The 72,089-nt window shown below is 36.3% G+C and overlaps 3 protein-coding genes and 2 long non-coding RNA genes across 7 annotated transcripts; 1 reads left to right on the top strand and 4 right to left on the bottom strand.

The window, feature by feature from the left end:
• Positions 1–13,845: 13,845 nt before the first annotated feature.
• LOC103438691 (B3 domain-containing protein Os03g0120900-like) lies at positions 13,846–16,313 on the bottom strand. 2 transcript variants are annotated; one of them, XM_070812336.1, is made up of 2 exons: positions 15,729–16,299; positions 13,846–15,619 (listed from the first exon to the last, which is right to left on the bottom strand). In XM_070812336.1, exon 2 carries the CDS (start codon positions 15,580–15,582, stop codon positions 14,365–14,367), a length of 1,218 nt encoding a protein of 405 aa, XP_070668437.1. In that variant the 5' UTR covers positions 15,583–15,619; positions 15,729–16,299; the 3' UTR covers positions 13,846–14,364. The 2 variants fall into 2 exon arrangements, with proteins under 2 accessions (XP_070668437.1, XP_008375464.2); XM_008377242.4 differs by having other exon boundaries at positions 13,846–16,313.
• A 20,070-nt stretch (positions 16,314–36,383) lies between these two features.
• LOC139191228 (uncharacterized) lies at positions 36,384–36,923 on the bottom strand. Its single transcript, XM_070811803.1, has one exon. It carries the CDS (start codon positions 36,921–36,923, stop codon positions 36,384–36,386), a length of 540 nt encoding a protein of 179 aa, XP_070667904.1.
• Positions 36,924–39,797: 2,874 nt separating this feature from the next.
• On the bottom strand, positions 39,798–43,440 carry LOC139191089 (uncharacterized). Its single transcript, XR_011575227.1, has 4 exons — positions 43,246–43,440; positions 42,803–42,878; positions 40,436–42,511; positions 39,798–40,229 (listed from the first exon to the last, which is right to left on the bottom strand). It is a non-coding gene; the product is annotated as an uncharacterized lncRNA (long non-coding RNA).
• A 3,357-nt stretch (positions 43,441–46,797) lies between these two features.
• Positions 46,798–57,962, bottom strand: LOC139191464 (uncharacterized). 2 transcript variants are annotated; one of them, XR_011575531.1, is made up of 3 exons: positions 57,606–57,962; positions 47,282–47,493; positions 46,798–47,186 (listed from the first exon to the last, which is right to left on the bottom strand). It is a non-coding gene; the product is annotated as an uncharacterized lncRNA (long non-coding RNA). The 2 variants fall into 2 exon arrangements; XR_011575530.1 differs by having other exon boundaries at positions 47,282–47,376.
• Positions 57,963–61,966: 4,004 nt separating this feature from the next.
• On the top strand, positions 61,967–64,583 carry LOC103431075 (mitochondrial import inner membrane translocase subunit Tim13-like). Its single transcript, XM_008369227.4, has 2 exons — positions 61,967–62,239; positions 64,263–64,583. Exons 1-2 carry the CDS (start codon positions 62,126–62,128, stop codon positions 64,413–64,415), a joined length of 267 nt encoding a protein of 88 aa, XP_008367449.1. The 5' UTR covers positions 61,967–62,125; the 3' UTR covers positions 64,416–64,583.
• The last annotated feature ends 7,506 nt before the right edge of the window (positions 64,584–72,089 follow it).

Below are 72,089 nucleotides of genomic sequence, written 5' to 3'. Positions count from 1 at the left end.
GCATAGGTGAGTATACGGTGAGTTTTATGTTGTTCATGTGATTTATTGATGATGTAAATTATGTTGAAAGCTCATAACCTGCACCCCTGGTGTTAGTGCTTATATTATTCACCCCGCACCACACGCTCACCTTGGATCCAAGTAGGTGCATGTCGTACAGATCACTAGAGGTGATTCCGACATGTCGTACAGACCATTAGAGATGGTTCCGACTTGTAGGTGACTTTAGATTATTATACAGCTGTTGATGAGAGAAGCACTAGAGCGTATTCTTACACCATGCTTGTCGTACAGACTACTTCAGGTAGTTCCGATTTATGTGCAGAGTAGTGTCGTACAAGTCATAGTTGTGACTCCGGTTGGGTTGGATATTGAGCTATAGAATTAATCGTACAGGACAACTGCAGAGTCTCTAGTTGATTCCTTATTTCACCTGTTATATTGATGCATCCTTATTATGTTTGAAGCATAGCATGGCATATTTCTTGAAAAGTGTTAAAGACTTGTGATTTGGGTTATTTGCTGTTATATATGGTTATATATATACTATTTTTCTGGGAAAGTATAATGGTTTTACAGTGAAGGGTTAGAAGTGTTGTTAAATGAAATATTTTTTAAAAGCTTTATTTTACTGACCCACTCAATCTTGTTTTGCGCTCCTCCAGGTTCTAGTTAGCAGTGTTGGTGGCTCATGAGGATCCCCACGGCGTTCTAACAGACTTCTTAAATGTAGGACTCACCTTCGGGTGTTGTAATTTAGTAATGGTCTTACTTGACTGCACTTGGTACTTATGCTCTGAATATGTGTGTTTCACACTTAAACTCACTCTAGCATGTTAGTTGGATATTATTGCTAGTAGTTGGTTTTTATTCCTTCGTAATTCTTTTACCTTTTGCTTCCGCATCGCACTTTTGGTTACGTCACGCCCACGCGACGACCAGCACACCTTGATTCTATGATCGGGGTGTGTCAATACTACTGATACAAAATCTTTTGAAAGAAAGCGGCAAGAATATGTATGGATTGTATAATTTGAAGAAATGTTATTTTAAATATTCTATAGTTGTTATAAATTTTAATTTAATGAGGTTTGCTTAAAATTGTTTGTGTGAAATTTTATTTTTGGTAAAGCGGAAGAAGCATGGGAAAGAAGCAGATCCTGTAACCTTTTTTCGTGAATGTCATATACGAAAAAATGAAACTTGGATTGATGAAACATCAGAGCGTACAAGGGTAGTTTATTTTACTGTGTTAGTATTTCATTGTTATTAATTTTTATTATCTATAGCTTATTTTTTTGTTTTACGATTGAATTTTTATTTTTAAAAATTGTAATGCAAGGCAACAATGGAGAGCAATCTGCAAACTTTGATTCAGTCGGGCCAAGAGGATAATGAAGATCTTAGGACCCGAGTGTATGTTGATACAATGGGTCCTAAGAGGTATAATAGAGTCAGAGGATACGGTCATGGGGTGACTCCTGATATGGTGTCCTATGCGTCTTCTTCATCTTCTACATCAATTTCCTCCAAGAGGTCATCTAACAGTGCAATGGCATTGTTGATGACTCAAAATAATGAGTTGAAAATAAGGGACAAAAATAACAATAAACAGATTTCGGACCTAAAGAACAAGCAAAGTCAGATGTTTGCATGGCTTTTCCAAAGATTTCAGCCACAACCACAACCACCATATAGCTCGGGAACCCAACAGTCAGGCCAGAGTCAGCCTTTTCTTCCTCAACAGTCGGGTCAAAGTCAGCCACCCCCTGCATATCCATATGCTGGCCATAATCAGCAACTTCCGTATCCTATGTATCCGATGCCTATGCAGCCCATGACATACATGCCATACATGCAGCAGCCTCCCATGCCTTACATGCAGGAGCCGCCTTATCAAGTGCCAGTATATCGACCCGAGAATTTCCAGCTGGGGGGCTTTCTGAAATGCTTGCGAGTGTTGGATCTGATGTGGACTTGACGAGGATGTTACACTTTAATCGTTCTATCTTTTTTGTTTTTTTATGTTATGTTTGTAATGTCGGATTTAGTAGTTGTTATGACGGATGAGATTTTGTATATTAAGTGGAACGTTAGATGTACAATATTTGTGTATTTTAGCACTATTTTTCTTGTTAATTATTTTCATTAATGTTTATTTTGGCCTTGGAATTTATTATTGTAATTATATAAATTTTTTCTGTTACAATTAATTGAAGACGAATGCAGTTTGTCAGTTTTTTTTTATTATTATTAACAAAGGTGGTGTCGGTTAAGACCGTTATTAGTTTGCATATTTTATTTATTTAATTGTTATTTGACGTCAGTTTATGGGATATTTAATTGATTTAATTTTATTTCGATATCGTTTAAAAGCGACAGTAGGTTGGATATTTTAAAATTAAATTGCTAATGAACGTCGCTTTAAACTGACGTAATGTGTATGTATGCGTTGGTTTAAACCGACGTCAATTTTAGTGTCGCTTTAAAGCGACGCTGTTTAGTGGTGGTTTAAGCCAAGAAACCGACGCTAAAGCCCTTTTGTGACGCTAGCGATAGTGTCACTTTGAAAATGTGACATTACATTGGTTTATGTCGGATTTTTGCCAAATTTCCGACGAAATCGGATTTCTCGTCGATCTGTGCTCCGACGGTGATAGCATATGTTGTAGTTGTGACAAGAGTGAGGTATTGAGCATTTTCTTAGGTTGTAAGAAAATGGTTGAGAACCATACTATGAGGAAGATTAAAATTTTGCGATAGTATAATGGTGGAGAATACACATCCGACCCTTTCTTTAAAGTTTGCAAAGAGGAAGGGATTGTGAGGCATTTTAGTGTTCGGGGAATTCCACAACAAAATGGATTTGCAGAGAGATTGAATCGAACCTTGCTTGAGAAGGTTAGATGTATGTTGTCTCAGTCGGGTTTGAGCAAGTCATTTTGGGCAAAGACAGTTACTTATGCATGTCACATCATCAATTGGTTACCCTCAGCTGTTGTTCAGGGCAAGACACCAATGGAGGTATGGACTGGAAAACCTTCTTCTGATTATGACTATATTCGTATTTTTGGTTCACCTGCTTATTTTCATGTAACTGAAAATAAACTTGATCCTAGAGCCAAAAAGGCTATCTTTCTTGGTTTTAGTAGTGGTGTCAAAGGTTACAGGTTGTGGTGCCCAGAGATGAAGAAACTTGTAATCAGTAGAGATGTGACATTTGATGAAGAAAGTATGTTCAAAGACTCTGAGAAGATTATGAAAGATGTCCAACAGGTGGAGCTTGAGAAAATTGCCTCTAGTACTTCAAATCTTATTTCCACTGATGTTGAAGCCCTTACAAGTGAAGAAGTGGGAGACCAAGAGGATGTTGAAGAAGTTGAACTTGAAGATTCTATTCTAGATGAAGAGCAAGCTTCATCTCAAGAGTCCATTGCCAAGAACAGAGGAAAGAGAAATATTACCAAGCCAGCTCGGTATAGTGATTATGTTTCTTTTGCTCTTCCTATTATCACTGATGAGATTCCATACAATTTTGAGGAAGCTATTGAGAATGAAGAAAAGGAGAAGTGGTGTAATACCATAGGTAATGAAATGAATTCTCTCTTGAAGAACAAGACTTGGGAGTTAGCTAAATTGCTTAAGGGTAAGAAAGCTATCAGTTGCAAATGGGTGTATGCCAAGAAGGAAGGTGTTGATGAAAAAAGCAATGTGAGATTGAAAGCAAGATTAGTTGCTAAAGGGTATGCACAAAAGGAGGGCATTGACTACAATGAAATCTTTTCTTCGGTTGTGAAGCACTCCTCAATTCGTATTATGTTAGCTCTTGTTGCACAATATGATCTTGAGCTTGTGCAACTCGATGTGAAGACGGCTTTCCTACATGGTGATTTGAATGAAAAGATCTATGTGTCAACAGGATGGGTATAAAGTGAAAGGGAAAGAGAATTTGTCTTGCAAGTTGAAGAAATCACTTTATGGCTTGAAGCAATCTCCAAGACAATGGTAGTTGAGTTTTGATAAATTTATCAAAGGCCAAAATTATTCTAGAAATCAATATGATCATTGTGTATACTTCAAAAAGTTGCAAGATAGGTCTTTCGTTTATTTATTGATATATGTTGATGATATGTTGATTGCCTCAAAGAATGTCGAAGAGATTGAGAAATTGAAGAAGAAAATGAAGAACAAGTTCGAGATGAAGGATCTTGGAGAAGCGAAGAAGATCATTGGCATGAAGATCATTAGAGATAGAGAGAAGAGTTTGGTATGCTTGAATCAAAGACAATACCCTTTGATTTCGAAGTTTGGAGTTCATGATTCAACCAAACCGGTTAGTACCCTTTTGGCTCCTCATTTTAAAGTGAGTTATCTACAATGTCCTAAAAATGATAAAGAAAAACTACAAATGAAAAATATACCATATGCAAATTTGGTTGGTAGTTTGATTTACACAATGGTATGCTCTAGACCGGATATTGCTCATGCAGTTGGTATGGTGAGTTGATATATGCATAATCCTGGTATAGAGCATTGGCATGCAGCTAAGTGGATATTGAGGTATCTCCATGGTACTTGAGATGTTGGTTTATGCTTTGAGAGGGATGACTCTGGTAGGAAGTCTACTACAAGCTATGTGTTTATTATGGCTAAAAGGCCATTTTGTTGGAGGTCCATTTTGCAGTCATTTGTTGTCTTGTCTACCACAGAGGCTAAATATATGGCGGTTGCTGAAGCTATAAAGGAGGCCATTTGGATACATGGACTGATTAGAGATTTGGGGGTTGATCAGAAGTAGGTAGAGTTGCATTGTGATAGTCAGAGTGCCATTTATTTGGCTAAGTATCAGGTTCATCATGCGAGGACCAAGCACATAGATGTGCATTATCACTTTGTTCGTGAAGTTATTGGTGAAAGGGATATCATTTTCCAGAAGATTCCAACTAAAGACTACCCCATTGATATGTTGACGAAAGTTGTTGGTGTAGCCAAGTTTGTTCATTACTTGAACTTGGCTCACATTTTGCCTATATAAAGAATGTGTTGAGCAATAGGAGTTTTGGAGCATTTGGCTCACATGAGTTGTTCTCTTACTACTTTCGGGAGTGGTTTGTGTTGATTGTTGATTATGTTTGTTTGGCTAATCATTGCGCTTTCGGAATTTGACCAAGGTGGAGATTGTTGAATTGGTCACCAAATTGTAGTGGGCCACTTCTTGACCCAATAGCCCATTAAGTGGGCCTTTTATTTAACCCACGTGGAAGCGATGTGATGTGGCTAGTAGGGTTTTTAATTGGCAGCAGCTGTTGCCCATTTTGTCTGAGTTGCAGCAGACAACAGAGAGTTGCACAGAGAAGAAAAAGAGCCCCTGCTGCAGCCCTATTTCAAAGAAGGAGGAGTTGTTGCTCTTTCCATTGGTTAGCTATCACTCCATCAAAGTTGTATTTGTTGTATTAGCTTTGAGCTTTGTATAGAGAGGAAATTATTCACAATATTTCATTCTCTATTTGTTTCTTTGGTGAGTGAGAGTTATTGGGTGTATTAGGGTTTTGGGTTGTGAGATTGCCAATACTTTGTAAACTCCCATTTAGTTGATAGTGGATTATTGGGTGAGCTCCTACTGCTCCAAGGACGTACTCTAGTTACACTGACTGTTGAGGAACCTCGTTAAAATTTTGGTGTCTTTTATATTTTGTTCTTGCATTCCATTTGATATATTTCCTGTGGATTAGATTGAGTTGGTTCCAATTGGTTTGGTGCTATCCTAGCACAACACCATCCACCATGAGTGGGAAGCAAATCAACTCAGTGTGCTTTTTGAACCAGAAAATTCAACTCAGTCTGCTTTGAGATAGTCTCAGCTCATTAATATCTAACCAAACATAAATAGGGAAATAAAAAATTAGAAATCAAAAGAACTTGGTTACTGGTTACCGAGTAGCCAGCAGAGCGTGTAAAGGAGGGAAGGAATAGACGAAAAAGCAAAGGATTAGAGTGGGAGATAGGGTTTGGCCAACTGGCCTCTGCCACCATGCATGGGTGCAGTTTTGATACCTTAGCATGAGACTGCCTACTCAGCATTAAAAGAGGGAGATCTATTGATCACTAGCACAAATAATCTCATCCCAATCGCAATCCCAATCCCATCCAGGTGGGTCAGAATTCAACAGAAAAATTAACAGAAATATGTATTATTTTTTTATATTTGCAGGTCTACATTGTTTCTCATACCCACACAAGGTGCGGGCCTGTAGCTTTTTTCTCTTCTTGTTTGCAAAGATGGTGAGTTTTCTATGCACATTTACGGCTGCTTTGGAGCTTATATAGAGGTGAGTGCGCACCCCATGACCCGTTACTACCAAACCCCTAAATAATATTTACACTCATAATTGTGGTTGTTTTTTTGGGATCGGCTGCCCTCTCTTTGCACTGTCCTTGTTAATGCTGCAGCTGCTGCTCTGCCACCAACAATTTTTGAAAGCCGTTGCAGAAGAAAGAAGAGCTGTCCAGAACACTGGACAAACAACCCCCACCAGCTTTTTTGCTTCTTCTTCTTCTTCTTCTCTCTCTCTCTCTCTTTTTTTCTTTTTCTTTTTTTTGTTTTGGTCCTTTTTTCTCCTGTTCTTTTGTTTTTTTGTTTTTACTTATGTTTTTTTTTTTTGTTTTTTGAGAACTTACTTATGTTTTATTATCCCTCCTTCTTCTCCTGCTTTCCGCATGACAGTATAGATAGTGGTCAGATAATAAAGGAATTGACCAAAAGTGAAAACCCTAGTTGATCACAGCCGTTGATGGTTCAGCATCTTTGATAAAACTCTGAACGTGAGCAGAACTAGATGGGCGTAAGGAAACAAACAAAAAGCTAGCATGCCATCTTGATCCCGATACTGTCATTTTCCCCATTTTTTCCATACGGCATGGCATGCCAGGTCACCCCTTGAAAATTCTTATATATTTTATACATCTTTGATTGGGAATTGTTTGGGTTTCATTTACCATGACAAAAACCTACCACATGCATAGAGCCAAACTAATGGTTGGACTTGGACATTGTGTACGAGAGAGAGAAAGAGTATCACATTCACGTTCACATATCACGGGAATGTGGTGCATATAAACTAACGAAAGAAATATCAACGTGGGCCATGCAGAGGAGAAGTCTTGTAGGGAGTAGATTGCACATGTTGTTTGTTAATTAAAAAAAGACTTACATATCATGTATACATCAATATTATATTATGTTGTGTTAATTATACAATATCATGTGTAAATTTATTGAACGACAATAATTTGATATGAAAATTGTTTTGCCCAAATTCACAAAAGAGAAGGAGAGAGGAGAGGGACCACGACGGACTGAAAACCAAGAATACAATTCCTAGTTCTACTACTTCTACTACTTTTCTTGTCTTTCCTTTTGTTGGCGTCATTGATTACGCCTATTAAACCCTCTCTTTCCATAGAGTGGGGACGGCACTGCACTCTTCTTTCTGCTTCAGGCTTTGGGAGAGAAGGCTTTGAACAATGCATAGGAATCTTGTTTGCCTCTCACCACCTCCTTTTTCATCATCCTTAATTTCCTGCCTTCTTTATTAGTTACCCATGTCGCGTGCTTATTTTGATTTCTTATGCATGTTGGGAGAAGGAAAGTTGGTTTTGGCTACCTACTCTTGCTCATCGCCCTACGCACACTCCCAAGACTAAGCTGATGGCTTTTGACGAGATATGTTAAGGAAACTCTTTAAAAATTAGGACTCTCAATTGACTCTTCTCCATCTTTTTATTTTTGGCACAATGTATTATATTGTTGGAACAAAAATTAAAGTTAAATTGTGAGGTGACAAAGAATTTAGGGAGAGTCTGACTTTGAGAGATTCTTCTTAGTATTTCTCTAGATAGAATTATTTCTTCATATGTAACGTGTGATTTGGGTTTAGTTTTGGATCAATTGCACCAATTACACGTTGGATATGGGTTTAGGTAGTGTTGGAGCTTGCTAGCTTCGACAGGGGCACTCCTCAATCCTAATAGCAATGGGATAAAGCAAGTTAGCTATCAGAATAAAACCCAACGCGATGTACGTGATCGTTGTCGATCGAGTGGACAAAACTTGTGTTTGGTGTATATTTTTTGGGGAGGGATGAGAGAGGGGAGAGGGGAACAGTAGTTGATAGTTGTAAATGCAATCGGGACTTGTCCAACACTTTTTCGTTATGCTTGTCAGGTCTGCTAGCTGCAGCAATGCTAATGCTGCTGCTGCTGCATGCCCTACATCTATATATTCTGATATCACTGAAACGCTACAGCTCATTTAATTAAGGGAATTACATTTTACTTTTTCATGTTTATGTTCTACTACAACTTCATATATCATTTTTAAAATATTTCAATTTCATACATGATCCATTTACTTATTATTTCATTTCAATTAATTTCATACATTTGTTAAAAAATCTATTAAATTAACTGTTAAGTGATGACATGACAAATGTAAAGTATATTAGAAACCTGCTAATTCTCTCTTCCTCTCTGCCTACATGATCTACATGCACTTCTATTCTCCAGACGCCCCCAAGTTGCCGGGTACCTAGCTAGGGCTCTCAATTAATGCATATGTATATTAACATTACATATATACATATATTATCTATAGAGACGGATCCCCTAGTATATATAGCACTTTTACACAAAATTTTTACAGTATGATTCACTTCGTAATATATTTAAACGGATTCGGACTGTTTATCTTTTAAGGTTTCTTTAAAAGATCATGTCTTCAAAAATCATTCAAATCTGAAACTATATAACCGTTGGATTAAGAGTTTAGGGTTTCTTTATATATTCGTCTATTTTCTTCACTATAAATCAATGTTTTAATTATTTTTGTTTTGTCTAATTTTTGTAAGGATAATTTATGAATGATATTGTAAAAGATAGACAGTTTGGATTGTTAAAATACATTACGGAAGCCACCCGAAAATGTTGTTAAATTGTGTGTAAAATAATGTCACGTCTGCCCATTTATATATATTGGAACTACAATATAATTGAAGGAAAAAAAGTGGTCCGGTAAATTAATCAGAAACTTATCAGTGGGTATGTTCTTGTAAAGCATGACAACACCTAAACACGAGTACAGGATTTATGCTTACTATACAGTAAAAGAAACCCTAAAAAGGACACAGTGGTACGTACAGCGTACTCAAATCTTACAAGTTACAATAATTTTCTGCTTTCTGTTTTATTTTACTGATCATATAATGAATATATAAGATTATTAATCAATTGGGGTCTTTTTCTACTTGAATTTTGTTTAAAGTAAGAAAATCTACATTGTTGTCTCTTGACTCATTAGTCGTTAATTTCCATTGAATGTGCATGTCATGTCATGTCATATATATATATATATATATATATATGAATCGAGCATTTGAAAGTCACACCAGGATGTGGATTGTGGAGAGTAGCAAATATATTTAACATTTTAACCGATTAATTTCTTGAAATAAGTTGTGGTTCGCTGGAATATATATGAAATTAGTACTCTAACTCTTTATCGCTCATATACAATTTTATAAATTTCTGATGCGAGACATTTCTTCACATTCACCCATGTTTCTTTCTTTTATGTTAACCGACTTTCCATAAGTATAATAAACCCTACACATATCCTAGTGTCCTTGTTTTACATTTTATGGTACACCAACAATCACAACTTTGAAAAATCTGACAAACAAATACTAAAAAGAAGGTTTTTTAGTAAAAATGGTCTCTGGGGCTATCATTCTACCTACTTTGGTCATTGAGATTAAAATCGATAGAAATGATCTCTGAGATTGTTCACTATTTTGGTGATTCTGTAAAAAAATCTCCATTAAATTGAAGAAATCGTCAGTTCACGTGAGGTATTGATGTGACAAAATACCCTTAATTTAACAAAGATTTTTCACAGAATAATCAAAATGATTTACGGTGGACAATCTCAAGGATCACTTCTATCGATTTTAAATTTCAGGAGTCAAAGTCAGAAATTATGCAAATCTCAAAAATTATGTTGACTAAAAAGCTTAAAAAGAAATTATCTATCTCCCTGCTACTCGCCATCTCCCGAACCCGTAGTTTCCTCTATCCAGTTGGTCACTTCCTCAGTCATCACCCCAACCCATCTCGATTGCTATATATGGCCGGACTTGGCCATGAGCTGTATTTAATTTTTTTGTTTTAAATTCTTTTGGAATTTATTAGAAATTTTTTAAGAACAAAATATGAGAGCAAAATTGTTGCTTTTGGAGTGAGTATAATAAAAGGGTAGTGCTTTTCACATAATTTTTCACATTATACGAACCCTTTTATTTTCGTAACCGTTCGATTAAATAATAAAATAAAATAAAATCAATGGCCAAAATTAAGAGGGGGTTTGCACTAAATAGAAAAGGGCGTGTTGTAATCACTACCTAGGGCAACAGTTCAGCAACCCATCAAAAGAAAACCTGAAGTTCAAATACTCTGAGGTTGCGTGTAACCGTTCAACCCTAAACCCTAACCTCACTTTATTTTCTCACGAACTTTTTAACACTATCTTACAAGTGAGCAACAACAATTATGTTCAGTATTGTGGCAATCAAAATCCTAATGCATTCCAACAACTACGATTTTACTGTAACGTTTTCTTCTTGTGTCTCGAGTTGACGTATGTTCCTGTAAACTTGATTTTCATGAGTCAAGTGTGTATGTATTGTAAAAGTATGGAAAACTCTTTAGACTTATGCAAGCAGTCCCTCCTAATATTTTTTTTTTTTTCCGGTTGACAATGGGGCACATAAAGCCTGATAGAAAGATAAATTAAGTTAAAATGTCACGAGGCCAGTCGACTGCTCCAGCTATATCACCAACCAGAAGACCGTAAAAAAATGGAGGAGCTTGCTTAAAATACTGCAGTACGTTTAGGGTTAAATAGTACCTAGGCAAAATTTACCTAATAAATAATGATAAATTACTTCCAATACTTTGCAACTTTATTCTGCATTCAAATTTGAATCTCCCTCTCCGTAGTTAATATTAATTTAGAGTAAACTATTGTTTAAACAACACTTGCAAAGAAGATACAAGCTCAAAATTCTATTGGGAGTTTCTTTTTTTTCTTTTTTTTTGGGGGGGGGGGGTTGGAACTCTTGTCAAAACAATGAAAGCCAGCCATTAACCCCTGACAGCATTCATTACCCTACTGAAAGGAATATATCAGCTTCGATCTATGTACACATACTTGATAGAAAAGCCAAAACCGAAACACAACATATGATAAGGATCTGGGAAGGAAACAATTAACTAAATATATATGTTACTATATATGATGTTCTCATCATGTTCCAGATTGAATGCATCCAAATGGTGTTACTGCATTAATGTAAAATGGAATTCCTTTTGCAGGAAATCCAATTACAACTTTTACTAGAAATGCTTCGTTAGTTAAAACAGGCAAACGAATAAAATAAACTTAAACTGGAAACTAAAATTTAGCTGTACTGACCATACATATACATCTAACTGTTGCAAATTATATACTCTGGTTTTACAAGTTAGTTAGTTTCTGGATTTTGTACATGTCAAAGCAATTTTTTAATTTCTATAAATGCAATACATTCATCAACTTCTAGAATTCGCATGTATAGAGATTTAGGGTAAAATGATTACTCATAAATATCGGTAATGTGAGATTAAGGTATGTACGTAACCCTTGAAAATGCAAAACAAATGTTGTATAGTATTACCATCTACATATCCGTATTGCTTAAACGTATTATACATGCATACACAATTCAATCAATTTGTACCAAAAATCATATCAACAAGAAAAACAGCAAACAATATACTAATATCATCATCAAATGAGTTTTAGTAATACTGGCCATGGCAACATTATAAGTACTATAAGGATTTCAAAAATTCCTAATTAATATCTTACCATGTAACATTAGTAATGAAAGAATTTAGGAGTAAAGATTAGGCGAATGAACAACATTAGTATATGAGCAATTAATTACTAACTACAAACCAAATATTCCCAATCCTTGTAATTTGTGCTCTTCTTCACAGAAAAAAAAAAAACGGTGAAAAAGGATTTTACCAATCATATATATCTGCTAAAATTAATTGATCAGTGACCGATGTGGGATGTTTCATTATATATAATGTTAAAATTTGTATACTGCAACTAATTAATTGGAAGAATAACAAAAGATATGTACCTTGAAAAGAAAACCTACTACATACGTACTCCATTAGAGTATTTTCATATACATTTACCATGTCATTTTGTTAAAATTCTGTATGAAATACATTTGTACCTCTCAAACTGAGAAAAATTTATGTCTCAAGCACATGAACCCTTCGACAGCAGCTAATTCTTTTCCTCTGATAAAAATAATTAAGCCACATAAAATCAAGGAAAAAAAAAGAGAAAGTCCAAAGTGTGTAACCCTAGGCTATGATGAGAATGTATAATGCTCATGATTTCAATATGCAACTAGTGAAATCCTAAGATGAACGAAAAATTTGTATATTTCAGGCCTTAGCAATGAGTTTCAGTATTAGGCTCACCGATCCTTAATTTTATTACTCATTTTACTTCATGAATGCAACTAATGCATTCAAATACAACAAATACATATGCCAGCCCAAGTATGTATGCTATAGTGAGTCAGTGACAGATTACTTGAACTATACAACAGGAATATATCAGCTTCTATGGCAAAGTTCTTATCCACATTACAACTAAATGATGAAAAAAAAAAACATGATCTTTAATGGTGGCAAAAGAACCTGGTCATGAATCTGGTAAGTTGATATCGATATATATATATATATATGTATATCCTCCATATCCTCGAACTCATTATACAATCGTCATGAAATATCAACCATGATCATCAAAACATTAAAAGTTGTAGAGACGACGCCGAAATATATTGTTTTCATCTTTAAAACAGTATGATTTTTAAAATCCACATTACAATAGGGGATGCAGCAGTCTAGCTACATATACGATTATTGTCATGTAGTAGTTGTTACAAGTTAAAATTGTGGTCCATATAAAAAGTTAAAACCGTGAAAAAGTAAAGTACTGTTTAATCCTTACATTAGTTAGGTATAGTACTATCATGTTACATTTTTCTTGCAAGTAAAAGCCAAATAGCTAGGGAACATGCAATTGGATGAACAAAAATGATAAGAACAGTATAGTGCAGGTAATTTTATCCAACAGTAGGAGCAGTTTACATGTATTTTGTCCTAATTATTAACTACATGTTGCAGTGTACACAACACCGACATATAAACAATAATAGTAGTACTAGAGCTGCACCATAATAAATTAGCTATTATTTGGAGGAGAATTTAATTTAATTTTGTAGTGAAATGAATGAAAAGATGAAGAAGGTGGAAAGAAGTAAATCAACAAATTACTATTATTGCAGAAAAGGAAGGTGACAAGAATTAATTAGGTCAAATAGTTAAAGATATATAAAGAGAAAAGTTTTCAATTAAGGACATTATATATAACAGAGCTAGCTGCTACCTTATTGCTTTTAATCTCTCTGCAAGTCTGTCTGAGAAAACCTGCGGGTGGTGTACCCAACGAAGCAGAGACAAGAACAACAAACCTACCAAAGGTAAAATACAAAACCGCAATTACATCAGGTAGCTCTAGCAGCACTTGTGTTCTGATCATCAACTGTTTCTGAGCAGTCATCAGGAAACGTTGTTTCTTCCATTCACTTGAATGAAAACAACAACAACAACATTGAAGGGAGGGAGGGAGGGAGAGAGAGAGAGAGAGAGAGAAGTCGGTGGCCAAAGAGATTAATATATAAATAAATAAAGATTATAAATAGTAACAAATTCATATTTCAGATCATGAGTGATACAAAATGAGAGCATGAAATCTTGGGGAAATGATGGATCTATGTCTTGATAGAATATACCACTGCGCTGACTATGATCTATATCTATCTATATAGATTGTTATTATATTAAATAAAAAAAATATTTATACACATGAAAATTAAGGTTAAAAAAACTAATAAAGATAAAGACATGATCAGTTGGATAACATTTGTTGGCATTTCTATCACTTAGATCATCATCAGCTCATTCTCTTCTAAAAAAAAAAACCCCAAACCTTGTACCGTTTCTGTACCGATGACTATCACCAATCGAGCTGAAAAATCTGTTCATATTCCAAATTAATTCTTCTTATTCAATAGCCAATCTGCCACATCATCGTTTTCTCCTTCTTCATTCCTTGTTTCTCGTCTTAATTTAACCAACGTTTGATGATTATTGGCATTTGTGTGATGGATTAGAGAATTAGACCTCAAAGTCCAAGGACATGGAAGATGATGAGGCCTTCCCACTTATGTTGAGAAAGTCGGTAGTGGTACTAGTAGTGGTACTAGTAGTGGTGGTAGAGGGCATAGCTTGGTGGCGGAGAGGCATGCCGTCGTAGAGCCTTAATTGGAGTGGTGGGGGTTGCGACAGAGAAAGTTGTTGGTTAGCATGATGATGATGATACTGGGAGGACGATGAGGATGATGATAACGTGGCTGAAGACAATAAGTCACATTCATGATCTGACTCCGATATGGGACACTCCATGTTTACTCCAAATAGCCTCATCCGCTTGGCTGCCGCCTTCCCATGGACCAGCGGCACCGACTCCAAAACCATATTCGACTCATGATGAACCCGACCCAGCTGTACTTGTTGATGTTGTTGCTGTTGTTGTAATTCTATTAGTCCACTGCCCTCTTGCTCGTGAAACTGTGGCGGGCCGGCAGCAGACGAAGCTGATCTCAAATAATAAATCGGGCCAGAAGAGTTAACCACATTTCCGTAACCATAAGAACCCGAACCACCACCACCACTGGTCCCAGTATTCCGATAGGGGTGATGCACGCCGGAATGAATCTGCTGCTGCGACAAGTGCAAGTGTTCCCGAGTCATTACTGCCCCGGGCGGTCTCATCAGCAACGGGCTCCATGGAACCGACTGGTAGGGATTCCAGGAGTATTGATGCTGATGAGGAATTGCAAAATTGGGCTGATAATGTGGATGATGAGAATGAAGCGGGTAGTGGTGGTGGGGATGATGATTTGGATCAGGCGCATCCGGGCGGCGCCGCCAATCAATAAAAAGATGGTCTTTCCCCACCTCACCAATCCCTCGCTGGAATGAGACTGTGTCGCCAGCGTCAAGCTTTTTCTCCTTCACAAACCTGCTCCACCCTTTGGTCATCACGTAGCTCTGGCTGCTGTTCCAGTAGGAGTACCTAAACCGCCATGACTTCCCGTTCCGGTCCTCGAAATTCAGCAGAAGCCCCTTCTCGTTGCTGGAAGAATCCAACGGGAAGTACTTCTCCGCGTGCTGTTTCGGGATGACGAGGCGGTTGAGCTTCCCCACGTCGCTCGGCGTCACGACTTTGTCGAACATGTGCTCCCTCTCTATGGGGATGGGGTTTTCTTCTCTTTGAGCACCACCACCTTCACTGTTTTCTCGGGGGGACGAGTCCATGAGCTCGAGCTTCATGTCGGGGCCGCCGCCACCGTCGTGCCAGCCGCTGCTTCTGCTGACAGCGGAAGAAGGGACCATAGTAGCTATGCCGGTGGTTTTGTTGTAGTGAGGAGAAGATGAAGATGAGGTGGGAGAGGAGGCATAGGAGAAAGGGAGCTTACCTCTCACCATATTTTGGTCATCCTCAGTATAAAATCCACCATCTATGGCTCCTCCGGCTGCTGCTCCAAAATTCATGATAAACAAAAAATAAAATAAAAGTGAAAAATTAGAAGAAAAAAAGCCCCACTTCTTGTTTTTTACTACCTCAAATTCCTAGATCTTGAAGATCTAAGGGAAGAAGAAAAGAAGCAGGTGGGTTGGGAGCTAAACTCTAAAGCTAACACTTTTCTCTTTCTTTTTTGTTGTTATTATTGTGGAATTTTTTTTTTTCTCAATTTTTTGTGGGTTTTTTTTCCTAGGGTTGAGATTGGTGATGGAAAATTCTAGTGAAGAAGAAGAGGAAAGTAGGAGGCAGCTGCAGGCTGAAAAGAAGCAGAAGCCAGAAGGGTAGCTCTCATTACAACGACGGTCGGTGCATTCTTCTTTGACCAACAAGACTCAGATACCCCATGGACGTTTCAAAGAGTGCAAAGAAGTTCCTCTTGTTGTTGACTTGGGCTTTGAGAGAGAGAGAGAGAGAGAGAGAGAGAGAGAGCGCGTAAGGGTGGGAAAGAGAACAAAAGAAAATAAAGAAGAAAAAGAAAGAGATATTTATAGGGGCAACTTTTTTTTAGTATTTTCGAAACACCGTTAGGAAAGGTTATTAGTTTTTTTGTTTCTTTTCATAAAAAGTAGATAATTTGTACCAAATCATGGTTATGCATTCTTTTCGGGTTCAGATAGGCTATGAAGAATTTCATTTCTATTCGTGACTACAATCAAGTAGACTCACAAACTCAGAACATAACATGAACCTCTCATATTGGGAGGCACAGTCCGCGCTTTTATTAGTTTATTAAGCTTAAAATATGTTAGATTGTATTTAATTTTTATATTTGAAAGTGTGACATATCAATTATATTATTTATTTTTATTATAACACGTAAGGTTGTATACTACGATAATTGTGTTTGAAAAAAAAAATCTATTTGAAAGGAGGGCTGGCTATTAAGTATTTGTGCGTATGTGACTATGTTCCATGTGTGTGATTTTCTTCCAAGGAAGGTGCCCTCCAGGAAACTTCTCCAGTTAGGCATGATTTTTTTTATATATAAATATTTTTTCCACGTTATAATTTTAATTGGTTTCTGATTAATAAAATTGTGGGAAATTAAATATAAGTAGGGACCTCATGTATTATCTGGTTGGGCTCATGTGAGCCTGTCCCTATCATCATCCTGGGTGGTAATTCATTTTTATTTCAAGTTTTTAATTGTTTTAATATTATCTGCGATAAGGCCCAAAGGGCCAGCTGTTTTGGAGAGCACGAACTTGTAATTTCAATACAGCAAGTAGGATCAGTGGACCATTTTTATTCTTCTTCGGCTTTATTTTTGGAATTTTGCTTCCATTGTACCTATTTTAAGCATCTGCGTTGCTAGCAACTTAGCAAGCTGGTGAAAAAAAAAAAAAAAATGGTTAATTTTACCTTGTGATTAATTTATGGTAAGTGGGTTTTTTGGGGTTTAATAATTTGACTTGCTTGATTACATTTTTTTTTCTCAATAGGACCATCCTCTATGTTAGGCAATATAATTGTTTGACTGCCCTTTGCTAAAGCATTCGGTCCTATCTTTTTTTTTATTATTATTAACTTCCACGATATAAGGAGTATTTCACACGACACGTTTTGAGTTCAATTCCAGATACTGGTAAATCACACAACAGTAATCAGGAGGAGGTTGAAATGCCTCTGTGAGTCTTCTCGGCTCCCGAAATGATGGATTGCTGTGGTAAAACTACTAGCTGGTTCCCCTTATTAAAAAAATGAAAATTGCACTTAAGAAATCATCAAATTCAATTTTAAAAAATTTGTACTTTTGTTTTGGTAAAAGCTTATAGATTAAAACAACAAATTATTTATCTCCTCATTTATGATTTGGGCACGTAAATATATATTTTGAAGTTAACCTTTTAACTTTCTTATTCCTAATTTTTATCTTGAGCTTGTTTCGAGCTCACACATGTGTTTGGTGTGCTTTTACCTTGTGAAAACTATTGATCAAAGTGGTAGTAACTGACTGTGGGTACCTCAGCTTGATTCAAGTAATTTTGTAGTGCAAGATTAAGCTTAAATTATTTCAATTGTTAACGACTATAGGTGGCGGAGGCTTTCATTACTATCAATTGGAAGCATGTTTTTAGAGAGGCTAATTTTATGGTTGACGCTATTACTAGCTATGGTCACTCTATTCAAAAAATTTAATCCAAGATGCCCCCCCCCGCCCAAATTGTTTTGGTGAAAAAATGTATATAATTGTGACATTAGCAAGGTGTTTCACTAGTTTACTTACTTGTTACATTAACATTAACTGTTCTAGTTCCTACTGTCAATGTTGAAAGAGTATTTTCGGCCATTAAATTTATGAAGAATTGATTAACAAATAAGATGGTAAATCAATTGATAAATAATAACATGATTATTTTTATAGAAAGTGAGAGAAATATTTGGTGGTGTTGGTAATGAAGTTGTCATGCAATGCTTTTAAAGCATGAAAACACATCGAGGGGTATTATAATATGTTGTGTGAAAAATATAGATTAATATATAACTATTTTGTTTAATTAGCTTTTTAACTTTTTAATTTGTGACTTTGTTGTATGAGGATGCCTTCGTCCATACAGATTTCTAGTTTATCCCTGCTTGGAAAACTTTCTATTTTTATTGTATTGGAACAAGTTGTACTCATTGTTTCTCATTATAAAGTTTTCATTTCCTAGCAAAAGAAAAAAGAAAAAAAAAAAGAAGAGAAGAGAGTACTCTTTAGTTGATTTATGGATATGATCAAAGTAGTAAAGTTAATAAGGGTCAGTTATATGGTCTAACTTTGTGTTACATGCTCGTTTTAAATGGGGTTTCCACCACTATGTTTTCAAGTAGAGGTACTCCATATAATTAACTCTATTTATATACAAATAAAATAACTAAAATTGGCATTCGTCAAGCAACTCATAGTGAAATAAATAAGCTAGGGAAGGAAGAGTTGAAGATGATTTTTTAGATGAAACCATAAGAGTTTTATTAGAACATTTTGAAAATGTACAAACTTCAAGAAGAGAACCTGAGATTAAGTTGAAGAGTTCTCAAACCAAAAATACTCGAAAACAAAATGATATTGATGCATATATATGTGTGTGTGACAAACATAAGAAGTAACAAGGAAATATAACAACACTTCAAAATCAAAAGAACTTTGATCCTGCCAACTAAAATTGAAACATTTCATAACCTGCCGCGTACGAGATTCTACAACAAAACTAGTGTCCAGACACTTTGAAACGCAAAAGATACAAATAGTTAATGCTATCAGAGATTATGTGTATAAAGAGTGATGCTAGGGAGACTAAATTTATAAACCAAAATTGCAAACTAAATGATGTGTCACCAATAAGAATTAAGAAATGAACACGTTTATCAACGTTTAAGTAATAATACAATTATCATCTTCCATGTCATTTAGTAAATTTACAAAACTTAATTTACAAATTTAATCTCCCTATTACTCGTGCATAAAATCACCAACAAAACTACTAATTGCATCGAGATACACACCCCGCTAGCTCCCCCATAAAACATTGACAAAAGACACAAGGTTACAAGAGCAAATCTAACACGGATAATAGTGATAGATAACTAAATAGCAGTAAATAACTAAATATCATGAGTTAATTATACATGTCATTTGTCGGTGCACAGGAAGTAGGATGTTAGAATTGGTTTCATTTATTTTGTATATATAGACCATTTCTTAGTGCAGACAACACAGTGGAGTCATTAGGTGCAGCAATGTCTAACTGCCCCATGCATAAGCAATCAGTTGCATGATGCCAATTTATTATTTAGTAATAATCTCTATCTTTCCATTCTCCTTCAAATATCTTCATTTTACCGCCCTGTATATGCTTCAATCTAAACGATGCAACCAATAACATAACACGATTACATACTTCTTTTTTCTAATACAACAATGCTAAAGAAGGAGAATTCGAACTCAGGACCTTAAGTGTATATACTTCAGTTTCTCATTCTAATATTCATTTTTCTAAAAATTTGACTGAAAGGAATTGAAGTACATAACATTCAGAAATAGCCAATTTCATTCTAATTAGATACTTCAGATATAAAAGAATTATAGTCGATCATGATATTTTGATCCCTACCATCCAATGACTGTGCTAAATTTTAAGACATAGACAGAGGGTTGTTGAATAGCCAATTCCTCAAAGGGGCTTAATGAACATCACCTACTCAAAAATGGCCTGGATGTTGATATTTTACTACATACATAATTAAAATGTAAGGTCCTGCATGTACGTGTCCTTTCATGTCTCCATCCTCCAGCTTTTTCTTCCTTTTGCATGCCCTAAATTCCGATATTTTGTTCTTCATTTCTGACTCTCGACACCATCAAAGGATCCCTCTAAGCCGGCACGCAAACACTGCACATAAAATATCAGACCGAAGACATAAACAAATAAGTAATGTATAGGTGGAATTACGTGTCTTGTGTAACACATGCAATGTTAAAAACATATTATCAATCGATCATATAGCATCTCTCGGTCACCAATAACCCTTTTACGGAATATAAACGGAAATTTAGCTCAATATTTGAAGCATTGAGATCTCGCTTTACGAAACTTTGCATCTATATTGAATAGTTACTAGCATGTACATGTCTGACTCATGTGGATGGGTTAATTAATCTTCTATCCACTTGGACCCAAAAAATGGTCCACACTAGAGACTGATAAATAAATAGTATAGGATGTAAAATGTAATTTCTATTATTATTGGAAAATAATAATAATAATATTATTATTATTTTGGGTTTTGGGTAGATATTATATTGGCGGAGTCTCGTTTTTTTAGTCACGTGGTGATCAATAGTTTATGGCCATCCACTCTTGAATAAGTTTAAATTAAAATATTAATAGCACGTATCATTTATGCTCTTCTGCTAATATTACATCTTAAGGTGAGTAACCATGTATTCTTTAATCACTCGATACCTGAGAAAAAATTTATGTATACTAGCTTATATTAAACTAGATTATGTAACTCATGAATATGGTTTCGATGAGCATGCATGATTAGATTCACATCCTTCTTTTTGTTACTCCATTGATTAAAATCCTATTCATTTTCAATTTTTGATCAAGGTCCTTCGGTATTAATAACATCATTAATTATTTGAATAATAAAATATTTTTATTTTTAAATATATTCATTTAGTGTTAAAAATGCTACAATTAGTATATTTATATTTATGGCTAATTTTTTTATCATATATTTTTATTTTTAGTTTGTACCTATTTTTAATTTGCAAATATTTTTTAATTTGTACCAATTTTCTTTTCATTTTTAATTTGTACCCATATATTAGTTTCTTTTTGTGCCCAATTTTTAAAAGTTTTATTTGTGTTTGTACCCATGTGTAAACCGTCACGTGACATTGTATATTTAATCAATGATAGAAAAATTATATATGGTATATTTATGTTTTATGCCTAAACTTTGTATCATATATTTATATTTTTAGTTTGTACCCACTTTTAATTTGCAACATTTTTTTTAAAATTTGTAGTATTTTATTTTTAGTTTTATTTTGTACCCATGTATTAATTTCTTTTAGCACCTATATTTTAAAAAAAATCATTTGTACATAATTTTTTAATCTTTTATATGTACCCTAATTTATTTATAATGTACCCATTCTTCTTTATTAATGCACCACCTTGTTATATGTGAAATGTACCTATTTTTTTGTAAAATGTACCAATTTTTTAACACTATGGATGCATTCTTTTGCCATTTATTATTTCTTATTTTTACATAGTTTTTATCCATTTATTAAATCAAAATGTTTGAATTTTTTTATTGTAACCGTTTCTAATAGTAATATAATGAGGGATTTTAAATTTATAGGATTATAAATCTCATAAAATATCAAACAATTAATGTCAAAACTATAAAAATAAAAATATTAATAGTAATATAATGATGTGTACAAAGTCAAGGGACTTTGATCAAACTTTGAATACTATTAAGGTTTTAATAAAAAAATGTTAAGGATTAGGGACCGCATCCAAAGTATCTTTTTATCTTATAAGTTGATGCTACAGTTAAGATGCGGCTGTCGTCATCCCCCTCCCTCCCGGAACAGTGACGTTTGTGTTTATCGAAAGAAACTCTGTTTAATTTATAGTAATTAAATAAGTGTATAATAATACGATTCATTTGACTTAAAAGTGCTTGAGGCCAAGTTCTCTCCCTCCCAACTTTCCATCCAACTTGCAATTTTGACATCCCCAAAACGTAAAACCCCCCACTTGTTTTAGACGCCCAACCAGGGTTCTTGTCTCGTTGTTCCCCTTAAACTAAGCTTATATTATATAATTTACTTGCTAAAAATTGTGACACTAGTAACAATCAAGAATGTTGTAAAGGAAGCAACTTCCAGCTAGCTTATTAATCTAGAGTTTAAACAAAGTGAATGTGATGTAGAACACATGGCTAGGAAGATTGATGAACAACATTTTTGGAAGGCGCAAAACTGACAGCAAGGTTCGAGGGACGCATGTTTATGCGTCAACGTCATAATTAGGTGAATGATATGTTGTTTCAAATAGAACGACGCAAGGAACAATACTCACCACTTTTGATTGTGACATGGGGCAATATGGGCCATATTTCTCTTAGAAATTGAAATATACTTCATTATTATTTGTTTACAAGAGGGAAGTCCTCTTTTATAGAGGGCCAAAACTAATCCTAACAAGTGGACAAGCCAAATGATGATTACATGAGGAAAACACCGAAGAGGAAAATAAGAAGAAAATGAAAGCAAAGCAAAGTAATGATAGTTAGCTATAAAGCAAAGTAATGATGACTAGCTATAAAGTAAAGTAATGATGGCTAGTTAGAGGAATAATTACAAGTATATTGTCTATACCAATAATGTTTAGCAGCTATTGTTGACACTCCCCCTCAAGTTGGTGCGTAGATGTCATGAATGCCCAACTTGCTTAGTGAGTTGTGAAATACTGAACTTGTGACTGCTTTGGTGAGTATGTCTCCTAATTGATCTTCAGATTTAACGAATGGAACTTCAATAAGTCTTGCCTCAATTTTTTCTTTAATAAAATGTCTATCCACCTCCACATGTTTGGTTCGATCATGTTGAATCAGATTGTGAGCAATGTCAATTGCAGCCTTGTTGTCACAATGTAGACGCATAACATGCTTGGGCCTAAATCCCAAATCTCTCAGTAAAGTTTTCACCCAAAACAGTTCACATACTCCATGTGCCATGCTTTGATATTCTGCTTCAGCACTTGATCTATCAACAACCTTTTGTTTCTTACTACGCCAAGAGACCAGATTTCCTCCAACAATAACAAAGTATCCTGATGTTGATCGTCTGTTAGTTACATCATCAGCCCAATCAGCATCAGTGTAGCCTTTAACGTCTAGATGATCATGTTTTGAAAACATTAATCCTTTCCCAGGAGCTGACTTTAAATACCTCAAGATACGGTTTACAACATCCATGTGTGTTTCACTTGGTGCATGCATAAACTGGCTTACCATGCTGATTGCATATGCTATATCTGGTCTAGTATGTGCAAGATATATTAGCTTACCCACAATTCGTTGATATCTCTCTTTGTTGGTAGGTATCTGATCAGGATATTCACCAAGTTTGTGATTCAGCTCAATTGGGGTATCTGCTGGTTTGCATGCTAGCATCCCAGTTTCCGTCAAAATATCAATAACATATTTCCGTTGTGATAGAAATATTCCTTGTTGTGAGCGGGCCACCTTAATGCCCAAGAAATACTTTAAAGCACCGAGATCTTTCATTTCAAATTCACTTGCTAGATACTTTTGCAATGCTGTCTTCTCTTCTGGATCATTTCCTGTAGCCACCATGTCATCCACATATACAATAAGAGCAGTGATTTTACCTTTCTTATGCTTTAAGAAAAGAGTATGATCTGAGTTGCTTTGCTTGTTTCCGAAAAATTTCATCGATTTGGTAAATCTCCTAAACCAAGCTCTCGGTGATTGCTTTAAACCATATAACAACTTTTTTAGTTTACAAACGTTGTTGGTCTGATTAGGATCCAGCTTGCATCCTTGGGGAAGCTCCATATAAACTTCTTCTTCTAAATCTCCATGCAGGAAAGCATTTTTTACATCGAATTGTTGCAAAGGCTAGTCAAGGTTTATTGCTAGGGATAAAAGTACAGGAATAGTGCTTATCTTAACTACATGGGCAAAAGTATCTCCGTAGTCAATGCCATATGTCTACATGTAGCCTTTTGCCACTAATCTTGTTTTGTATCGCTCAATAGTGCCATCTGCATTGAATTTTACTGTGTATATCCATCTGTAACCAACTGATTTCTTCCCCTTGGGTAGGTTAGTTAACTCCCAAGTGGAATTTTTCTGGAGTGCCTCCATTTCTTCATTCATTGCACGAGTCCACTTAGGATCTTTCATATCATCCTCTACACTACAAGGAATAGATACAGTGGATAATTGATTTACAAATGCCTCACATGATGTAGATAGCCTATGAAGGGACACATGGTTAGCAATTGGGTATTTAACCTTGGCTCTAGGATCAGGATCATATAACTGTTTAGGAATCCCTCGAGATTTTCGAGGGAGAAGTTGATAATTAGTGGACTCAATTTGACTTGCCTCAGGTACGATCTCAATAGAATTAGATTGATCAGTTACCTGTTGATTGCGTTCAGGGGCTGATTGATCATGTGGTACGGTCGAAGAAGGCAATCCCAAGCCATCTGGACTTAACGTTGCTGGATGTACTTGTGTGTCTGATGTTGGAGTCGATGATTCTGTTTCTGCATGTATTGTTTGATTATAGTCGTCTGCCGACTTATCAACATTTATCTCAGTTTTTGAAATTTCTGCAACAATTTTAATGTTGCTAATGTCTTGGGTATCCTCTTCAAACATACTATTCTCCTCCTGAATGGGATACTCAATGTCTCCCTTTGAAAAATATGTTTCTCCTTCTTGAAACTGGACAACTGCAGTGATGTATAGAGTTTGGGTAGGAGGATGAAAACATTTGTATCCCTTTTTTGTATCAGAATAACCCAAGAATACACACCGGAAGGCACATGGATCAAACTTCCCCTGTTGATGTGGATAAACCTATACATAAGCCACACAACCAAAGACACGTGATTCTAAGTTTGGGGTAGATGGAATGGTGAGAAGGTGGTTAAGTGTTTGGAATGGTGTTTGATATTGGAGAGTACTAGATGGTGTTTGATTTATGAGATATGTTGCAGAACACAGTGCCTCCCCTCAAAACTTGTGATGCATATTGGCACCATATAAAGATGCATGAACCACTTCTAAGAGATGTCGATTCTTCCTCTCTGGCTACACCATTTTGTTGAGGTGTATAGGCACATGTGGTTTGATGAACAATACCATGCTCTTGCAAATAGTTATACAGAGCATGATTGACATATTCTCCTCCATTATTAGACCTAAGTGTCTGAATTTTCTTGTCAAACTGAGTTGCAACATATTGATGAAAAATATTGAACTTGGTAGGAACTTCACTCTTGTGCTTCATTGGAAACACCCAGGTCATTCTAGTACAGTCATCTATAAATGTCATAAACCATCTAAATCCAGAAGTGGTAAGAATTCTGGCAGGACCTCAAACATCAGAATGAACGACCATGAATGGCACAGAACTTTTATTTAATCTTAATGGATAGGGGAACACGATGACTTTTGGCCAAAATACAAATTTCACAATGGAAATCAGATTCTTTGAATTGGGGAAAAAGTTCAGGGAATAAAAGTTTAAGATAACCAAATGAGGGATGTCCTAATCGCCTGTGCCATAACCAAATCTTCTTCATTTGGGTTGATTCGTCTCTATTTACATGATGCACTTGACTCAATCTATTGCTGCATTCTTCCGTTAAGTCCAAATAATATAGTTTGCCCCTTCTAGTACCACAACCAATCACGGCCCTAGTGAGCAGATCCTGGAAAAGACAATATAGTAGCCAAAAGGAAACAGAACAATTAAGGGAGTCAATAATTTAAGAAACAGATAAAAGATCGTAATCTAGGGATGGTACAACTAGGACATGATCAAGATTGAGTGAGGAAGTTAGTGAAAGAGAGCATTCTTTAGTAACCAGAGAGATTGAACCATTAGCACTGGTAATGAATGTCTGGTTGGCTGTTTTTAGTGAGTGAAGAATGTTAGCATCAGATGTCATGTGATCTGTGGCACCTGTATCAATAATCCACGATTTATTACAAGTATTAACAGATGTAGAATTAGATGTACCTGAGGTGTTAAAGTGCTCTGCTGGATTCCTTCTTTCGTCCTTTGTGAACCCATCCTTCTGGATAGCCAATAATCTCATAACAGCCTTGAATAGTATGATTTTTCAATTCGCATTTGGTGCACTGCATAGGTGGTCGATTACGAAATCGATCAGCTGTTGAGGAGTTTATGTTTTGAAGTCGAGGTCTTTGTGGAGATCGAGAATTTGTGGTAAAGAGCACAGTACCCTTAAGCATGGTGGCACTTTCTGACATGGTTCCTTGTCGATTGCTTTCACGTTTGACATGAGAGTATGCTCATTCAAGACCAGGTTTGGGCTCCATCCTCAAAATCTCACCATGAATTTGATCAAACTTGTTGTCTAATCCTGCAAGAAAAATATAGACTTGAAGTCGCTCAATTTCTTGCTGCCTTGATGAGATATCACCTGGGTCCTTCATGTTAGTAGGACTAAGTTGATCAAGTTCTTGAAAAATCTTGGTGAGATTGCCGTAATAGTTAGCAATAGGAGCTCCATTTTGCTTCATGGTAAATGACCTTTTATGAAGATCATAAATTTTTGCTTCATTAGAGCCATATGAGTAAGTTTTTTTTATGGCATCCCATACCTACATGGCTGTGTCGTAACAGATGAACCGCTTCATCTGATTGGGTGTCATAACATCAAATAACCAACTTTTGACTTGGCAATTTTCAGCTCGCCACTTGTTATACAGTGGGTCTGTGATTGCAGGCTGCTTGGTATCACCGTAAAGATGCCCATGTTTTTCTCGACCTACAATTTTCTTCTCTATGACTTGATGCCATAGAGAATAGTTGTTCTCATCCAGTTTAATTCCTACAGAGAAATTGGAATTATCATTTTGAATGGTGACCACTTGTGTGGTGGAGTTTGATTCACCTGGTGTGAATGACTGAATTGGTAGGTTTGATACTTCATCATCACTAGCCATTGTATAGGCTTAAGATCAGTGAAGTTGAAATAAAAATAAAACTGATATGATGATTGAGATATGATATGGCGGAAGCTTTTTTTTGTTTTTGAGGTTCAAGAGTCAGTCATGATCGACTGCTTTGATACCATCTCAGAAATTGAAATATACTTCATTATTATTTGTTTACAAGAGGGAAGTCCTTTCTTATAGAGGGCAAAAAACTAGTCCTAACAAGTGGACAAGCCAAATGATGATTACATGAGGAAAACACCGAAGAGGAAAATAAGGAGAAAAGGAAAGCAAAGCAAAGTAATGATGACTAGCTATAAAACAAAGTAATGATGGCTAACTATAAAGTAAATTAATGATGGCTAGCTAAAGGAATAATTACAAGTCTATTGTCTATACCAATAATGTCTAGCAGCTATTGTTGACAATTTCTTTGTTTACAATCTCAAAACAGCGTTTGAAATTTTAGGGTACTTTATTAACCGTTGATTTTATTTTCTCTACAAACTTTAAGACCTTTTAGGGTTTGGTTTTATGTTTTGGCATATAAATATACTACTTGGGTGTTGAAATTGTGATCTTTCAACTATTATTCAATAAACGTGAACTTTCTATCAATTTTTTTAGTGGATTCTAGCACTACTAAAAATGTGGACATTTGGCACCCTTTTCTCCGCACGGTTTGGTTTTGGTGCCTTTTGCTCGCCCATAGGCAATATTTGTAAATGAACGTTGTGGAAAAGAAAATTTTGCCCACAATTCAAAAAGGGTGTGCTTCGTGGAGATTTCTAGTAGTGTAGGGCTTGCTAGTGGTTTTAGCGTTGAGATTTAATTTAGTTTCCCTTCTCGTACATCTCGATGTATGGGTCAGATCGGTTTCCCTCATGTGCCATTAATCTTAGCTAGCTAACAAATTAAGAATCAATTAATTGAAGGAAGCAACTAAGAATCAATTAATTGAAGGAAGTGTTAAAAGTTCCATTATAAATTAGTTGACAATGGTAGGAGTGTCCAAATTCTTTATAAGTTTTTGTAAAGTTTCTTACTTTCTGATGTCAAAATTGAAAACTAAAAACAGTTACCAAACAAGATTTCAAATTTTAATTAAAAAATATAAAAAATAAAAACAAAATGATTATCAAACGACCTTTTAACTGTCATTTTTGCTTACCGTTCCATATACATATATTTCTTCCACAACATCTCCTACCATCGATATGCACTCCTTATTTAAAAGAGATTTTACTCCTTATTTAAAAGATAATTTTCTCATTCGTATCTAAAAAGTAAAAATAATGAAAATTGAAACCAAAGGGTGGTCACCATACCCTTGATTAATACAATCATTATTTAGAATAGTTTGAGTATACATTCACTATTTAGAAGAGTACGTACTCTTGTCGAGGTAAATAATATTATACACACAAACTCACTGCATATCAGTTTAAAGAATTTATTTATCTTTTAAAGGTAAAACCATGTCTTAGTTAAACATATTATAAAATGCTGTAGCGTTCGCGAAAATTCGGAGAGTACGTAAGATATCAACTTTCATGCTGTGGCATGTTTGACAAAATGTTGTAACTTAAAAGTAGCATGAATTCTATTCAATGTTATTATATGCTCATCATTTGATGCCTTCCCTAGGTTTCTATTTGAAGATAATAAAAACTATGATAATAAAAAACTGTGATAATATCTGGGTTGATGTATTTGTTTTGGGTGATGATAGAGAGATTAACTTTTTAGATCATATTGCAGACCACATAATGTGGTGATTAATGGTTGAATCTTTTATAAAATCATTAACCGTTACATTATTTTATTTACAAAACACAGTCTATAGAAATATGGTTTCTTCAGCAGATTCCATTTGTTCTTAATTTTCTCGTTACGAAATATTTTGTCGTAATCCCTTGATCACCCATCTGGCAGCCAATATAATGTACAGATTGCTCTTATCGATGTTATATATATATGAAGGAAAAGAAAAAAAAATGGAATAGAAAACCATAATATATTGAAAGTTTTAACGAAATATTTCCGATACTGTTTATTTTAACGAAAAATGACATTTTTACCCTAAAAAGTCATTCCTAATAGTATTCATTTACACTACCTTTTTGTCATTTTGATTAAAACTTAAAGTTTTAATATTATTTTCATTAGGTTTCCTTAATATTATATAAGCGCCCTAATAATATGTACGGAACGTTCTGGCTTATGATGATAACATTGTTTTCTTTGAGAAACATCTTGTCTCTAGGGATATCTTTGTTGGATTATATTATCGCGACATTTCAAAAATCATCATTGAGTAATTTGCTGGAACAGTAATCTAATTTTAAGCTTTTATATTGACAAATACTTAAATATATGTTATATATAGTTATGTATCGTGCACTACAACACATGGATTATTTTTTATTTTTTTATTTTTTTATTTTTTTATTTTTTTGTCAAAGCACTACAACACATGGCGTTAAGTCTCTAGATTAAGCGATGAATCACTATTACTTGCATATATAAGCTTTTTGTTGAAAGCATCTAATACTGAATGCATATGCTGAAGAGTAAGACTCGATATTATTGTCACGCTCTAGATTTGGGGTGGGTGAAAAAATAACTCCGCAGTTGTTACACGAATAAAAATAAAATGAAAAATAAATAATTATTATTTTACATTATAAGGTTCACAATAGCACACAATCACATTCTAATTTATATTATAAAGTTTCTTTTAGACTTTCAGTGAAAGTCGACTACTTTTCAAGTCTCTGGTTCAACATTGTCAATGACAATAATCTATAAGGGGTGAGCTACTAACTCAGTAGGGTAATAACCACAATGCATTCAGCATAACAGAAGTAACGATAATGCATGAATGTAACGTTTCCTTTCATCCTAATTTTGGAAACCCAATTAACAAATAATCTCATTTCCTTTCATTAGTCATATTGTCAAACTCTTAGTCCTAAAATTCGAACCCGATTTGATCATTTTATCGGACTCTAACTGAAGGGGCTTCATACCCTTTTCTTGTGCACTGTGGGCTGAACATAGATCATGACAGGAACAAAGCTAGATATTTTTTTAGTTAGAGGCATCTTAAAACAACAAAGTAAAATTAAAATGTACAACATGTTATATATACTAAATGAAACACTTATATGTTAATTCATAATCTCTTACGTGCAATACATTATAATTTTCCTCCATTTGCTTAATGTTTTGAGAACAGTCCAATTTCATTAATATCTCTTTTCCTTTATATAACTGTGTTATAGTTCAATTCTACAAAGAATTCATCTCAATACCTATAGCCGATTTTTTTATTTTGAGTTACATGTTGATAGTTTAGGGATGGACATTGTGTGGTTTGGTGCAGTTCCGCTTAATTAATTTTATTACTAAAATTTTACGATTCTGTTCACACTAATTCCGGTTCGGTTCGGTTCATGCTGGTTTACAGTTCCGAATACTAAATCATTTGAATACCAAATCAAAATGTTATTCAAAGTTTACTTTTTTTTTCTTTGCATGCTTGCATTCAAATACAACTTCTAAAATAGTTACACAAAGTTACAAACAAAACAAGTCATTTTTAAATACTAAATCAAAATACAAATATCCCCAACACCAAGCAAAAAATAAAAATAAAAATACAATTCAAATGTTCATTGCTGCAAAATCAAACAAACAAAAAACTTCAAATTTTGGCAGCTCCTTGGCACCGTGCCGATGTCAAATTTCCTTTTGAAACAGCATACACGGTGCAAAATCTTGGAGTGCAGGCTGAGATTTTTAAGGGAGTCCTTTTTGTTTCCTTAGAGCATTAATTGTTAACATGAATTAAGATCACTCACAAGGTAATTCTGATACAATCGTTCACTAAATACATGAAGCATGATCACTTTCAATGGGTGAACTCTGAAAGTGAAAGATTTAATTGAGAAATGCTCATACGTAGTCGCCCTAGGTGAAATCAGTTTAGTTTTCATCTCTCATTTAGTGACACTTGTATACACAACTATAGAATATAATTAAATATATTCATGATTCAGTTCTGAACCGTTTGATCAACACAGTTTTCTACAGTTTATTTTGTCGTGGTTTGATTCGGTTTCATGGTTCCACGGTTTTTATGCCAACCCCTATTAATAGGTACCAATCAACGTGTTTAACACAAAGATGCATTAAACAGAGAACTTATCAAGAGAAATGAAATGATATCCACACATCTCTTTTATTTTTTTGTGCACATATTTGTTTATTTATGTTCATTGATTTTCCTTTAATTTATTCAATCTAATAATTAGAAATAAACAAGAATATGTAAGAAGAGAGGATGGGTGTGTGGAAATCACTTTCCTATGTAAAAACAACAAACATTGATAAATCAAAACCATGTTAAAATTTAATAAATAATATGCACAAGCAAGCAAGAAGAAACATAACCAATAAAGCAAGTACATAAAAAATGATAAAAACTCCAAGTTAGAATATAATTAGGTTGATTATACTTAATTTCTATTGCATATGGCATAAGATAATGGGAGGGGTGTTGTTGGCAAAATATAAGTGAATATTGTACTTCATTGGGTTATTAGGTGAGGTTTTAATTTGGAGGTTGACATTATTAACTATGTTGAGAAAAGCTTAATGAGTAAGGAAGATTGATGAACACAGAGGAAGAACCAATGAAGATTGCAAAGAGAAAACAAGGAGATAGAAAGCTATAGAGAAGTTAGAGAGAGAGCAACAAACTGAATAGATTTCATTAAAGCACTCAGTGTTAAACCAACGGTACATATACAGTGATTCTAACTAAGTTGCCTATGTGGCATATCCAGTACAACCAACTTTACTGTAACAACCTTATCTTTCTCTATATAAACCTATAGATTGTTGACACCTGTTATTACTCCCGTCAATCTCAGCTGGGAACTCCTAGCCTAAGATTGTGACAATGCTTAATGAACAGAGGACTATGCAATCCCTTGGTAAGTATATTAGCAACCTGTGACTCTGTTGGTACATAATTCACTGTTATATCTTTGTTTTGGACCTTTTCTCTAACAAAATGATAGTCAGTGTCTAGATGTTTTATGCGGGAGTGAAACTCTGGATTGAGGAGAGTGCCAAAGTAGACAGATTATCATAATGTAGAGTTGGAGGATAGTTCAATACTTGATGCAAATCTTTTAGAATTGATCTGATCCAACAAACATCAGCAATGCAATGAGCTAAAGCCTTATACTTAGCTTTAATTGAACTTCTTAAAATTGAAGCTTGCTTCTTTGATTGGCATGAGATGAGATTATTGCCAACATACACCGCATATACTGAAATTGATCTCCTTGTGTTGATATCTGCAGCCTGTTAATCATCGGTAATTGATCAAGAATCTAAAGAATTTAGAGAGAGAAGGAGAAAGCTTAAGAGAGAGATAGAGTTATTTTCTGTAAACTGTTCTTCTTATTTCTTCTTACTGAAGTTATTACATTCTACTGATATTTATATAAAGGCCATACATCATAACCACCTTTCTAACAATCCCAACTACCTACACCTATATTGAGTTGACAAGTGGCACCATATCTACCCTTGATTATACTCTAACATCCTTCTGCAAGCTCATGTTTGGATGAACCAAGCATGAGATTGTTACAATGAGTGTGGAATAATGGTGCACTCAGTCCCTTAGTGAAGATATCAGCAAACTGTTCTCGAGAAGACACAAACTGAACTCCAAGCCGTTTTTGTCCGCTCCTTGACGAAATGAACATCCACCTCAATATGTTTCGTCTTTTGATGTTGGACAGGATTAAATGATAATGCGATGGCAGATAAGTTGTCACAGAAAAGAACAGGGGAAGAAGGGATTTGAACCTGCAGAAATGATAGAAGTTGTAAGATCCAATCAATCTCAGCATTGGTAATAGACAATGCGCGGTAATCAGCCTCTGTGGAAGACCGAGATACAGTTTGCTGTTTCTTGGAAGACCAGGAGATAAGATTAGCACCAAGAAACACCACCATTCTAGTAGTTGACTATCGATCATTCGGATTACCTACCCAATCGGCATCATTAAAAGCCCGAATTGTCAAATCACTCTTAGAGTAAGTAAGACCAAGCTGCATGGTGGCTTTCAAATACCGTAATATCCGCTTTACAGCAGTGAAGTGAGACATCATAGGGTTTTGCATAAACTGACAAACTTGGTGCACAGAGAAAAATATCTGGACGAGTAAAGATAAGGTATTGTAAGGCACCTACAATGCTTCGATAGGCAGTAGGATTGGTATATGGAATGCCATCATCCTTCAATAATCGGTTATATGGTAAGCAGAGAGTCTCAGAAGACTTGGATTCGAGCATTTCTGTCTTCTGCAATAGATCTTGAATATATTTAGACTGGGAGAGAAACAATCCAGAAGTTGTTCAAGTGATTTGAATGCCAAGAAAATAATGTAACTCCCCAAGATCTTTAAGGTCAAACTCAGAAGTAAGCGAACCAATAACCTGTTTAATAGCCGTTAATGAACTTCCAGTAATGATAATATCATCAACATATAACAATAGAATCACAACTGCACTGCCAATTGTATTGATGAACAGAGAGGAATCAAAGTATGTGGATTTGAACCCTATTGTTGGTAGAAAGGTAGTGAATCTTTCATTCCATGCACGAGGGGCTTGTTTCAAGCCATAAAGAGACTTGTGAAGCTTACAAACAAGATGCGGATGACTAGAATCTTCAAACCCCAGAGGTTGTGACATGTAGACCTATTCTTGCAGTAAACCATGCAAAAATGCATTTTGCACATCTAATTGCCGAAGAGGCCAGCCAAAATGAGCAGCAAGAGATAAAACTAACCTCACAGTGGTTGGTTTGACCACAGGACTAAAGGTCTCTCCAAAATCTAAACCAGGTTCTTGGCTAAAACCTTTGGCAACCAAACAAGCCTTATGTCGTGCAATGGAACCATCAACATTCCGTTTTAGTTTAAACACCCACTTACAGCCTACAAGATTCTTCTGAGATGGTAAAGAAACCAATGACCAAGTACCTTGAGAATGAAGAGCATTTATTTCCTCCTACATAGCATTGTACCAAACTGAAACCTTAAGAGCATTCTTATAAGATGTAGGTTCGATAACTGAGAGGTCCACTTCACTAGAGTCTGTCAAGGCAACAAGGAAGGCCTTGCTTTTGATGATACCACTTTTGCTCTGTGTTTGCATAGGATGCAAGTTAATGGGAGCAATGGGAAGAACCACTTGCAAATTCTCAAAGCAAAATGGTAAGCTTACAGAATCAACAGGTATAGAATCCTCAAGACCATGTGTAGAATCCATAGGGTGTGGAGATAAAGAACTGGGGCCAGCAGTAATGGACTGTGATTGTAATTGTTGCTGAGAAACAAAAGGACTTTGAGGAACATGTGAAGATGAGACTGCAGTAGACACGGGTGCTAGTGGCATTGACTCATGAGGGGTGGAAACATAATGTGTATGAGTTGAAGGAGATAAATCAGAAACCAAAATGTTATCCAGTATGGGAATGCAAGTGCAATAAAGAAGACTACTTGTAGCCGCAGGCAAGGAGGACTTATTAGTATGAGAAATCAAGTCGGTATATGGAAAGTCTAACTCATTGAACACCACATGCCTAGATATGTAATACTTGTTTCGAGAAACATAAAAACAAATATAGCCCTTGTACTGAGAAGCATACCCAAGGAAAACACATTTAGTAGTCTTTGGTTGTAATTTTGTTTCATTATAAGGTTTGAGAAAGGGGAAACATGAACAGCCAAAGATCTTAAGATGGGAAATGATGGGGAGTGTGCCATACAAAGCTTCAAAAGGAGATTTATATTGTAGGATGGGGGTAGACATTCGGTTTATAAGGTAAATAGCAGTTTGACAACCAAAAGACCAAAAGTTTGAAGGTAGAAAAGCATGTTGAAGTAGTGTAATTGTGGTTTCAATAACATGTCTATGTTTACTCTCCGCCAAACTGTTTTGTTGAGGGGTATATGGGCAAGATTTGTGATGTAGAATGCCTTGGTGTTCTAAGAAAGAATGTAACTTGTGATTAACATACTCACCACCACCATCAGTTTGTAATATTTTGACAGTAGTAGAAAATTGAGTATGTACAAAAGAGCAGAACCTCACAAAGGTGTCAAAGAAATTAGATTTATTTATAAGAAGGAATATCCAACAAAACCGAGTACACTCATCAATTAGTGTGACATAATATTTGAAACCATCTATAGAAGTACAAGGAGCAGGAACCCAAAGGTTACTGTGTACAATTTCAAATGGAATGGAAGATTGATGAGTTCTAGGTGAAAAAGATAACCTAGTGAATTTACCCTCTAAACAATTCTGACACACAGTGGAACACAACATCTTTATCACATGTGATATTGGCATTTTTTAGCATCAATGAGGTAGTAATATTAGAAGGATTACCTAAATGTTTGTGCCAAACACTGGAATTGATAAGCTGTCCAAGACATGCACTAGCTTGAGGAATTGAAGGTCTAGATTGAGCAAGAACTGGTATGGGATAAAGTCCATTACTGCACGGTCCTTTGTGTAAGATCTTCCCTGTGGCTTTGTCCTGGATCCAAAAAACAATAGGCATAAAAAAATGAGCCAACAATTGTTATCAAGACATATTTAATGAACTGATAACACGTTATGAGTTAACTGGGGTACATATAAAATGGAATTCAGTTTAATGGGAGAAGTGGAAGGCTGAATAACACTGCTGCCAACATGAGACACAGTTAAACCTTCACCATTGGCAATCTGCATAAGCTCAGTAGTTGGATATGGAGATGTCAGAGACAGGTTTTTAAGGTCAGCAGTCATATGGTTGGAAGCTCTTGAATTCGCAAGCCAAAATTGAGGAGAGTTCTGAGAAGATGAGCCGTGTGATTGATGAGATACCACAGTATTCATAGCATGTAAATGAGGCGAAGCTGGAGATTGAGTATAAGACATTGGCACTTATGAGGGATATCCAGCAGATGCATAAGAGGCAGTGATCAGATGAGACTGAGAAGCACCGACATAATTTGGCCCTTTGTCATTATAAAAACAGAACCAAGTGGAGTGGTTTGTTTTTCCACAGATATGACAGCCTTGTTTTGAAGGAGATCTCGATCCACAAAAAGCTGCAGAGTGACCATATGTGTTGCACAATTGACAGATAATTGAAGGAGATCCACCATTAGACAAAGTTGGAGAAGGCCCAAGAACGCCTGAAGTAGGATTAGGATACACATTCTAAGACTGTCTGTTGAATTTTACACCTTGATTAAACTTGCCCCTGCCCTTTTGTTTGGTATGATTAAACTGACGGTTCCCTCCTGAGAAGAAACTAGATGGACTTGAATTATTTTGAAACGGAGATGTAGACCCTTTGGTAGCAGAAGAATGATCGGCAACCATAGCAGACAAAAGTGGATTGGGAACATGAGTTTCAACAATACGTTCCTCAGCAAGAAGTTGAGATCGGAACTCCTTAAGAGATATAACATTCTCACGACCCCGAATCATACATTGAAAAGTATTATATTCAGGAGGTAAGCCAATAAGTGCAAGAATCACAATATCCTCATCCGCAAAATGTACCATGGCAGCAGAAAGATAATCTCGAGCTTCTTTAATCTTTTGCAAATACTGAGACACATTATCAGACCTTTTCTTGATTGTTTGTAAGTTGGACTTCATTTGAAAGATGCTAGTGCGAGAAACAGTGGAGAATTGTTCCTTTAATCTAGTCCATAAATCTTGAGAACTAACACTGCCAATAGCATATGACATAGCAACCGGCGATAAAGTTGCAGTAATCAACTACATTAAAGCCCGATCATGCATTTTCCAGACAGTGTAATCCTCATTTGCAACAGTAGATGAACAAGTCTCAGTATTACTATCAACCGTAGAATTTCCAGAATGTTGAATAAAACGAGCAGGACAAGGGGTAGACCCATCAACAAATCCTATACTCCCATGGCCTTCCAACAACAATTGCATTTGAAATTGCCAATTGAGGTAGTTAGAATCATCCAATTTCACATGAACAGATGCAGAAACAGTGGAAATAAAAGATGTTATGGTCACATGAACAATCTGAAGTTGAGAAACAGTCACCATAATGTCGTAAATCAATTGAGACAATATTACAAACACTTGGCAGACAGAACAAACAATTTGTACTTTTGAAGAGAATCGAAGATGGCAGTACCAGAAACCCTAGAAATCGAATGAGAAGATACCAATCTTTGAAGAACCACAACACGAATTATAGAAATCGCTGTGGGAAGAAGATGAAGAACGCAATGAGCAACAAGTAACGAGTAGCGGAAGCAACTAGAGGATCGAAGATGCGCAAGCAACACCGGTGATGGATACCATGTTAATCATCAGTAATTGATCAAGAATCTAAAGAATTTAGAGAGAGAAGGAGAAAGCTTAAGAAAGACATAGAGATATTTTCTGTAAACTGTTCTTCTTATTTCTTCTTACTGAAGTTATTACATTCTACTGATATTTATATAAAGGCCATACATCATAACCACCTTTCTAACAATCCCAACTAACTACACCTATATTGAGTTGACAAGTGGCACCATATCTACCCTTGATTATACTCTAACACAGCCCAATCAAATGCTGAGATATTGATGTCTTGTGATGGTATAGAGGTAAGTCCACAATCAAGTGTAACCTGCAAATATCTTAAGATTCTTTTTACCAAGAAGAAATGTGCATCAGTTGGCTGAGTCATGTACTGATAAACAACATTCACAATATGTGCTATATTCGGCCTGGTGAATGTCAAGTATTGCAATGCCTCTACTATACTTCTGTACAATGTTGGATCCTCCATGGGTGTTCCTTATGAGACAAGTAACTGTGTATGAGGCTTTGATGGTGTTAGGGTAGGTTTACATGAACTCATGCCTACCTTATTAATCAATTCCCTTACATACTTTGATTGATTGATAAACAAACTGCCATCAAGTTTGTATTGAATGTGCAGTCCCAGAAAATATGTCAATCTCCCAATGTCTTTTAAATCAAACAATTCTGCAAGTTGAGTAATGGTTGATTGCACCTTTGCTTTATTTGAACCAGTTAGAATTATATCATCTACATAAAGTAGTAAGATGATAATATCCTCCCCATCATGCTTGATGAACAAGCTTGTATCAGATTGAGCCATAATGAATCTAAAAGATGGCAAGACTCCAATCAACTTTACATTCCAGGCCCTTAGAGCTTGTTTAAGCCTATACAAGGACTTAACCAACTTGCACACATGATTAAGATACTTTGAATCAAGAAATCCATGTGGTTGCTTCATATAAATCTTTTCTTGAAGTTCTCCATGTAAAAAGGCATTCTTTATATCAAGTTGCCTCAATTCCCACTTATGATAGGTTGCCAAAGCTTATATCAATCTTAATATGGTATGTCGAACTATTGGACTAAATTTTTCTGAGTAATTAATGCCTTGCTCTTGAGCGAATCCTTGAGCTACCAACCTTGCCTTGTATCTTGCAATACTTCTATCAAGATTTCTCTTTATTTTATAGACCCATTTGCTGCCAATTATTAATCTATTAGATGGTGTGGGAACAAGATTCCATGTCCCTTGAGTTTTCAATGCATCAAACTCTTCTTGCATTGCTTGTTGTCATTTAGGAAAAGATGCAGCAGTTCTAAATGTTTTTGGTTCATCACCATCATTAATATCAGCAATAAATGAATATCTAGCAAAAACATCATCATAAGTGTCATCAAAGTTCAATGATTGAAGCTCTGGAAATAAAGCAAGATAGGCGGCATAATTCTTTCTTTCAATAACTCGTCTTTAATCTTGTTTGCAAATAGTGAATTATTTGATGTTGGTTATTGCATGTAATCAGAAGCAGCTAAAGATGCACTAGGAGTAAATGGAAGAATTACCTGTAGTTGTGCAAGATCAAGGACATGCAACAAAGGTTGAAATTGATCTTGATTTTGAGAATGAACCAGAGAATTTGAAGTTTCAAATACCTATGAAGTTCTATCACTGATCGATGTGTTGTAGCAGCACTACTATTCTCAGAAGAACTATACAACTTCTGTGATTTTAGACCTATCAATCTTAGTCGGAAAGGTTGATTTATCATGTAGAACATGTCTTGAAAGAATCAACCTTTTTTATTCTGAATTGTAACAGATGACACCTTTATAACCATGAGCATAACCTAGAAATCAACTCACTGATGTTCTAGGTTGAAGTTTGGAATCATTATAATACCTCAAGTATGGATGTACAACTGATTAAGTCTTGTAACTGTGGTGGTTTATTAAACAAGGCATAATAAGGAGAAGTCATCTGCAAAGTTCTAATTGGCATTTTATTGATCAAATACATTGCACGAGCACAAGCATGGTACCAAAACTCTTAAGGTAATCCAGCAACATTCATTTAGGTTATAGCAATTTCAATTATATGCCTATGCTTCCTCCCAACTAAACCATTTTGTTGAGGTGTGTAAGGACAAGAAATCCTCTGAGTTATTCCTTCTGAAGCAACAAAATCCTTAAAAGCTTTACTGGCAAACTCACCACCTCTATCAGATTGCATACATTTAATCCTAATTCCAAATTATACCTCAACAAAATTATAAAACTGAACAAAAGTTGGGAAAACTTCAGATTTATCAATTAGTGGAAAAATCTACACATGTTGAGTACAATCATCCACAAATGTAACATAAAACCTATATCCTTCAATTGATCTAACGGATGTTGGCCCCCAAACATCCATATGAATTCTATCAAAAGGAAGAATACATCTCACAGATTCACCAAAGAAAGGTTTCTTAGCTATCTTTCCATGAATACAAGCATTATACATCCTATGTACATCATCTATAGCATGAGATATTTGAGACTTAGCTAGCATAATAGGCATTACTTCATTTGTTGGATGCCTCAATCTGTGATGCCACACTAAAGATTTCACCAATTGTCCAATAAAAGCTGCTGAGGATGAGAAAGTTGATGCAGGGATCCAAAATAATTCTCCAGGTTAATCATTCCTTGGTATAAGATTTGCTTTGTTGCCTTGTCCTGCACAAAGAACACTGAGTCATCACAAATAAACCAGCATTTATTGTCTTTGCACAGTTGAGTTACTGATAAAAGATTAACTGCAATTGAGGGAACATGTAACACTTGTTTCAGTATTAGAGAATTGAATGGTGTCTCTATAATAGTACTGCCAATATTGTGAATTGATAATCCCTGACCATTCCTAATTTTAATTATTTTTGCACCTTCAAATGGAGCAACATTGTTCAAACTTGCAATGTTAGAAGTTATATGGTGAGATGCTCCTGTATCAAGATTCCATGTTGGAAAGTTCTGTGTAATGGCATCAATTGAGTTATTTTGAGCAGTCATAACATGGACTTGATATGAACCTTGATCATGATCAGAAGTGCTTGGATATGTTGTATACATTGCAGACCCTGGAACTTGATAAGAATAATGTGCCATGAAAGGATTAGATGCATTAGAGTTGCCTTGCTGTTAAGGAAATGAACGAGAATGAATTTGAGGCATTGATGATGATGCAGTGAATGTTAGTGCTTGAGAGACTGGTGGTCTAGTAGGCTGATATGAATAATTTCCCCTGTGATAACACTCAAGTGCAGTGTGACCACGTTTTCTACAGATCTGACACTAAATAAAGAATCTATTAGTAGGTGTTTGAAAATTTCTGAAGAAACAATTCGGAGTTGTATGACCTCTTCTTTGACAGATTTGGCATTCAAGATGCAAAGTTGTCATTGATTCAATATTTCCAGACCATGTATTGTTTTGCCTGTATCCATTAGACCATGTACCTTTGTAACTCGATATGTATCATCCATTATTTCTCTATTAACCTCCATTGTATGGTATTTGTTATTGCTGCTGCCCACCATTATATTAAGTTGCACCAGAAAATTGACTAGATCCTAATTCAGCGTTATTACTACCAATAAGGAATAAAACCAGGTGGTTGAGACGTAAAACCAGGTGGCAGAGAGCCATATGGAACCTGAGGCACTGCAATAATTCTACCATCAATACTGGATTCAACATCAGATGACTGAGAACTTGAAGCACCATTGCTAAATTGTGAATTTCCAGAGGAACTAGATGATGCACCATTCATATACAAAGCTGACATGTTATGAGATAAAGAATTGATAACAGTTTCATTTTCTCTTTCAGCACCAAGAAGTAAAGACTTGAATTCTTTCATTGAAATAACAATATCTATTACCTATATTACAGTCCTTATAGTTGCATATTCCTTTGGCAAACCAGCTAAAGCAGCAATAATGACATCATTAATTGAAATGAACTCCCCTGCTGCAATCAATTGGTCTTTAATAGATTTGAGCCTTAAAAGATACTTATCCATCAAATCTCCACCTTTTTGAATTGTATGTAATTTAATCTTTAGATGGTTAACACTAGTTTTAGATGCAGAAGCAAATCTTTCCTCAAGATTAGACAAAGCATCTTTAGCAATTCTACAACCAATAACATGTTCAATTGCATCATCAGAGAGAGTAGCAATTAACAGACTTAACAAAGCCAAATCTAGTGATTCCCACTCTTAATAGCCTTCAATAACATCTTTAGTCACTCCAGTTTCAGTACTTAGAGTAAATTTAGGTGGACAGTCCACAGATCCATCAAAATGACCAAACAATTTGTAACCTTTCAAGATTGACTTAAACTTAAATGCCCACTTAATGTAATTGTTATCACTAAGTTTTATGGTCAGCATACCCAATAAACCTTCAATTTTGACAATAGATGAAATCATGATATCTTCAAATAACAATCTCAACAAGAACAATGAATCCTCCAATCTTTCACAACAAGTTAACATATTAAATGCAAGAATCACAAACTTTGATCTTCAAAATTCAACTAATCACAGTTGAAATGGGTAGCATTGCCTTTTCATATCCCAGAACTCAAATCTTGATTCAGAATAGTAAAACTAGCATCAACCTTTTTGGAAAGCAAATAAATTAAGAAATCGAAAGCAGAATTTATCATATACCCATCAACACACAATAATCAAGAAAATAACCAGTGCACATTCAAGAAAGAATAATATGTGACAAGATTTCGAACATTGAACCTGAAATTTCACCAGTATCCACCTTTTCACTGTGAATTATCAATACCACCAAAGTAACAGATGCAGAAAAAACTACTAGCAAGATCGCCAGAATCATGATGATGAAGCCCCTACTTTGCCGCGAAAACTACAACTCGAAATCCACACCACCGCGGCTAAGCTTCAAACCCCACAGCTGATCACATGCTCGATACCATATTAACTATGTTGAGAAAAGCTTGATGAGTAAGGAAGATTGATGAACACATAGGAAGAACCAATGAAGATTGCAAAGAGAAAATAAGGAGAGAGAAAGATAGAGAGAAGTTAGAGAGAGCAACAAACTGAACAGATTTCATTAAAGCATTCAGCGCTAAACCAACGGTACATATACAGTGATTCTAACTAACTTGCCTATGTGGCATATCCAGTACAACCAACTCTATTGTAACAACCTTATCTCTCTATATAAACCTATAGATTGTTGACACCTGTTATTAGATATTACATGTACCTTTTTTTGGCAAACCAAGTGGATGGGGGCATCTATCCCAATGAGCCTATAGGCTCCGTTTTTGGATCTTGGTGCCCTGAGAATGTACGCAACTACTTTTAGTTCCATAATTCTATAAATTAATCACATACTTTTTTAATTTGGAACTCTAACAAATGATCATGTAAGGATCATAGTTATTCATTTCCATTTTATACCTTTCCAATAAGTTCATAATGAAGGAAATTAATAATTATCGTTCATGATAATTATAAACGGATATCAACATAACATTCTAATATACAATGTTATTCAAGAATTAAAGCTATACTCATGAACATATGAACCATGTCGATCAAGTAGTTATACAATTGAACCAAACAATACATATCACATAATCATCTATATGAAGCCATGTAACTTAACATGTATAAATATATAAGGGTTCCCCGAAATTCTCCTACCTAGATTCCAAAAGTTAAAAGCATATATCCAAGTAAATATCACAATGATCCACCACCTTGATCAACTCCTCGATAATCCGAACTTCGGCAAAACAACCCAACTAGTAATCTACACACGTCAAACCCTCCATATTTCTTTCATAATATATCTCTCTCTTCCCTTTCTTTTCCGTAAGGCACAATCTAGGACCAACTGAAGCCATTTTCATGTTCTAAAATAAAAAGGGAGTAGAGACTCCTATTTATAGGGCAAACAAGTGCCTCTGATTGGATAATTCTTTGCGGTTAGTCCCATCTGGTAGTGTTTTTTCTCCAAATTTAGATCATTGTTTCCCACAACTCAACAGCTCATACTAGTGATCTAATTCCTGTCACGTACATATCTCCTTGCATGCAAACTCAATTGCCACCTCCACAATTTGCATGTAAAGTTAGGGCCCCTCCAACTAAATGAAATAGATAGGAATCTTTTTGGAGATTTCTATGGAATACCAGAACTTATTAAGTTAATACATAATTTAATTATATAAAACTATGGCTAGTTTTTGTAGTGCAAGTATATCACGTGAAAATCTCAGGCTCATTAACTCTATATATATATATATACACACACACACACACACCAAAGAAATCCAATAAAAACTTTATTAATAGTAATACACATTTTTTAAATACGGAATCTCACAGTTACAATAGAGCTAAGTAAGGATTGAAGATGGTCGTGTACTATAGGATGGGAAACGTTTAAGGTAATTACAAGTATTGGTTGCTCAATATATACTCTGTGTATTTGATTTTTATCTACTCGAATACTGTTTGTATAAGAAAAAAGATCTAATGCATGAGAGAGTTAATAAAAAATGGCGTAGATAGGGGAAAAATCATCAGGGAAGATTTGGTATCCTTGGGCATTTCTGGGTCTTCAAAAAACTTGGTGATTATATTTAAGAAAAACTTCATTGACTGTGTAAATCGATGCTCGATTGCTTGATTTGGAATTCCTTTTCAAATATTGCCAATTTGCAATGGTCGGGTTCTCTACTATGTCTAGTTAGGTTTAGGCACTTGATCTGTTTATATTTTTCATAAACAAGTTGCTAGTTTGATATGTAGCCAACTTAGCTGGTGACCTAGCTGTAGCACGACGTATTAGTGTCAAATCAAACTATGGGGTTAGGAATAATTGGAACTTAATTAGGCGTAAGGAATAATTAACATAGGCCGACTAGTTAAGCTGCTATTAATTGTATATAACTTGAAAGTCAATGTGTGTTTCTAATGCCTACGTATCTCTATCGTTTTTAATTGCCCCCTGGTCATGAAAGATCAGTTTCTTCCGGAAAGAGATCCTCTCTGGATCTTTTCCATCAAAGCTACCGGATCAAGTGATCAGAGTCATTGAAATTTTATCCAACAATAAAAAATTATTATAGCTTTTAAAGGATCAAAACAGGTGGGCCGTTGGATGAAATTTCAAAGGCTCGGATCACTTGATCCGGTGGCCTTGGTGAAAGAGATCCAGACTTCTACCTTTCCTATGTTTTCAAAATAAGATGCTAAAATTAGGTAGGGTTTACGTGCATATGAGTTATTCGAGGGAAAGACTTTCCAACACTACTACAATATAGGCTATCACCGGCGAAGCAAAAACCGACAAGAAACCCAATTTCTGTCAGAAATTTGGCAAAAATCCGACATAAAACAATGTAATGTCGGATTGGAATAGAGATACTAATGCTAGCGTCATGAAAGGCCTTTAGTGTCGGTTTACTCGCTTAATCCGCCACTATGTAGCGTCGTTTAAAAGCAACACTGACATTGACGTTGGTTTAAAGCGACGTATACTTGAACATTAATTATAATATATCCATCCTACTATCGGTTCTAACCGACATTATCATAAAATTAAATAAATAAAATATTCAAACTTAGCAATTTAGTTATAATATATATCCACCCTACTATCGGTTCTAACCGACATTGTGATAAAATTAAATAAATAAAATATACCTAAACCGACGTCAGAAAACAATTACATAAATAAAATATTCAAACGAGTAACGGTCTTAACCGACACTGCCCTTGTTAATAATAATAAAAAATACGTGAATCTACATTTGTTTTCAATTAATTGGTACTAAAAAAAATTGTATAACCAAATTAATAAATTTCAAGTATTGGCCAAAACAAACATTAATAAAAATAATTAACAAGAAAAATAGTGCCAAAATTTACAAATATTTTACATCTAACATTCCACATAATATACAAAAACTCATCCATCACAACAAACACTAAATCCGACATTACAAACATAACATACAAAAACAAAAAAATAGAACAAATGTGTCATATTTATCCGACAAGAAAGCGAACCAAATAAACTACTCAACCGAATATGAGCCTGAATGTGGCCCAGATCCTTCTCCTCCTTGAGATCCTTCATCTGCTCCAAAAATCCTTGTCAAGTCCACATCAAATCCACCACCCGCAAGCATTCCAGAAAACCCCCCAATTGGAACTTCAGAACAAAATCCAACAGGAGCAGCCATCTCGGGTTGATATACTGGCATTTGATAAGGCGACGGCTGCTGCATGTATGACATGGGAGGATGCTGCATATATGGCATGGGCGGCTGCTACATGTATGTCATGGGCTGCTGTTGCATGTATGTCATAGGTTGCGTAGGCATTGGATACATAGGATATAAAGGTTGCTGATTATGGCCAACATACGGATATGCAGGGGGAGGCTGACTTTGGGGATACATAGGATATGAAGGTTGTTGATTATGGCCAACATACGAATATGCAGGGAGAGGATGACTTTGGCCCGACTGTTGAGGAGGCTGATTCTGGCCTGACTATTGGGTTCTCGGGCTATACGGTGGTTGCGGCTGAAATTTTTGGAGAAACATAGCAAAAAACTGATTACTTTGTTCAATCTTACCCTCTAGGTCTGAAATCCGTTTATTAGTATTTTCTTCCCTCATTCTCAACTCATTATTATGAGTCATCAGCAATGCCATTGCACTCTTAGATGACCTTCTGGAGGAATTTGATGTAGAAGATGCATAGGACACCATATCAGGAGTCACCCTATGACCATATCCTCTGACTCTATTATGACTCTCAGGACCCATTGTATCAACATAAACAAGGGTCCTAAGTTCTTCATTATCCTCTTGACCCGACTCAATCAAAGTTTGCAAATTGCCCTCCATTGTTGCCTTACATTACAATTTTTAAAAATAAAAATTCAAACAATCGTAAAACAGAAAAATAAGCTATAGATAATAAAAATTAATAACAACAAAATACTAACACGAAAAAATCAATTACCACTGTACGCTTTGACGTTTCATCAATCCAACGTTTATCCTTTCGTGTATGACATTCACGGAAAAGGGTTACTGGATTTGCCTCTTTACCATGCTTGTTCCGCTTTATGAAAAATAAAATTTCATACAAACAATTTTATGCACACCTCATACTAAAAATAAAATTTATAACTACGTATTATTTAAAATTAATAACATTTCTTTAAAATGTACAATCCTTACAAATTCTTGCCATACTTTTGCAAAAGATTTTGTACTAGTAGTATGGTTCATTGTTTTCATTTTCTTATTTATCTTATTTTTTCAGCAACCTCCTGACAAGAACAGGAATTTATTAGGCAAATTTAAAGTTATAACGAAATAAATCATATAACGATTACCCTTGTTTTTTCTTTATTCCAGTATGCCACCAATGCAGCCCATTGTGCAGGATTCACTTCAAGAGGAGGGTGGCTGCGCTAATCTTCTGCTCTTTTAGTATAATACTCTTTTTTTTAACTTATTTCTATATTCTTTGTGCGTATGCTCTGCAACCTTAAGCGTCATATGGCGGATCATAGGCATTTTTACTATATCTGCATCTTCAAAAAAAATATTTCCCTACATCCATAAAAAAATAATCGAGCCAATCAATTAATTATTACATTCATTGACTTTTTCTTCTATTTTCAAGGAATATATATATATATATATACCTTTATTCTATTCCACAAAACTTCCTTAACTTCTTCCTTAATCTTACGCCAATTCCTCTCCAACGGGAAATTTATGTTGCCTCTAACCTCTGTTGCTACAAGTTTTGAAAAAGCACTAGAATTATCACTAATGCATTTTCCGGATGAATCAAACAAACAAAGCTGTTTCGTCCATTTAGGAATTGAGGGTCCACGCCTCCGTTGAGATGTTCCTTATTATTACAAAAAAAACAATTAAAAACCAGGAAACAAATGTAAATTTTCAGTTTAAGCATAATACTAGTTTAAACACAAAACAAAAACTAAAATTAGTAATAATTCAAAAACGAACCAACTTCGAACTCCTCTTCCAAATGTAATTCCTGTGAATGTTGATCTTCACTAGAATTATCCATAGAAAAAGTTAATGGAAGGAGAAGGAATATGGTTGAAATGGGGAAAAAGTAAGGCTGAACTAGGAGAAGGGGACGGAGTAGACGACAAAGAGAAATGAAAGAGAGAAATGGAAGCACTACGGAAGTAATGGGAAAAAAGGGGCTCAAATATGGATACAATTTCAGCGTTGAAATATTAACACATTACATCGTTCCAAACCGACACTATCTCTAACAAACTGACAATTTTGGACTTTGCGTTGAAATATTTAAACCTTGCATCTGTTCAAACTGACACTATCCCTGACACGGACTAGCTACACCTAGCCTAACATATTTTATACTGAAAAGCCTGACAGACTTTTGACTAAACATCAGTGGTGTCGAAATAGGGTCACATTGTGTCAGTTTAAACCGACATAACTTTGATAGACATGATTGTCGTATCAGTGGCCTCGAAATTGCACAAGTTTGCATCAGAATAAGAGAGCTTTGCATTGAATTTACTAAGGGGTTGCGTCGGTTAAAACCAACGCTAACTCTGACATGACTGAAACAGCTTTTCCAATCTATTTCCCCATGTAAAAAAACCAGGAAAATTCCCGCCCACAATATTTGAATTAAATCGACGCATATGACATATGTCGTCGGCTAAAAGTGACAGCAAGCAAGCCAAAAAAAAAAAAACGTTTAACCCAAAGTTAAAAAATAAGCTGCTATGTTATCTCATATAATTATATATTTATATACTCGATATATTTCCCAGAAAATGTGTTTAAATCAAAGTATGCTTTGAAAATGCCATGCCTATTGAATTATGCTTAAACCATGAGTTAGAATTGTATGCATAAAAGTGATTTGGTGATGTGGACGCTTAGGTAAGTTTCAGGTGAGTTTATGAATTGTGAATGTGAATTGAATGGTTGTGATTAATTGAGAAACATCGAGCTCATAGACCTACACCCCGGTGATTGTGATTTAGCCAGAGATAAGGTACATGCCTGTTTATGATGTCACCACCCGCACCATATGCTCACATTGGATCCAATTTAGGTGCATAGTCTTGTCGTACATACCACTATAGGTGGTTTCGACTCATAGGTGACTAGCGATTTATCGTACAGCTATCATGAGAGTGTAGCATTGAGCATAACTATATTACACCCAGTCTTACCGAACACTCGTGTACAGGTGTAATGTCGTATAAGTCACTAGTGGTGACTTCGGCTAGATTGATTAATGAGCTATGAATTCAGCCGTACAGACCTCTGCAGGGGTTCCGGCTAATATGTTATTTTCCATGAGCTTATTCTCACCTGAGTTACTTATTCTATTTTATATTTGGCACGTCATACTTATTTTTATGGTTATGTGAAACATGACTTGAATATATATATTCTATTTCTGGGAAAATTATACATGTTTTTGCCCACTTACACTTTCTATTTTGCACCCCTCCTGGTTCTAGGTAGGAGTGTTTGTTGGTGGCATCGAGGAGTCAACGGCGGTTCTGACAGATTATATATATCTAGGACATCTTTGGGTGTCGTTTAATTAGTACTTGTTTTCTAGGCTGAACTTAGGCTACTTATGCTCTGATTTGTGAATTCACTCATATTCTAGCACTTATCTTAGCTAGTACTCTTATGAGTTGGTTTTTATTTATTCGTATTCTCTATTATCATTATTGCTTCCGCACTGTGCACATGGCTACATCACCCTCATGTGACGGCCAGCATGCCTCGATCTTGGTTGGGGTGTGTTAGTTTGGTATCAGAGCCTAGGTTTTGCAGTCCTGTATGGCTCGTGAATATTCTAATCATTGTGATGTCTTTTGTCAGACCTATGCCGCCTCGTAGAGAGCCACGTCACTCAGCTGAGCATAATTTCCCTGATATTGCTCAGTTAGGGGAAGCTATAGCTAATGCCATTCAGTCTTCGCTCCGTCTTCCTTAAAGGACACCTCTTAAAACTGTGTATAATTTGAAGCTAAATCATTTCATGGGTAATGAAGGACATGAGGAAGCGAAGAAGTGGCTTAATCATGTCGAGAAGACTTTCCTTGTGATGTAGAGTCAGGGGAGCCTTCCTCCTGATAGATGGGTTGAGACGACTACTTGGTTTTTAGGAGAGCAACCTACATCCTGGTGGAGATAGGAGTCTTATAAGATGCCACCAGAGGTAGCAACTGATTGGGAAGTGTTTAAGCAGTTGTTTCAGAAAAGATTCATTCCTCCAGAGTATATAGATCGCAAGAAACAAGAATTTACGCATCTGAGACAAGGGAAAATGACAACAAATGAGTATTACAGAAGGTTCACTGATTTGTCTCGCTATGATCCGGAGGTTGCTGCTAATCCAGTTGAGATGCTTCGTCGTTTTAGGTCAAGTATTAAAAAGAAATGGCATTCTATAGTGACATCGACTCCTTATGCCACTTACCAGGAGTTTTATGAGGTTTTACTACCGATTGAGGATTCAGAGAATATGCCCAGTGAGAGTAAGGAGGAAGAAAAAAAGATGGAAACCAAAGAAATGATGATGAAGGTAAAGGTCAATCATCTCAGGGACCTCGCAAGACTAAGAATTTTAAGAAAAATAGTGTCAGTTCCAGCTCTTCTAGTGGAGGTTTAAGCTCTATGTTCAGAGGAGAGGTGGTAGATTTTCTGGAGGCCGTAGATTTCAGAGGCAAAGGGATTTTAGTTGTTCAGGTGCTCATTTATGCTGCAGATGTAATAATAGGCATTTTAAGGAGTGTAGGAGAGGCAGCAGTGGATGCTATACTTGTGAACAGATGGGACATAGGGCTACATATTGCCCTCAAAATCAGCAGAGGCCCCAACAGCCTTCCTTACCACCGCCTGCGCCAACCCAACAAGTTTCAGGACCTAGTGGTTATGCCCAAACTGGTCATGGAATTGCTTATCATTATCAGGGCGACGTCGCTCCTTATACTACAGGGCATTCTCAGTATTCACAAGACCCTCATTATCAGGGTAGTATAGGGAGCCATACCAGCCACATTTAGCAGGTGGACCCTAGTGGTACCAGGGGGATAGCCCCAACAAGTAAAGATTGCTAGTAGTGCAGGATCTTCAAGGTAATCGGGTCAGCCAAGACAATGACGAGATATTCATGCTAACAAAGATCGTGGTGGACGACTGCAGAATCAGGGACGTATCCATAACATGACATTGCAAGATGCTCAGAACAATCCTGATTTAATCATGGGTGCGTTAAATATTCTTGGTCATTTTGCTAGAGTATTGATTGATTATGGTGCTACGCATTTTGTTGTTTTTCATACATTTGCTCAAGTGACGCAACCTCATCCTACACCTCTAGGATATGATTTAGAATTTTCTATGCCTAGAGGGGAGAGATGTTATGTTCATTGTGTATATCCAAGATGTCCAGTGATGGTAGAAGGGGTAGTTATGCCAACTAACCTTATTCCATTAGACATTGTTGATTTTGATGTGATTTTGGGCACATATTGGTTACATTACAATCGTGCTAATATAGACTGCTATAGGAAAACAGTTACTTTTCATCGTTCTAGATTACCTGAGGTTACGTTTGTGGGTGAGCGTAATAGGGTGAGGCATGGCATTATTTCTATTGTGAGAGCTAAAAAAGTTGTTATCGAAAAGTTGTCAGGGATATTTGGCTCATGTGGTGTTGAATGATAATGCTCCTAGTAGTGTGGAGGATGTACATGTGGTTAGGCATTTTCCAGATGTGTTTCCTAATGATTTGCCTGGATTGCCGCTAGATAGAGATGTGGAGTTCGCTATTGATTTGCTTCCAGGTACGGATCCTATATCTTTGACTCCTTATCGAATGGCTCTGCTGAGTTGAGGGAATTAAAGATTCAGTTGCAGGAATTAGTTGATAAGAGAATTATTCAGCCTAGTACTTCACCCTGGGGAGCTCCAGTTTTATTCGTGAGGAAGAAAGACAAAACTTTAAGGCTATGCATTGATTACAGGCAATTGAATCGGGTAACAATTAAGAACCGTTATCCGTTGCCACGTATAGATGATTTTTTTGATTAACTCTAAGGTGCCTGTGTGTTCTCTAAGATTGACTTGAGGTCTTGTTACTACCAGTTGAAGATTAAAAGTGAAGATGTCCCTAAAACAGCTTTCAGGACTTGATATGGTCATTATGAGTTTCTTGTGATGCCATTCGGGTTAACTAATACGCCAGCAGCTTTCACGGATTTAATGAATCGAGTATTCCAGCCATATTTGGATAGATTTGTCATTGTCTTCATTGATGCTATTCTGGTATACTCTAAGTCTAGAACAGAGCATGCTAAACGTCTTAAATTGGTGTTGAAAAGTTTAAGGGAACACCAATTATATGCTAAGTTTAGCAAATGCCAATTATGGTTAGATCAAATGGCATTTTTGGGACATGTTATATCAGCTCAAGGTATTCGAGTGGATCCTCAAAAGATAGCAACTGTGGAGAATTAGGAACAACCACGAACCGTCACTGAGGTACGGAGTTTTCTTGGCTTAGCAGGCTATTACAGATAGTTTATTAAAGATTTCTCAATTATTGCATTACCCTTAACGAGGTTAACCAGGAAAGATGTTAAGTTTGAGTGGGATGATAATTGTGAACAAAGTTTTCAGCAGTTAAAGTATTGTTTCACTCGTGCACCTGTTTTGACGTTTCCTGACGATAGTGGTGATTTTGACGTCTATAGTGACACTTCCTTGAATGGGTTGGGATGTGTGTTGATGCAGCATGGTAAGGTGATTGCTTATGCGTCACGCCAATTGAAGCCTCATAAGATGAATTATCCTACTCATGATCTTGAATTAGCGGCAATCATCTTTGCTCTGAAGATTTGGAGACATTATCTTTATGGTGAGAAATGTAAGATATTCACAGATCATAAAAATCTTCAGTATCTTTCTACTCAGATGGATCTTAATCTTCATTTGCGAAGGTGGATAGAATTACTAAGTGATTATGATTGCACAATTGAGTATCACCCTGATCGTGCGAATGTGGTAGCATATGCACTTAGTAGGAAGACTCCAATTAGGCTTAATGCCATTTATGCTTGTCATGTTCCTCTTCTTGCAGATTTGAGGTCCACTGGAGTGAAATTAGGATTGGAAGATAAAGAGGAAGCTTTATTAGCTAATTTCCAGGTTAGGCCAATATTAATTGATCGAGTACTCGAGGCTCAGATGAATGATGAAGAGACCCAAAAAATAATTCAGGAAAGAAATTAAGGCAAGAAGAAAGATTTCAGAATTCGAGAAACTGATGGCATGCTTATGCAAGAGAACATAATGTATGTGCCAAATAATGCAGAGTTAAAGAAAGAAATTCTTGATGAGGCACATATTTCAGCATATGCAATGCATCCAGGAGGTACTAAGATGTATCATACCATTCGACCATTTTATTATTGGCCAGGTATGAAAAGAGAAATTGCTGAGTATGTGAGTAGGTGTGCCATTTATCACTAGGTTAAAGTTGAAAGGAAAAAGCCTTTTGGATTGATGCAGCCGCTTCCCGTTCCACAGTGGAAATGGCAAAATATTACCATGGAGTTTGTGTGTAAAATCCCTCGTACACAGAATGGATATGATGGGATTTGGGTGATAGTTGATCGGCTTACTAAGTCAGCACATTTTATTCCAGTGAAGGAGAAATACTCATTAAGTCGATTAACTAAGTTATTCATATCGAAGATTGTGAAGTACCATGGTGTTCCAGTTGATATTATCTCGAATCGGGATCCTAGATTCACTTCTAAGTTTTGCGTAGCGTTCCAGGAGGCTTTTTGTACGATATTACTTTATAATACTACATATCATCCTCAGACAGACGGACAGTCTGAGATGACTATTCAGACGTTCGAGGATATGTTGAGATCTTCAATGCTGCAGTTTAGCGATGTTTGGCATGATTGTTTGGATTTGATGGAGTTCGCCTACAACAACAGTTACCATTCAAGTATTAGTATGGCACCATTTGAGGCACTATATGGCAAGTCTTGTCGAATGCCATTATGCTGGTCAGAAGTTGGCGAAAGAGTTTTGTTGGGCCCGGAGATTATGGATGAAACTACTCAGAATATTCAGGTAATTAAATCTAACCTGAAAGCAGCCCAGGATCATCAGAAGAGTCTAGCAGATAAGCATGCTACTGATAGAGTGTATAAAGTTGGCGATTGGGTATTTTTGAAGTTGTCACCGTGGAAAGGTGTGGTACGGTTTGAGAAATAGGGTAAGCTAAGCCCTAGGTACATCGAACCGTATCGAATCACCAAGCGAGTTGGTGAAGTTGCTTACAGGCTTGAGTTGCCTCTAAAGTTGTCCAAAATGCATGATGTGTTTCATGTTTCGATGCTTCGACATTATGTCTCAGATCCTTCACATGTAATACCTCCTCAACCATTGGAAATTAATTCGAATTTGACTTACGACGAGGATCTAGTGACTATGTTGGATTGGAAAGATAAGGTTCTGAGAAATAAAACTGTGCCTCTGGTGAAAGTTTTGTGGAGAAATCACTCAATGGAAGAGGCTACTTGGGAGACAGATGATCGGATGAGAGAGATGTATCCACGCTTGTTTTATGACTATTAGTGGATGTATTTGTTGTGTATAAATTTCGAGGAGGAAATTTTCTTAAAGAGGGTAAATTATGACAGCCCGTCTCAAAATATTTATTTTCGACGGCGTGAAATTACTTATATACCCTTGGACGTTTTGTGTGGTAGTGTGGTAGGTTAGATTTTGGACCAATTAGTGCTACGTCCTATTATTTTGGAACCAATTAGGACTTAGATGGTATTTTCTTTGGTTTGGGTTGGTGACCCACGTGGACCACACACACTCTCTCTCGTTGACTCTCTCTCTTCCCTCTCGGATTTCTTCTATCTTCCGTACAAGTCGTACGGACAACCTTGAAGCTTCACTTCCCGTCACGGATCGAGCTCGTAGTTACCATTATCATCTTCATCTCATTATCACAAGCTCAACCATACCCTTTTCTGGTCGTGAAACCTTCGAAACCTGAGAACCCGAGATACTCAGTTTTGGTGCACTGTTCATGCAAATGTAAATGTGAAGGTTTCAGTGGTTTTTGAGCTTCTAGGAAGCTTTAGGACTTTTCCACGAAGCTCGAAGAACAAAAACGAGGTGAATTGGATGTCGGGAAGTCGAGATTAACGAGTTCAAAGTTTTGCTGGATTATCGAATGATCTCCGATGAATTCTCGAGGATTTCAAGTCCCAAAATTGGTATGGTTTTGTTCGTTATGTTGTAAGCTTCATTTTGGTGAAGATTTCGTGGAATTTGGTGCAAAAATGAGAGAGATATGAGGTTTTACATATTTTTCCAATTTTCAGAGGATGGCGACGGCAACGGTGACCAGCTAAGCTAATCAGGGAAGAAGATAGAATATTCCATCAAAGTTGACGGAATATTCTGACATCGTCAGGTAGATTTAACAGTTTCTGTTACTTTTTAACAGAAGTTATTAACTAGTTTTGTCTATGTGCTTTAAATAACGTTCATTCAGTTATTTCGCATATAGGTGAGCCCTATCTAGAGGACGAGCTCAGTCAAGGGCGACTCGGGGGCTATGACCCTTTGACAGACCAGTGAGTGGGCTTTTGGTTTTCAGTATATATTTATATACTTGATTAATTTCCTAGAAAATGTGTTTAAATGAAAGCATGCTTTGAAAATGTCATGCCTATTGAATTATGCTTAAACCATGAGTTAGAATTGTATGCATAAAAGTGATTTGGTGATGCGGACGCTCAAGTAAGTTCCAGGTGAGTTTATGAATTGTGAATGTGAATTGAATGGTTGTGATTAATTGAGAAACATCGAGCTCATAAACCTGCACCCCGGTGATTGTGATTTAGCCAGACATAAGGTACATGCCTGTTTATGATGTCACCATCCGCACCATATGCTCACATTGGATCAAATTTAGGTGCACACTCTTGTCGTACAGACCACTATAGGTGGTTCCGACTCGTAGGTGACTAACGATTTATCGCACAGCTATTATGAGAGCGTAGCATTGAGCATAACTATGTTACACCCAGTCTTGTCGTACAGACCATTACAGTGGTTCCAACTCATGTGCAGGTGTAGTTCCGTATAGGTCACTGGTGGTGACTCCGGCTAGATTGATTAATGAGTTATGAATTCAGCCGTACAGACCTCTATAGGGGTTCCGGCTAATATGTTACTTTCCATGAGCTTATTCTCACCTAAGTTACTTATTCTGTTCTATATTTGGCATGGCATATTTATGTTTATGGTTATATGAAGCATGATTTCAATATATATATTCTATTTATGGGAAAATTATACATGTTTTACAGCGAGGGGTTAGAACACTTGATAAATGAAATGGTTTTGGAAAGCTTTGTTTTTGCCCACTCACACTTTCTGTTTTGCACCCCTCCAGGTTCTAGGTAGGAGTGTTTGTTGGTGGCATTGAGGAGTCAATGGCGGTTCTGACAGATTATATCTATGTATGACATCTTTGGGTGTCGTTTAATTAGTACTTGTTTTCTGGACTGAACTTAGGCTACTTATGCTCTTATTTGTGAATTCACTGATAGTCTAGCACTTATCTTAGCTAGTACTCTTATGAGTTGGTTTTTATTTATTCGTATTCTCTATTATCATTATTGCTTCCGCACTGTGCACATGGCTACGTCACCCTCACGTGATGGCCAGCATGCCTCGATCTCGGTCGGAGTGTGTCAATAACCCCCCATGCAGCTCCTGCCTAGTTTCTTTAGTAATCTCAGCACCAGCCGGGTAAACCAACGACTCATCATCAAATAACTTATCCACCATATGCCACTCATCTTTATCATCAATAACAGGGCAAGTGTGGCGCTCCGACCTCATTCGGCCACAATAAAAGCAGACTTCGAACAACTTCTCGTAGCTTAACAACACTGGTTTTTTGTCATGATCGTTGATAACCATCACCCTTTTCAACAGAAGCCTAAGATCCACCTCAAGCAACACCCTCACAAATAAACCAATAAGTCCTGAAAGAGATTTTTCATCTACCCTAATGAAGGTACCCACAAGTTGCATGGTCACTTCCAAAATTTCAGCATCCCGATATTGCACCAAAAGTCTCAGAATACGAACCTCGACTCTAAGATTAGAAATCATCTCCACATCACGGAAAAAAGTGGTCCACCTATCCAAGTGGAAGATTTAACTTCAAACATACCAAGGCCTGTTGTCTAACATATACTTAAGCTCCTATTGGTCAGTAAACTCCACTGCACATCAATGGTGGCCGAAGTGGCGAGATAAAAAGGAATATTGACCCCCGATCCCCAGGTAAGCCTTAACTCCCACTTAATGGTTATAGCTTCAATCTATTTCCCCACAACCTTTCCCATGAGAACTCTACTCTCCATATGTTACACATTAAGGTTAGAGTAAAGACTAGTCGAAACTCTCGTAACTCTACTCTCAAGAGTAAAAGTACCCCTAAGACTCTCAACAATCACATGAGGTTGGCCAGGTTGGGGAGAGGCAAATCTATTAACTCAGGAAGGTAATTTGGGGCTGGAGTGTCTAGAGGAAGAAGCTTCAAGTTGGGAGATAATAGTCATTTTGGGTAGAAAGGTTGAAGGCACAACTTTCAAATGTAAGGCAAAGGTGAGAAAAACTTTCAAATGCACCCAATTTATAGACAACAAGAAAAGGTTCAAGCATGCACATAAACCAACTAGAATTTCAATCAACATATCAAGAAAAAAGCAACACGCAACAACAACTTCACTACTCTTAAACACGCATAAGTAATTAGAAGCAATGATTGATAAAAAAAACACAACCCAAGCACATCGACAAGCCACACTTCACAGGTTAAATTAATTTTAAAATTCTTTAAGACTATACCGAGATAATAATTACCCTCAAGATTAGCACTCTGGCAAAGCATTAGCCATTGATTCAGATTCCCCATGTAGAGCTCTAGGCACTTGATATTGCTTATCCACGCAAAAAATATCAGAACTTTGCCACCATTAATAAGCATCCTTCCAATTAAATCCCATTCCCCCAAACACATAGCTCAATCCATGCATGCGCATGGAGAAATGGAACAATCAGAGAATGAGAGCTTCAACTCAACAATCCAGCACCTTCAATAGAAAATAAATAGTCTTACATCATCCTAAAGGTCACTGAACCAGACATAATCACCAAACGTCGATTCCTCTTCCATCACCACAAACCAATCAAGTATGTATTTCATTACATCATTTGCCCCCAAAGCGCGCTGAATCATTATCCCAGCCCCTTAACTAATTAGCCATCCTAATAGCTTAGAGGGGCCAAAATCAAGAAATTGGATACCCCTAAGAAGAACCCTAACCCTAGGCGGCCCCTCTTTCCTTTTTCGACTCTCATCTCAAACTTTGGCTTTTTTTTTTTGACACATTTTCTTATTATAAGATATATGTACAAATAATAGGTAAATTAATTTTGAATTAAATAGTTGTATGTATTTTATTTTGTATGTATCATCATATATATTGGGCACATTTTATTATTATATGTAGAAATAATAGGTAAACTAGTATTGAATAAAATAATAATACTTTTTATGTAGGTACATTATTTTGCATGTATTTTGCATATATTGGGTTTGCTTTATTATGTAGGTAAATTATTTTGCATGTATTTTATATATATTGGGGAAATTATTTTGCTTTTTATAAGCAATCTAACATTTTAAAATTCAAATAGTAGGTGCACTGGATCAAATAACATTATATATATATATATGTGTGTGTGTGTGTGTGAAATAATTTGCCTACATTTATATAAAAAATATAATTTTATTGACTTAACTAAGCATGTATTATTACATGTATTAGACATGTTTTATTGTTATTATATATTAGGCAATGAATTTATTTATTTATTTTTGTAAAATCATTAATTCTCCGTTACAATTTGTATGGAACTAATTGTGTACATCAATTAAACATTTAAATATGGGTGTTTTGGTCATCAATTTTTTTTTAAATATGTAAATTCAAATATAATTAATGAATTTACTGATGTAGAATCTAGCCAATAGATTTTATTTAAGTAAAAAACTTATGTCAAGTTTTATGTGGAGAAAATTAAGTTTCAGGAGCTAAAGTCATATTTTCAATTAAAACATTTACAACTAGCCACCCGAAGTTTCAAACAGTTTTGTCCACTTTCATTGACATTTCCGTCAAATAATGACACAAGAAAAGAACAAGTAACCTTTTTCAAGATCATTCTTGTTATTTTACTCGAGTAAGAGGGGGAAAAGGGGGAAACAACTGATCCGTTGAGGTAAAAAATAACTGCATGAAAACCTATTTTGCCCACTAAAGAGTGTATATTTGATAGGATAAATGGTTTTAGGTACCGAATTTGCAGTAAACAACTAGAATTAACACCCTTGAAAAAGCTCTCGTGAAATCTAGGTAGCGAATTGCAAATACACCAAAATTTCATGCCAATCTAAAGGCATAGTTCGAAAACATACCATAATCATACTGTTTGACAAATTTATAATAAAAGAAATTTCCCACATATGTAATTAATATATACAGATAAAAATTGCAGCACATGATGGGTCTGGTTAACTAAAATCTGAAGAAGAAATCAAGGCCACACCCCCAGCCCTAAAATTAGGTTGTTTTCAAACATCTTATAAATGAATCAAAAAGAAAACAAAAGAAGTAAATAAAATGTTGGTAATATAAAGTTTATATGTAGCTAGGCATTGCACATAGTCCCAGCCATAAAATGAATTTGTGTTTTCCCCAAGTCAAGTGCCCCAGCTAGGTAGCTAGCATGCATATATATCAATCCAAATGAACCAATATTGTGCAGAAGGATGGGGGATTGGACTACGATGTCTCACCCGTTGGAGTTATTACTGGACCTCCTAACCCTAGGCACCCATTGACAAAGATCAATAGCTAAGCCTTTATACATTTGATCTCATGCCTCTCGTTAAGCCTTACCTGTACTTTGTTATGGATTACCTTTATCAAAATTTTCCCTCTCTCGTCTTCTCTCCTTTTCCCTTTCTCTTCACCCCACTCTAGACTTAGGGTTAGGGTTTGTAGGGTTGCGGGACTGGGATCATATTAGGTTGGGGCTGTATTTCCACTTTTATGTTCACATCCATCGGTTCATGGTTTTTGTTTAGAACATTGAAAAATGAAAATCAAATTATATGTAATACACGTTTACTTGCAAGGGATGTGATTTCAAATCATTTTGATTCTTGAATTCCATTTCATTAACTTATATGGAGTATAGAAAATATTTCACTTCTTAACTTTTAAATGTGTTTACTAAGCTAAGACATATGAAATAAAAAAAAAAAAGTGTCTCCCTTTGAGATGCGTAACCACATACTTAAAAATCATAAATTAGATCAACTAGGGTATAGTTGATTCGATTCCCTTCCTTACTTTTCCTACTTCTAAAATCTGGTTCCTCCGTCCCATTTCTGTTAAATAAATTAGTGCTAAGAAAGAAAAATTGATGACATAAAATATTATTATTAGCATGACTTTAATCACCCTTCAATGTTCCAACAGTGACGTGACTATATGTATCATATGCGTGCATAAGAAGCTTTTTTGCTGGACTACATGTACAATACAATCTCTCTCTCTCTCTCTCTCTCTCTCTCTCTCTCGTCCTATCCTATTCCCACCGGCCAATTTAACACCCTTTATTCTTATTCACTATATTTTTGTATTAACTGCATGTATGGAGTAATGAAATTTGCAATAATATAGCAAACTATGTAAATTATCACGAGCTAGTAGTATTTGATGCATGTTGTTGTAGAGTGATAGATTATTATATATATATAGGACCACGCCTCTCAGAAACTTGAATATTGGACCACCCAGTTAAGCAGGCAAAGCACACCCTACCCTCCAGTTGGCGGCTATCATGTCTTACATGCATGATGCATCTCTCTCTCTCTCTCTCTCTCTCTCTCTCTCTGATTTACTGTATTGGTCAGGAGAGAAATTAAAGGAAGTAGTAAAGTAATGTGCTATCAATTTGTTTGCATCTAAATACAGCTCGAAATGATGAAACAAGCAGAAAGAGCGAAAGGTTGATCGAGCAGCAATCCTAATTTATATTGCAGATACGGCCGGGATCTTTTATTTTTCTTTTCTTTTTTGTGGGCCAAAACAGATTTGAGGTGATTTGTTAACTAACATATTAAGCAGAAGTAGTAATCAAGCACGATATATACAAGTACTAATTTAGCTGCAAATAGTTTTCTGAATGCTTCATTTGGAGGCTTAAATAGTGGATGATGTGTGTATTATATCGTTTAGGTTTTGACGTCTCCGTGCATAATGTCAGGGTTTACGGAAAGGGCAGTTTGGTGCGTCGAAACAAAATATCAAACCCATCATAGCGGGCTGACAATTGGGATTGAATTGCAAAGCCCAAAGCTCAAGTTTTCTCTCGTCTCAAACTTCCACTTGTGTCTATGTAGATTATTTTGATACAGCCAGCCATGGGGATTTAAGTCATTCAATAGGTAGTTCTAATTTGATATTGAACTTGTTATTAGGAGAGTCAAATCTAAGACGGACGTTTCACTTACAAGAAGAGAATAATACCTAAGAGTCTAAGACCTCCTACCCTCTCACTCGCAAGAGATGTAATTAAGAAATCTAAAAGAAAAAGAAAAATAAATAAGCTCAAAGGAAATTGATGTTTCCTTGGAACTTATAATCATGCTCCCTGGTTTTATCTTAGTTTTCCGCTAAAAAGACATTGGGAGCTCCTTGTAAAACTATTCCAACCCTATTCTGTAGTTTAATTCCTTTAGAGAGTTATAATGATTTGAAGCCAATATAAATAAGGGCTATTAGAATGTTAGTATCCATCCTAAGAACCAATTAACAATAAAAGGGAGAATCCTAGAATTATTCAAGAATGCTTCTCTTGTTAATTGAATCGTCACCAATGACATGAATCAATAATAATTTAACACTTGTATCATTTTATTTTTGAGTTGTCACAACGACTAAATTGATTTTCGATAATTGCCCTAGCAGTTAGAATATTCCTCTTCAACCCATTATTAAATGAAAACTTAATTAATGGACCTTATTGGGCTTAAACAAACATTTAGACCCAATAGGCACAATGTAAAAATATTAGGCCTTAAAAAGTAGAAGAAATCAGATTTGCAAAAAGCACATTTTGGGCCCAAAAACTCCAAAAGCGGTGGTGTCTCTACCCTATTCACTGCCTCACAAAATCCGGCGACAAGTCGAAACAGAGGCAAATAGAAATAGTAGCGAATAGGGGTTGGGTTGTGTAGGGTTTTAGAAGACAAGATTTATATAGAGTTGTGTCTGTGGGTTGCGGAGGCGAGAGGAGAACAATCAGCCATGGACTCGTTTTCATCACCGTCAGGCGGATCTTCTGGCCAATTCAATCCTGACGCCTTCAAGGACCAGCTTAAGAACCAGCTTGCTCAGGCTTATGCCGAGGAGTTCCTTGAGGTCTCTTTCTCTCTCTACTCTCTCTCTACATCTTATCAATTTATGGTTGTTTTTTGTTCACATCATTATATTTTATATTGAGTTTATTTGTACTATGTAAATTTTTTAGGGGTGTATTCAATTGAGAATGTGAGAGATTTTAATGGATTTATAAATCCATGGATTTTTATGGAGTTTAATTGATTTGTAGAGATTCCATATAAAATTTTGATTCAATTCCCTCCAAATCTCATGGGAAGAGATGAGATTTGTGGATGCTTAAAATACACTACGAAATCTCTCCAATTCCCTCTAATTCCTCAACTTTCTCAAATTCTTTAAAATCAATTTCTAATTGAATACACCTGGAATGTTATAAACTTCTTTAAAATCTTAATTGAATACACCTAGATTTTTAAAGATTTTAATAAACTATCTTAAAATTCTAATTGAATACACCTAGAATTTCAGAGAATCATTTAAAATCCCAATTGAATACCCCTAGATTCATTAAAAGAATTAAAATCCTTTAAAATCCCAATTGAATACACCCCCTTAATCTTTGAGTTAATATAAATGTATTGATTTGTTGTTCACTTGTTTTGGGGTTGTTTTATCTTTTGTTTGATGGGTAATTGATTTGAGTATGCAATACATAGTATTAGTTCGAATATTGAGGCCTCAAGGTTTAAAATTTTGTTCTTTCAATGCTAGTTGTTTGCGTGCATCCCTGCTTTAGACTTGCGATGGAAGGGATGCCCTTATTGGTTTGATGATCTGAGTACACGAATGCATATTCATGTTTGTTCTGTGAATGTGTGAAGCTAATTTTGAACTTATCGAGGTATTAACGTATAAAATTTTGTTCCTTTAATCCTAGTTTTTGCCGTGTTGATTTGTTGTGTTGAAAGGAAAATATTTTGATGAATGAAATAGAAACCGGTCTGTCTTTTCTTTGGATTCCTATGCGTTGGAGTTTGATTGTTTCCAATTTTCGTTTTACTTGGAAAAGGGACTCTTTTGCTTGAGCGGAAGTCGTTGTTCAATTGATAGAAACACAATGGCATTGCTGGTTTGGCCTCTTGAGTTTCTTCGGGTGAGGTTGCCTGGCTATTTGTTTTATGCGTGTTATAGGGAACCCTATGTTTGGACGAGGGAATTTAAAGTTCCGTGGAACTTAATCTAAATTTGTTAGGAATGCATTAAAAAATTTGATAGACGGGCTTTAAAATGACTAGATGCTACGTTTGAGGGAAATTTTTAAGTTCCATCGAAAGTCCTCTGTTTAGTTTCTTTGTAGTGTTTTAGTATTAGCATTGTAGTGCTTGGTTAGTTAATCGGTAGTCATCTTGTAGTGCTTTTTCAAAATTGATTCTAAAGTTCCTTGGTATTTTGAAACCCCCTTATCCAAACATAGGTTGGTTATTTCTTTGAAATAGCAAATACTTATCATACCTATATTTCATTTTTCTTCTGTTTTTTCTTGTGTTTTCCAAGCCTAGGCTATGAGCTATTTGAGACACACACATATGCAGCATACACTTGCATGTGTGTTCCTGATGTGTTTTATGAATAAATATGAGTTGCATATTCTTGGGAAGCTTCCTCTGGAAAAGTTCCCAGATGTTGGTTATGAAATATGAAATTACATAGAATCCCAGTTCCGTCATTTCCCCTACCAAACTATATGTGAGTGTACCCCTACATAGATAGCTTAGATGATTGTGGTGGGTGACAGGGTGAGTATACTGATTTTTCGGCTATCTCCATGTGTGTGCATATGTTTCAGAGATGAGGACCATTAAAGGTCAAAGAACATTGTGATACCTCCATGTGTTTTCTTTACCAAATTTACGGATGGTGTTATTCATTACTTACATTGAATATCTTTTCAAAAAAAAATTACTTACATTGAATATAAAAGAAAACTTCTTCATGTTCTTCGTTTGTGAAATTCACTCGTCTATTGTATTTTGTATATGCTAGTAACTCTTTCCTTTTGCTGACTTTTCTTCTCCCCGATCGTTTTTCATTTGTCCCGTAGACCATGAGGTCAAAGTGCTTTGACAAGTGCATCACAAAACCAGGAACAAGCATAGGTGGGAGTGAGAGTAGCTGCATCTCTAGATGTATGGATCGCTACATTGAGGCCACTGGCATCATCAGTAAAGCTCTCTTTAGTGCATCCCATCAATGAAATTACGGGGTGTAAATTGCTTTCTTGGCGAAAGTTGAAGTTTTCAGAGAAAATTACTTTCGCTTTGTATTCTATCTCGAAGATAATATTTTCTTGGAACAGATGTTCGGTGCACACTCCTTGCTAATTTTTGTAATTGAATTTTAGCTATTGAGATTCCCTTCCTCAGTCCCGCTTCCTTTTTGCATATTGATTCAGATGCTAGATCTATCTGCTCGGTTGGAAGATATGTTGGTCGATCAAATGATACTATAGAACTAATACATAATCAATGGATTACAAAATTTTGTGCATCCATCGGGTTTATTGTTAGCTAACGCCTCTCTTTTGGCCGAAAACACACCCTAAGATGTTTGATTTAAAATCGGCTCGAAAACTATTGAATATACACCCCAATGAACCAATACACAATTAGAGCAGTGCTAGGATTAGTTGTAACGTCACCGTCATGTTCATGGGATTGGTCTGGTTTTGGAGAATAACTTGTATCCTTAGGTTCACCGGTGACGCTCTGTGCTAATAATTAAGATTTGTGAAAAAAACTGACATGTTCTTATTTATTGACATAAGACGTCACATGGCGGTAAATCCGTGCTGCAAGTCCTCCTGATTCTGGCCTTGGACGATTGAACCTCATCAAGGCCGGCCTGGCTATTTGGGGTGCTTGGGCAAAATTCAAAGAAGGCTATTATTTAAAAATAAACAATTTTTGTGTCAGCGACACAATGTAGGCTTTGTAATTTTAGAGTCAACGTTTTGGCACGCCCAGTAGGACCTAATGCTACAAACTAGAAGTTCATATGATATTTCAATATTTCAATCTGGCTCAATTCATTCAATTGGACAAGATTCAAGCGCAAGTGGAGAGACACATTCAAAAATGTGAGGAGAATAAAAGAACATGGGAAGCAAACAAAAATTCCCAATGCCCATGAAAAGATGCGATAACCTTTCAACCACATGTTGAAAATGAAAGCTTCAAGTACCCTACAAGAGCCATGGGTAGAAGAGGACAAAACCCGCTTTAGTATTGGTTAGATAAGAAAGACTTCCTTAACACTCCTACATACAAATCAATTTCATTTGAAATGTGGTTCGATCAAAAGGCTGAGCGACAACTTTTCCCTTCAGCCCCAATCAAGTCCCGACCTAAGAGGATTGTCAATTTAGCAGAGAAAGAAACAAAGCCACCTATTCTTTCGATTGAGTCAGAAAATTTGGTTAGCCTAGAAGAAGAAATTCAAATTTATGAGTCAAATACAAAAATTGATTAAGAAGGCAATTTGTCAAATGAATGCTTTAATGACAATAAAGGCGAAGCACGGTCTCAAATAAAAAAACCATGTCAATTGATCTGGTTATTGGAAATAAAGCCAATATGAAGCAATTCCGTTGGCTGAATTGCTCAAGTTAAAAGTCAATGTTGACGAAGTGATTATGCTCGAGGGCATAATAACTCCACGCATTTAGCCATCGAGAATTGAAAATATTTGGCCAAATTAAGAATATTTGGAGATGGTCCTTTATTTGGCTTGGAGCAAAATTAGATTGAAAACGTCAGCGTAAAAAGATCTTAGCTTGGAATAAAACATTGTCGGCCTCCACCTCATTGTGGCTCAACCATTTTTATTTTCGTTTGTTAAAAAAATAACTTTAATTTTCTTACCCATTCGATTGTTTCAACCGATGCTTGAGAAAATATGGGGGGCAATAAGCCATTTGGAAAAAAAGTTAAATTTTAATGGCCACTCATTTTAGTTGGTAGACCTCCAAGTGGACTGGTTGGTTACTTTAGCCAAAATGATTCATATCATTGTCTCATCAAGTTCTGCGGTATCTTATTTTCGGTCTTGTACTTCACTACCGAGAAACTTGAGGAAGTCAACAGTCAAGGGATTAATTTTCCTAAACATTCGACGCACAGGCCAATATTCAAGGAAGTAAGGCCAATGTTTGGGCCAAAACTCATTTTCAGTTAAACTGAAGTCAGTCTAGAAAGTGGGCTATGAGTCTCGGCCCAATGGTTCGGTGTTGATGGAGTAGCCAAATCCCGGATAAGCTAGGCTTGTAAGGATTGAGATGTTTTTTATGAGAATCAAAATATTCGAAGGATCGAAGGTTGAGGCTGATGGGATAAAGAAGAAATTGAACACATAGGAGAACTAGGTTCAGAGTCTTAATTCAAGTGGAAGAGGCTGAGAAATGATGAATATAGAGTTTTGGCCGAAATTAAGTCCGTGTATATTCAAAAAATATGTCGAGGAATTAGAATATTATCATAATTTTATCACTAGGAAGCTTGACACCAAGAAATTTATCCATATAAATATATGAGGAATTTGCAACATATAATGTCCCTTCAACTCAATATACAACTCAAATGCCCACGCGAAAATCATCACTCTATGTGAAACCCTTCTTACCCTTGAGAAAAAATTACTATCATAATCTTCACGTCAACATATCTTTAGTTGGATAAGTAAACATAATTGTGTTAACATCATACGACACTTTCAGTTTGAATAAATAAACAAATTGGAGCCATAGAACTAGATGATTCAGGAGAACCTTTAGTTTGGACAAGTAAACAACGCTACTTCTAATTAGTTGATTGTCTATTCAAGTTTCGGCCGGTAAAAGAAAAAGAACAAAAAATCATGTGCGAAGAGACGAAGGAAACAGAAAGGAAAGGGGTAGAGATGGGCACTTGGTGACGAAAGGCAGAGGGAGGAGGGTTGGGTCGCAGACGACGGCGCAACTGCATCTTCTGAAAATCCGGCTTGAATTGGATACATGGGTGAGGGAACAGGTGCGGTAGCAGTGTGTTGGTTTGCACTCTGCATAGCTGCGGGAGATGGAGAGGTTACCGGATGCTTATAGGAAATTAAGCTAGGTTTCTGGAATTAAACGCAATTAATAAGAACGAATGAATGCATGAGTAGGTGGATTGATCTACCGCCATGTACTTGTTCTTCTTACAAACCGCTTTCTCCAGATATTCTTTACCTAGCTCTGCTACACCGCTACATCAACAAGATAGAGGAGTCGGCAAGGGGACAGAGAGCGGGATATTTACACGTGTAACGAACGTGTCACAAGTTTAATTGTTCAACACTGGTACCCTCGGATGCAGACTAGGGTTACAATTACATCATGGAAATCGTAGGGAATGACGTGTGGTATTGTGATGTCACTTTGATTACATCATATTACCCGCCGACACAGCTGATCGGCTTCTAATTCGCTTCTGACTGAGACTAAGCGTGGGGCAGCCCAATTTTTTTCTTGCCTAGTTGCCTAACTCGTTTTGCATTTTCTATCTCCTCGCGGTGCACGATAACTCACCGGGGGTGTTGCCGACGAATTGTCATGCGTATAAAGCCAAAACTACTCATTTTTCTGATTTTTATTCTTCGTTTCTCTTCTGTCAATTCTGTACAGCCGCCCAATATTATTGATGTATGGATATTCATTCAACTATAATTTGATTGATTTTAGAATCATTATACAAGTCACGTGTAATTGATGATCATAGTTTTATCTTTCTTCGACGAAATTAGAAAACATTTTAAATCTAAATTTCTTTACTCACGAAAAATTACAATTACGTACAACTTGTGAAAAAAAAAATTAAGATGAAAAGAAAGACGCATCTCTCTAACTATGCACACTCCGTCTTCATTCAACTTTTTCTTAAACTTTTGAAATAAAAACAAAACTATTTTAAACTAAATTAAATATTTTCAGCTGTAAGTTATCTCAAATCAAAACAAAACTCCCCAGCATGACATGTCATGAAATATTTGTTGAGCAAAAAAAAGGGAAGTGTTATTAGCAGTCCAAAAATTTCATTCTACACTCCTCACAAGTGTTTTTTTTTCTTTCCAAATATAGAAAGTTTGGAGTGTAGAATGAGATTTTTGGAATGTCAATATGTTGAGAAGTAACTCGGTTAGGGTTCTAGGAATATGAAGTCTGGGAAGAAACTTTTGAATATTTTTCGTTATATTCTTTACAATAGAACACAAGACTTATATAATACAAAGTAGCCTAGTCTAGGAAGGAAATAGAATATAATTTACATTGATTTACATGGATCAAATCTGCTCCTATGATAAAGGAGAATCAATCAACTATCCTAAACGATATTGTCTTCCAATAGTCCCCCTCAAGGTGGAGTGTGAATGTCAAGAACACCCATCTTGCCAAGTAGAGAACGAAATGCTAATTGTCCAAGTGGCTTGGTGAATATATCGGCAAGCTGCTGTCCAGTAGGTACATAGGCTGTCAAAATAACCCCAGAACGTATTTGTTCATGAACAACATGGCAGTCGATCTCTATGTGTTTAGTGCGTTCGTGAAAAACTGGATTGGCAACTATGTGGGGTGCAGCTTGGTTGTCGCAGTGTAACTTTGCCGACCCTTGTAATCAATTTGCAGGTCAGCCAATAAGAACTTCATCCACGCAAGCTCACATGTAGCGGAGGCAATGGCACGATACTCCGCTTTAGTTGAGGATTGCGAAACAATAGATTGTTTCTTGGTTTTCCAAGATACTAGTGCACCTCCAAGGAATATACAATAGCCTGTGATGGATCTTCTCGTAAGTGGACATCGAGCCCAGTCGGCGTCGCAATATCCTTTCAACGTTAAACTCCCCCTTGAAGGAAAAAGAAACCCTTGTCCAGGTGACCCCTTTAGGTATCTTAGGAGACGGTGAACTGCGTCGAGATGAGGCTTTCTTGGTTGTTGTATAAATTGGCTGAGTATATGAACCGAGTATGAAATCTCTAGCCTAGTGATTGTGAGATAAATAAGTTTCCCAACAAGCCTCATGTATTTCGAGGCATTGTGAAGAAGTTGCCCTTCTGTTGGAGATAATCTCAAGTTTTCTTCCATGGGGAACTTTGCAGGCTTTGCACCGAGTAAGCCGGCTTCATTAAGAATGTCAAGTGTGTATTGACGTTGTGAAATGGAGATTCCTTGAGAAGACCGAGCCACCTCCACACCAAGGAAATACTAAGTGTCCAATGTCCTTAATTTGAAAATAGGATTGAAGAAATTGCTTAAGATCATGGATGGCAGCCTCATCGTTGCCTGTGATAATCATGTCGTCGACATAAATCAAGACGGCTGTAAATGAATTTCCACGCACCTTAGTGAATAGGAAGTAGTCGGCCATTGACTGTTAGTAGCCGGCTTGGTATATGGCAGTGAAAATTTTATGGAACTAGCTGCGAGAGGCTTGTTTAAGGCCATAGAGAAACTTGTTAAGTCGGCATACATTATGCTCCCCCTGCCGACGAAGCCCATGAGGCAGCTGCATATAAACTTCCTCACAAAGATCACCGTGAAGGAAGGCATTATGGACATCCATTTGATGTAATGACTAATTACGAACAGATGCAATAGCTAACAGACAGCGGACTGTGATGAGTTTGGCAACAAGAGCAAAGGTTTCCTTGTAATCGATACCTTCGCGTTGTGTAAAACCTTTGGCAACTAGGTGAGCTTTATAACAGTCAACGGTACCATCAGAGTTGTATTTGATTTTGTATACCCATTTGCAACCGATGGCGTGATGACCAGGATGAAGGGTAGTGAAAGTCCATGTGTTGTTTTGTTCAAGGGCCAGAAGTTCAGAGTCCATGGCAGCACGCCATTGAGGGTCACTATTAGCTTGTGCAAATGTAGTTGGTTCGACAAGAGTCGAAATAGCACAAGCAAAATAGTGATGCGATGGTGAAAGGTGAGCATATGATACATAGTGAGATAAAGGATAACGAGTACTTGACATGGAGGAAAGAGCAAGGGATTGCACATGATATAAATGGTAGCCCGGAAGCCTTACGGAAGGCTTAGGAGTGTAATGGGGAGGGTGGTGGAGGTGATGGGAAGGGTAGTGGAGATTCTAAGTGAGGTGCTATGAGAGAATCGGTGGCGGTCGGTGTGGGAGGAGAAGGTTCTGTCGGTGTGGGTAAATGGGGTTCTGGAGGAGGTTGTGTCATAGTAGGTTGTCTAAGATTAGGATGAGAGAGAGAGTCGGTGGGGATAGGTAAGACAAGTGTATCAAGTTCATGACCAGGAGGTTGAGGAAGGAAAGGGAACGTGGTTTCATGGAATACCATGTCACGAGTGGAAGAAATTTTGTGTGTGGTGAGGTCGTAAACGCGATAGCCTTTCTAACCTAATGGGTACCCAACAAAAATACATTTTGAGCATGTTGGTCAAATTTATGGTGAGGATGGAGGTTGGTAGCATAACATAAACAACCGAAAACCTATAGGTGGGAAAAATCGGGAAGTTGGCGATGCAAAATCTCATAAAGAGTTTTGTGATCAAGGAGAGGTGTAGGTAAACAATTAATTAAATAACACGCTGTTTGTATGCTTTCCCCCCAAAAACTAAATTGGCTTGAAACTAAAGTGTTCGACCAACATTCAGGAGATGACAGTGTTTCAGTTCAACAACCCCATTTTGTTAAGTTGTGGACGGACAAAAAGTCTGAAACATGACACCCTTGCTATAAAAAAGAGAGCGTAAAGAGGTGAATTCACCACCATTATCAGCCCTAAGTGCTTTGATCATGCAATTAAATTGTGTTTGGACCCAAGTGCATAAGATGTATCCAAGTATAGCGAGAATAATCATCAACAATCATTAAAAAATACCGAGCCCTCTAATGAGAATTGACTCGATGAGATCCCCAAATATCACAATGTATCAAATCAAAATGTGCATTAGAAGAAATAGAACTTGACGGAAAAGATAACCGGGTTTGTTTAGCAAGGGGCAAACGTCATATGAATGACTAGAATCAAACATTATTGTTGGAACTTGTTTGGTTAAAGCTTGCAGAGGACCGGCGGAAGGGTGCCCTAATCGTTGGTGCCAAAGGATGGAGTTGCAGCTAATGTGATGAGCAAGAGGAGGGTTTTGTTCTGGCGCCAAGTAGTAGAGCCCATTATATCGCTTGCCCAGGCCAATCGTCCTCCTCGTATCCATGTCCTGTATCACACAAAAAATAGGGAAGAAAATCACTATGCATCGTAATGCTTCAATAAGTTTGCTAACAGATAATAAGTAAACTCAAAAGTTAGGCACATGGAGCACTCCATCAAGTTTAATGTGATGGGTAACTTGTATAGAATCGATTGAGTTTATTAAGGCCTTCCTCAATTCGGCAATTGAACAGAATCTAGCATGGATAATGATTTCTTGTTTAGCAAGTGATGAGATTGAGAGATGTGGTCTGTTGCCCCACTATCAATGATCCAATATAAAGTTTTCTTTAGGGAGACTTCTGACAAGTTAGAGGAATGTGTGATTATACCTGTTACATTTGCAAAATGTTGTGGATTACCATCAATGTTGCTATTCTTGAGCATTGCCATCAGTTAATTATATTCTTCAGTGGTGAACTTTGGACCCTCACTAGACGTTGCTTTGTGTTGTGAGTTAGTGCCCTTGGTGGTCTCGATCTCCACTTTCACTTGGTTTGCCGCATGTTTTCTTTTGTTTGGTGGCTTGACTGATTTGCCATGATACTTATGGCTAGGCGGAAAACCATACAGGTAAAAGCATCAATCCACAGTGTGGTATTTTTTTTCACAATATGAATATTGAAGGGTGTTTCCTTTCGGTGTAACAACTTCCCTATTATGGGTTACATTC

This window comes from Malus domestica, chromosome 14 (genome assembly GCF_042453785.1).
Source record: "Malus domestica chromosome 14, GDT2T_hap1".
NCBI lineage: Eukaryota > Viridiplantae > Streptophyta > Magnoliopsida > Rosales > Rosaceae > Malus > Malus domestica.
Note: the sequence above shows the minus strand (reverse complement) of the source record. Positions and strands in the feature narration are given on the sequence as shown.

Bases quoted from the DNA above. Each gene is read 5' to 3' on its own strand.
- LOC103438691 (XM_008377242.4), bottom strand. From the start codon at position 15,804: ATGAATTTTGGAGCAGCAGCCGGAGGAGCCATAGATGGTGGATTTTAT.
- LOC139191228 (XM_070811803.1), bottom strand. From the start codon at position 36,923: ATGTCATATGCTATTGGCAGTGTTAGTTCTCAAGATTTATGGACTAGA.
- LOC103431075 (XM_008369227.4), top strand. From the start codon at position 62,126: ATGGACTCGTTTTCATCACCGTCAGGCGGATCTTCTGGCCAATTCAAT. The intron at 62,240-64,262 runs GTCTCTTTCTCT...TTTGTCCCGTAG, and splicing joins ATGCCGAGGAGTTCCTTGAG to ACCATGAGGTCAAAGTGCTT.